Source organism: Acipenser ruthenus, chromosome 30 (genome assembly GCF_902713425.1).
Source record: "Acipenser ruthenus chromosome 30, fAciRut3.2 maternal haplotype, whole genome shotgun sequence".
Taxonomy (NCBI): Eukaryota; Metazoa; Chordata; class Actinopteri; order Acipenseriformes; family Acipenseridae; genus Acipenser; species Acipenser ruthenus.
In genome coordinates this window covers 14355738-14416685 of record NC_081218.1, presented here as the reverse complement: position 1 = coordinate 14416685, position 60948 = coordinate 14355738, and the positions used below count along the sequence as shown (strand labels likewise).

Below are 60948 nucleotides of genomic sequence, written 5' to 3'. Positions count from 1 at the left end.
CCATGCATATGTATATTCTGGGATTTCTGATGTTTTGGCCGCGTTTAGTGCTGGTCTCTCGTAACAGGATATGTATAAAAGCAGTTCATCACCTGCATTTAAAATGATTCACAGATAGCAGCAAAATAGAAATCAGTATTCTGCATTAGTTGGGCAAGATAACAAGACTAAAATAAAATATAATTTCATCAAAAGTCAAGGGAGTTGAGTACTGGTAGTAATCGTGTTCTGGATTTGAAGTCTGAAAAGCCCAAGTTAACACTGAAGAGGTTTTATTGGGAGCGGTCTAGTTAATTGAAATCATGGTTAATAGACTTATGGATATAAACTATACCTGTGTATTCAGCTAACTTTTAAACTATATCCTAACACACACACACACAAAATAACACAATGAATGCCATTCTATGCAGAAACTTTATTAGCAGCAATTGCCAAAACCTCAGTTTCAAACAAACTAAACATCAACTAGGCTATAAAATATGAATTAAGTACATGAAAAATACATCAGGATCTGAAAGCATTTAAGATTATGAACACAAAAAAAAAATAAAAAAAATTGGGCACAGGGGAAGCACACAGAGACCTAAACAAAACTTGCCTATTTTGCTGGCCATAAGCAGAGTGCAAAACCAAGGCTTAAAATTACATCTCTGGATAAAAATACAATTTGTTCTTTTAATATAAAAATTAAGAGTTTAGAGAAAAGGTGCAACTGTAGCTTCTTGGTGCTTTTGGCGCTGTAGATTAAATGATCCGATTGGAGCTGGACCAGTCGAATGACCTACAGCACAGGAACTGGGATAAGCTGGATTTCAAAAACTCTTACATCACAAATGAAAGTGTAAATAAAAAGGGGTGTGGGAACAGTGATAACGAGACCAGTGTGAACATGTCTGCTGGTAACACACAAACCTCACCCTGGCTGGAAATATGAATTTAGATAAGTATCGTGAGAGATTAACAGGACCTTCACTGTACGTGCAAAAGCACAGACAGGTTCCACTACATCTCCCCAGATCCTAATACTATTAATAATTGTGCTGTTCTCTATCCAAGTTACATCACAAGTGGATAGCTCTGGATTTCTGTAAACATTCTGAAGCTGACATACAAACAGAGCTAAGGAGAGCTGCACTTTATTCAAATAAGAGGTAGGAGAATGGATTAAAAAGTCTTGGTTTTGCACGAAATTAGGACAACAGGGGTTGCCCTGGAAGAGTTTCAGAACTCCCCTCGAATGTTGCATTGATGTAAACGTGTTTGAATTCTTTGGTTGTACATCACTACGTCTGGGAAGGCAGGATTGAACATAAATCAAGGTGCTTTCAGTAGCAGCCGATTGTTTTTGGTCGTCAGTTTCAACTAAAAAACGTACCACTTTGTACCCAGCGGAACTTTGCAAGAGAAACTGGCATGTTGCATATTTCAAAATTAAATTTTTATTTTTTTTTAAAACCAGCTTTCAGTTGTCGCGTACCTCTAAATACCAATTCAACTGAAAACGGTCTGTTCCGTTTTATAAAAACCACCGTGACTGTTAGAGGCTGGCTGCATCTAATCTGCATTACAAGTGATTAACAAATCCAAAGCAGGGATAATAACAATAAAACAAGGAAAGGTGGTTTCAGTGCATTTCATTGGGTGTGCAGGCCCTGAGCTCCAGCGAGTCCTCCAGTCTCCAGTGTGTGTCTCATTGTATTCTCAGGGTGCCAGCGCTTCACAGTTCATTCCTCCACTCCGGCTCCTGCTGCTGCTGCACAGCACTTTCCCCGGAGGAATCTTAACATAAGAAAAGGAGATAAAAAATGATTCGCTTTCAAGGGGTCGCTGGGGTGGATATGATTCAGCTATAAAACCGCCACGGCAGGATTAACAACAGAAATAGGTGATTGATCTGTTCATTGAGGTACGCAATGATTCTAAACTGCTTCAAAAGGGTGAATTTAATGAAGACCGCTACCTTCAGGCTCTGCGTTGATATCGAGAGAGGCAAGCCGGGTCACAAGGGTCTCCTCCTCCTCCTCTTCAGTGAAATCATAGCCAGTGTAGCCGCCTCCTTCACTGCAGTATTGGATGAACCTGGGCAAGCACAGGCCGGGGTACAAGCAGAGACTGAGGATATGGATAGGAGCGACCGGCCAGCGTATGCAGCGCGTTGTGTGTGCAAATGCACAGTATGAAATCACTGTGCACCGGTTTAATGCAGCATTTCCATTGTATCGCAAGCTCAAACAGTGTACGCAAAAAAAAAAAACATTGTCTGGGGTGTACAGAAATGCTGGTTTGTAAAGCTTTAAGCCTGCCGTGGCCTTACCGTTGCCAGATTGGGTCCTTGCTGAGAATAAAGGGGTTTCCCACCACTATCAGAAGAGCCTTGGCCCTCGTCATTGCAACATTAAACCTCTGGGGGAGAGAGAGAGAGAGAGAGAGAGAGAGAGAGAGAGAGAGAGAGAGAGAGAGAGAGGGAGAGGGAGAGGGAGAGGGAGAGGGAGAGGGAGAGGGAGAGGGAGAGGGAGAGGGAGAGGGAGAGGGAGAGGGAGAGGGAGAGGGAGAGAGAGAGAGAGAGAGAGAGATGAGCTACCCTTGAATGATCACTAAAGTATGAACAACGGGCTTTGTTGCAAAAAGGGATGCTTCTAGCATTCCTAGGATCCACAGGATCAGAACCTAGCCTGTACCTTTGGGTTCTTGAGGAAGCCCAGCTTGAAATCCTCATCCATTTTGAGGTAGTCCATGCTGCTGCGCACCGTGGAGATGATGATTACAGTGCGCTCCTGCCCCTGAAACTCCTCCACAGAGCCCACCTGAGGAGAGACGCGAGGATGAACAATACAGCAGCAGCAGCACTGACCTTCAGCAGGACATCCGCAAGGACCAAGAGCCTCAACACACATCACACACACACACACACACACACACACACACACACACACACACACACACATCACACATCACACACACATCACACACACACACACACACACACACACACACGCGCACACACACACACACACATAACCTGAAATTAAATCTTCTTCCACGCAGGAAAACAAGGATCAGCGATAGCATTACTGGTGCCAATAGGAGGTAAAGCATGAATTCTCAAACCTCTTTAGTAATGATTGATGTACTGTAAAACCACGTGGCCGAGTCTATTCCAAGGAGTTGCATTGTAATAAAATTGATCATTTGGTGAGGGTAGCAATAGGTTAGGCATATCTAAAACTTTAATATCGGGTACTGGTCAGAGATCACAGCCCTGCAGAGTCGTGTGAAGGAAGTCCACCAGGAGCAACATCAAGACATACTTTAGACCAGTCGAGAGCCGGACTGTGGGCATACCTTCAGCTCCTTGATGTCCATCATGTTTTTCAGCTCCTTGTCAACAGTGTTAATTGCACTTCGGATTTTTTGAACCTGGTGATGAAGGGAAAGCTGTGTTAGTGCAGTTAATAAAAAAAAATGAACAAACTAAACTTAATTTGAGTGCACAAGAGCATTTGTAGCTTGCTGTTTAAAAATCAAACAGTAGTTCATTTAAACACTGCTGGAGGAACTGCTTTGAAAAGATGCCAGTAGTTGTTTAGTGTGCTTGCTGGGTTTGACGGAGTGACCAGCCCAGCAGCAGCCTGTTACCTGCTTCCTGTAGGGGGAGATGATGCCGATCTCTTTGGGAGAGAGTTTGCGGATGCCCTTCTTGCCCTGATTCTGCAGCAGCTTCTTGAGGTGGGACACAACCACGTCGATCTCGGACACGTTGAAGAAAGAAGGGCTGTTCCCTTCCCTCTCGTCCAGCCCCTGCACCCCGTGAAAAACGACCGGGAAGCCCTGCAAGCAAATGAACCTCCGTTCACATTCTGTCATTTACAAAGCAGCACAGCCAGCGAATGAAAACGCTGTTTAGCAGTCTTGAACACTGTGAGATACGCAGGGTTACCTTCTTGGGCAGGTTCTCCCAGGTGCAGAAGGAGTTTCTGAGAATTTCATCGGCAAACACCTGGAGTTCTCCATCGTAGAACAATTCGTTTGGGATTTTGAGGATCGCTGGGTGGGACCTGATTGACAAAAGGGATTCCCGCGGCTTATTACTCAAGAGGGCAAACTGAGGCTTTAAAATGCATCGACACCTTCAAAACACTCAATCAAAAATCAAAGACAAAGCCTCTAAGAAAGAGAAGCAGACACTCAATGATTTTATTGTACTTTATAACTGCTCTTATCTGTAATATGATATTCTGTAACGTGATACTCTGTAATGTGACATTTTATAATGTGATACTCTGTACTGTGATATTTTGTAACAATTGCAAGTCGCCCTGGATAAGGGCGTCTGCTAATAAATAATTAATAATAATAGAAAACATACAGTATATTGCCAATATGACACTTCTAGAAATACTAAAAGCAGCTTAATAAAATCCAATGGGTATTTCTACATTTAGCATGACTGAGCGTTTATGAGTCATGGATAAAATACAATACGTTCACTGTAGGTCAACAATGATCTCGCTGCAATAGGCCAGGAAGAGCTGCAGTTCAAAAGCTGTGATCCACTGAAGTTGATGCTTAATGCCAGTGAAGTCAATGTAATTCAGTGTAACTCAGTGTAATTCCATGGGCTAAGTGTATGGTTTAAAGACCTGCTATGAATAGAATTGGCTGGCCTATCCGCAGTGGGATTTCACTGGAATTTCCGCTTTTCCTTTTGAAGTGCTTCAGTTCGTGTTGACGCCCAGGTTTAGGACTCACTCACCTGTAGTTACGGAGCAGCTTAGTCACAAAGTGACTGTTGAACCCTCCAGTGCTGGAGTCCTTCTGGTAAAGACTGTTCTGCGTCATCAGTCTCTCCAGCAAGGAAACGCCTGAAAAGGGGAAAACACAAAGAACAAAAATGAAATGCTTCACAGCACAGGGCTTTACTGTGGCAAAGGACACTAACAGGCGCTGGGAGCTTCTGATGGTTAACAAGAAGATAGGTCCTGTTAACCATTAGAAGCTCCCAACGCCTACTACAATGTCCTTTGCCACAGTAAATCCCGTGTGTCAGTCCAGTTCATAAACTAAACCAATGGTGACTACGACATGGAAATAAATACGACGCACCTTGGAGATGCATTGTTAGAAGGGGTGTCACTAAAGCACGGATTCGAATGGTATGATGTGTAACTGCATTGGTTGGGTCGAGGCTTGAGGCACCACATGGTGTGGGGGAATGCCCTCGTTCCCAGCAGGAAGTCCTTACCCAGTCCGTGTCTTATTGCGAGCGGGGATCTTAGGATGGGTCCGAGCTGCTTTGGGTCTCCGGCTAAAACCAGCTGCCCTTGGTCTTTGTTTAACAACCCTGAACATTTCAAAAAAGAAAAGACGTGCGTTCATCAGAACGTTGCTCAAAATGAAAGATGCTATCCTGTCTGTAATCTATCCCGGGTGGGGTCACAAGAACAGAATCCCCACCTGCCACAGGGATGATGCATTCCGGTTCCACTGCGTGTCCGGCTTCGTCAATGAAGATGTGGGAGAAATGACCAGCAGGAATACCACCGGACACCAGCCTGATAGGATGAGAGAAGACATTGTGACAAGCTTCTTCAGATAAGGACGTGGTTTCTTTATTAATCCAACAGAATGTTACACCTTAGAATTGAAGAAGCAGCAAATATGTGATGTGATATCTAAAGGGTTAAAGACGATTGCGTGGTGTTGTGAGCACTGTGCGTTATCGTGTTGTGTTCTGAGCACAGCACGCTCTAGTGAGAACTGCTTGAAATGTGTTTCGAGAGAGATAGTTAGGACCCTGTTATGTCTAGTTTGAGGCGAAACTGCTTAATTAAAAACAACCCCTTATAAGGGAATCTTGATCTTTGAGAAAGTTCTATAATCATGCTGACGTGTTAATTTGTTGCTATGCTAATCCTGTATAAATATTGTGCTACCTTGTCAATAATCAAGACAGAGAGAGTGTTCATGTGACCGCTGCTGCTCTTCCCTTGAGCGCATTGTAATAAAGCGTCTTAAACTGCTACCGAGCGGAGTCATCAGTCATTTCACATTAAACGGGATTTACTACAGAATGAAATACAACACACAATGAAATAATTCTTCATCAGGCTGTGAATCTCTATTTCACTGAGTAAATGCCTTCTGTGTAAGTTTCATTTTCAATGTCCTCTTTAATATCTGAATTACTTTTGACCTTTGGAGCCATTACGTTCATGCACAACAGCTTGGTGCCTCGCGTGGCAGTGAGTAACCAAACTCACGAGCGCACAGCATGAATTCCTGACTCCCCTACCTGCCAGCTGTCACTACGGTGGTGACGAGGATCCTGTACTTCATCAGCACCTCCTTGGCAGGAAACACAATGCTCTGGAGACTGGGGTCCCAGTTAGAGCAGGGCTGCAACAGAGCACAGCAGAATGAAAATCAGATCCGCGCTGAAGACTAGCTGCAGGCTGCAGCAGCGCACCCTGACCATCAGAGAATGAAAAACAAGCAACGTTTCGTACAGTTTGAGCAGCAAGAACTACGAAGACTGGCTTTTCTGCAGCTTCCTGCCTGCTTCCTTACTTGCTGCGCTGTAGGTCAGCTCCATGACCAGTGATCTCACACTGGTAGACCATGCAAAGTTAGAAGCACACACACCAGTTAGAGCAGGGCTAGAATATACTTAAAAACACAACCAATCATTACTATGCTGCTGCTGCTGCCGCTGCTGCTGTTGCTGCTTTGAAGCGTGTGATTGGTCGATGACCCGATTCTGAGCTCGACTGTCCCGCTCCTATTGGACGTTATCCCCAGTGCATACCAGGATGTCTGCGGGGAGGTCCCCCGGGTCCCTGCTGAAGGCGTTGAGCCGGTAGATGGCGTGCTTGTCCACGTGCTGCAGCAGGCGCTGGCAGAGCAGGTCCGAGGCGCTGTTTGAGGGAGCGCAGGCCAGGATGTGAGAGTCTTTGAGAGTGAAGTGAACCTGAAAAACACACAGCGCTCCGTTTGTAACAGTGTAACTGCTTTTCGGCTAAAATGAAAAGGTGCAAACAAGCATAAAAGAATAGAAATCTATGAAGTCACAGACAGAGCGCAAGCAGATTTGTTCACCAAGTGCCGTCAGCAGGATATCAAATAAAATGAAACAAAGTGATCCTGCAAAAAACAAGGAAAGCAATGGACGACAGCAGACGCTTTTTAGGACTTGTGTTTAGGCACCTACAGCTCTGGCCAAATGTTTTGCATCACCCTGCAGAAGGCACTAATTTTGCTTCATAAAGTTGAATGAAACCTGCTGGATAATGTTCCGTTAACATATTGACTTGCATACAGCTTTGTAGTTTCTAGGTGATGCAAAACCTTTGGCCATAGCTGTAATAATTAACTGGAGACTCAAACGGAACAGACAATTCGCAAAATCACTGAACGTTGGGATAGCGCTACCTAAGCAAGACCTGTACGGCAGAGATAAAGACACCGTTATGAAAAGTAAAAGGATATTGGTAAATGAAAAAAAAAAAACGAGATGACTGCATGACATTTGTGTTGGAGTGCACGTTGTCTTTTGAGTATTAAAGCTCACTGCACAAGGTAGGAAGCGATGGCATTTGTACTGTGCTGGGGGGGCAGGAAGACTCACCTGTTTGATGGCTTCCACGATGGTGACAGTCTTGCCTGTCCCTGGAGGTCCGAACACCAGGAATGGAGCTGGTCGAGACGTTCCAGCCACGATACACTTCACAGCCAGGTCCTGCTCAGGGTTCCTCCCCAGGTTCTGATCATACAGTCTGTCCGCAGAGGAAAGCACATTACCAAACACCCATCGCAAACCGGCTGTTTTTAACACTTCTTATTGAAACAATTCATAAACAATCCAAAATAAAAAAGAGTTACATAAGTTTGAAAACAGTAGATATGTTTTGCAGATTGTTACCTCAGGTTCGGAATGGCCAGGTTGGTTCCCAGACTGCACCAGGGGAACAGGAAGTCCTTCAGGTCGTGCTTTACCGCCATCCCCAACGCGCGGTGCTGGAGTTTCAGCGGCAGGCGGTTAAAAGTGAACGTCACTTCGAACTTCATGTTGGTTATGTGCTTATTAACCAGCCTAGAAAGGATGAAATAGGATGAAGAGGGGTTGAGCACAAATTCTCTCCACCATTGCTGTTATAATCAATGAAGCAATCATTATTTCTTATAGAGCGCCTTTCAATCAACCTCAAAGAGCTTTACAGATACAAACAACAAAAAAATGAATAGTATACAAAATAATAAGATATGATAAAATACCCTTTAAATATTACATCCATTAAAATGATAAAAACATCATTTATAACAAAAAAATCATTTAAAAAATTTGTATAAAATCAGATGATACATTTTCCCTTTACTGGATGCGCCACTCGGGAGCCCCAAAAGGTTTTTTTTAATCTTACATTAAAAGCAGCGAGAGATGGCGCCTCCCGCACAAAATCATGAAGTGCTGCTTTCGCTGAATCTCAGTGTGTTTCAGTCTCTTACTTTTGGGAGAAGCCCAGCTTCAGTTTATCCAGCTGCACCGCATGCACCCAGCCCTTGTACTTGATGACAGGGTCCCCTGGGTCTTCACTCTCTGACGCTAGCAAGTAGTCCCCTTTCAAGACAGAGGGCCTGTTCTCAGCCACACCAGGCACCTGTGAAGACAGTGGCGTTACAGCGACAGACTTACACACACAATACCTCTGCCCCCCATCAAAGAGACAGCGCTTTTTAGTAGCGTGTTGATTGAGCTCACGTGAAGCACGAGGAAACGCTTCTGCTGGGGATCCGGGTACATGACAGCATTGTGCATGTCGTATTTCTTGATGTCCACTTCCATCTGGATCTCCTCCAGGTGCAGCAGTAGCTGGAATCGCTCTTTGTAGTTTTCAAAGTCCAACTGAGACTCGAGCAAATGCCTGAAGATGCAAAGCGCAGTGATGAGAGCCGGTATGGGCTCATTTTTGGCCGTTTTTTCTCTGGCGATTTAGCTCACAGTATTGCAGTGTTCCAGATGTCTTAACACACATTCTTTTGGAGCATCGGAGAGGGGAGGCCTTAAAGAAATCTGACCTCAAATGTCTGCTTTTCCTCCAACATGCAATCTGTCAGCGTATCAGACTTACCGCACTCTGCTCAGCTCCTGTTTCAGGACAGGGTATAATCTGTCGGAATCCTCCAGCCCCTGTTTCACCAAATCCTTCAAAATTTGGGGGTAGTCAAAGTTCGGTAATGGAACAACCTTCAGTTCAGGCTGATAATTGCTTTATAATCAAAAGAAAAAGGAAAAATAAATTACAATTCCAATACACAGACAATATATGAAACCTGTTTCAAAGAGGATGCATTAGCTAGACCTCCCTCTTAAATTCAATCCAAGATGCAGCTTTTTCATAAACTTCTAACCAGATTATCCAGACTCAAGATTATCCAACATACTTGCGCCCTCTATTACCAGTGGCCTGTTTCTGCAGGGCTCTGGAAAGTAATATTACAACAATATGCAAGGCTGTAAAAAGCCTAGAGTCTTTCTGCTGTTACACGTTTGAAATGTATACTGTATTAACATGAGAATTAAAACATAGCTGCGAGATGAATGCAATTTGCTTCAGTGAAACCAGGCATTACATTACTTGACTTGTAGTCCGCTGATATTGTACACATTTACAATTAATAACACAGCCGCACTTTGCTATGTATTGGGCTGGCTTTGTCTAAACGTGCTGTATGTGCAACGTCAGTTTCAAGCGCTCTATCCTCCTGTGCTAACGCAACCAGACCACACCAGCCCAGCCCCGTTAAGCACCAGCCTGTTTGTGCAGTGGAAACGCAGTGCTGAGACATCGATCTACCTTTCTGGTACAAGGCCCTCCTCCACCTGAATGTTGACTGGCCTCCGTATGGCGTTCTGGTAGGGTTTGTAAGGGGAGGTAGGACCCAGTTCCTTAGACAGGGCGCTGTTCGCCACCCCCACCAGCATACGCACAATGTAGAACGGTCTGGAGTCTCCAGAAAGGTGGGGTCTGAACTCGAAAACCACGGTGACAGGAAAATAGCCGTAATGGGAACTGAGACAGGAGACTTGAATTTTATAGGTGTCGCCTGAAACGAAAAAGATACAAATCTCATTGAAACAGAGTTCCCCCCCCTTATTGAGCGTTATTATCAGCTCTCTGACAGACTAATCTGATCTGCTCTCTTAACTACATCTGTGGAAAAACCCAGAATAACCAAGTTTCTTGTGTGTGAAAAGAAGGCACTCGTCAAAAACATCTGTCTACTTGACTTCCAGTTTTAGATTTCTGATTGTCCAGTTTTGAAGACAAAGAATTACAGCCTTGCTTTGTGGCTGATCTGATGTCCAGTAGCCTCCGTGTAACACCCTGAACTGCACTGATGGCCTCTATCCTTGACTCTTACCTCGATTGAGCAGGAGGGGGCAGGCCCTGGTCACCCTGTGCTCGTCTTTGAAGGTAAAGACATGCATCCTGCGGAGAGCCTCGTACAGGGTGAACTTCACCGGGTCCGGCCCCACGTTCTTCACAGAAATAACCAGGACGCGAGTCTGCTCAGGAGCGAAATCGAATTTCATCCTGCCCTCCGTGAAGGCATACTCGGAGCTGATCACAATCCCTCCTTTATCTGAGATGATACTGGATCTGCAGGGAAAGAAACAAGCAAAGAGACACCTCAGCACTCAGCAACACGTAAATATATTTATGTATAACAGAACAGCTGACCTCCACAGAACACTATGGGACAGCAGAGTCTGGTCTGAGTGATTCACCATGATCTAACTCCACTGTATATAAAGCATGGCACATGGACAGCCTCCACATACTCCCAGTTACACTTGATCCATTCTCTAGTTATATCTGTGATATGGCATGTGCTTTTGCCCTTTTCAGGCTTTTCGTTTATTTCGTTTTTTTAAACTCTTCATGATGTTTGCTTATCCAAACCGTACTGTGTCGTGTAATCCCAGGATAACAGGATCTGGAATCCCAATGAGAAAATGAAAACACAACGCAATGTGGGTGAACTGTACCGGTTCTGTCTCAGCTGCTGAATGATGGTTCTGGCCTTTTTCTTCCCCAGTTCTTTCGGCGTGGGAGTATGAGTCGGAGCTGAAGCAGGACCAGGAGAGGCTCCATTCATCCGCACAGGGCTGTTAGCAGGGGGCTGGTTACGAGGTCTTCTCCACTGGTCTCCAAAATACTCCAGAGACTTCAAAAGCAAAAAAGTTGGATTACCGTCAGGGCTAAACCTGCCGTGCCCCAGTGTGTGTTATCTTCACAGTGACTTACAGAAATGAGTGTCGGTGCTCTTTAAAACCAGCACCGGGCTCAGCAGTGTCACCTCAGAAAAGAGCAGAGGGAGCGAGGAGTGAGGATGAAAACACAGAACCGTCCACAGCTACATCACGAACTGTACTGGGGTGCAGGGTTTACTCTACCTGTTCTCTCCAGCTGGTAAACTTCACTAAACACATTTCTCAATACTAGTGAATTAGAGACGCCCCTTACAGCGAGGTATACAGCGAATGACAAAATCTGCCGAAACACAGCGAGAGAACAGGTGGGTCTGGGAGGTGAAAGATCACACTGTGTCATGGTTTGAATGAGGAAGGCTGCTCTGTGCTGGTAGTTCGGATTCTCCAGACAAACTCAAAGCCAGGTGAAGATCGATACGGAGAAGAATTAATATTCAATAAGGGTGCAGCTGAACCTAGAACGACCCCGAAGGATTGCCACCGCTATACAACAGTATTGGAAGTGTGGAAACGCAACAGATAGAAAGTGATGTGATCCAGCACTGCTGGACTGGGTGCACGTGGGAGGCAAGACTACAATGTGAAGAGGAACCACAGGGAGCCCCGTCTGTGTGGCTATACCTCGCCTTGACAGCTTTCTTTGGGATTGTCCTCAACTACAATAATCATCTGGAAAAGAGAACGCTAGAAAAGAGGAAGAAAACACAAACGCAGTTACACGACATGTAATCACCCAGATGTTTAACCCTTTTCATTGGACGTTGAAACTCTTGGATTCCAGCCTCTAAATTCACTCCCTATGTTATTCATTTGCTTTGCTGTTCCTTGTTAAATTATTTTTTTTTTGGCACAATCCCCCAATGCCACATTTCCATCCATGAAGCCACGGTTTGAAAATTGCACATTTGAGACCCGAGTAGCCAATGGGAATGCAGTCAAGACGTATGGAGCTATTGTGTGAACTACAATCCCTTGTGATATAATGCAAAGAAAACAACTGTGTGAACGATGTCTATAATTAAAATATTCAAAACATGAAAACCCATGTTCTTCCCAGAAATAAAAATATATACATTGATTAAAAAAAGTGGAGTGATCAAACTATTAAAGTGTATCTTGCAGGTCCAACACACCAACACATTTCTGTATAGATTTAATCAATAGAAATAAAACTATGCGGTTAAAAGCTATTAATAAACAACAAAGATATGATGGGTTTTGTGTGGTGTATGGCCACAAGCACTCAAAAAACGTACGAAAAGGTAAACACACCTGACGACAGCTGCTGAAAACATCGAAGATCAAGTCGAAGACCCAATTAATTTTAGGGAACTGGGGCCACAACTCTACAACACTGCATGGTTAATGTAATTTCCAAAATTCTAATGTGTTTGATTACCAATAATATACGCTTCAGTGTCTATACTCTGTAATTAGTTTAGCGAGTGTCTGTTATGGCCTTTAATACTCATTTTTGTCATATTTTGTCTGTGATCACAGGACACAGACCGTGACACTGTGAAATCTTTTCAAAGCCAAAAAATTACAAACATTACAATACTGTACAGCATACATAAGGATTGATAAGATGGCATTATTTAAAAGCAGATAAGACAACTTCAGCAATGAATATGGAAAAATAAACATTTCTTTACTCAACACTGCGTCAGTGGTACTCATTTTCTGATGCAGCAAAGTTGTTTCTAATCTAGATATACAGGTTTATAATCCAATAGTGTAATGCCAGAACAAATATTTACATGTTTTGTATCCGGATGATGCACACACAATAATTAAAGTCTCTAGATCATTTTAAAAGGGAGTGCTGATATTATGACACTAGGTTTCTGTCAAAAAAAGTAATGCAACAAATACTGTAACTTACTTACTCGTTAGGTAAGCAAGGAAATTAAGAAACACAGATAACCCACAGTGCACAAAACGACTTCCTCCTAGTGGGCGTTCAATAGCAATAGCCTGCGTTGTTTTAGGTGACATGAATTTTACAGCAGCATGATGAATCAGCTTTTCTGATAACCATGATCTTAAAAATTGCATCATAACGTCTTCCTAATCCCTGTGATACTCGACCCCTTTTCAATTCACTCTTATCCACATGATCACTGCAGCTAGTTTTATCCATTTTCGTTACTGTATACTGTACTCAATACGCACTTTCACAACAGCTTTGACTTGAAGGCGAGTTGTATTTTTCAGATCTTATTTTCATTACAAAAAAAAAACAACCTTGCCTTATTTTGGGCTAATACGGGCATATATATAGATCTGTGTGTGTTCATGGTGGTTTCCTATAAAACCTCAATGAGCGACATACAGGCAGAGAACTGTGACATGGTACAAAAAGGTTGTGGTTTTGGTAGACCTGGTCCGTGATCCACATTAATCACATTTTAGTGACCTATCAAATGTTTTTGTTTTTAAATAATCATGCTAATATTCTTAATAAACACTGCTGCATCCATTTCAGTGATAAAAAACCCCTGCAAGATACACTTTACGAAAGTAAGTTACGAGTCCAGTTTTCTAAGTTTTGACTCTGCCCTGTACTAAAGCTCCCTGTGACCCCTCGAGTTTGCACATGGATTAATCTGCTTGATGACTCACTCATGAGTTAAGCTGGTTCCTCAGTGCAGGAGCCACACCCACGGCAACAGCACCTAACAACAACAGAATGACTCAAGGCTGCCCAGCTTTAAATAATTACCTTTCCCTTGGTGGAGGTATAGAGAGAAGACTGTGATTACAAGGCCCTTCATTCTGCATTTACACAGAAGCATTCCCTGTTTGATATGAGATGAGATACAGACTGGTTTCATGGTGCAGGTGGAAATGTTGCAAACAAACCTCAACACCCTGGTCTTGATAATAGAGGGCAGCATGGATCACTGGTGATGAGAGGCGATCTAGAGGATTAACCTTTACTATTAATATAATGATCTGGGTGCTACAGGGAGTACCAGACTTACTGAAACAGGGCCCCTTGTTTCAAATGCATTTAATGCTGCGTCTGCCCATGGGTCTTTCCTCAGCGTCCCAACCCCGACCCAACTGGTGGGATACTGGGGGAGGTTTCCTCCAGTAATACCCACGCCTCGAAACTGTCCTCTCTGTACGTACCGGTGGATTGAAGTGTAGCGATCCCCTCTTTACTCTGACCTTGTTGTTTTTTTTCAAAGCGAACACAATGCAGGAGAAATTGGGCCGTCTGATTCCATCTCTGAAACAAAGAAAAAAAAATTATATATATATATATATATAATTTATAGAGAGAGAGAGAGGAGAGAGAGAGGACAGAGAGAGAGAGGAGAGACAGAGATAGATAGATAGATAGATAGATAGATAGATAGATAGATAGATAGATAGATAGATAGATAGATAGATTGATCACACTGTATATGATCTGAAGGAGATGAGGAGGGCTCTTCCCTCCTGGAAAGGATTCTCTAGCAAAACTCTAAGCAACTATAAGCAAGGCAAAGGTTAGATTTAGACAGAGAGTCTAACTCCATATTGGAACAATGTAACCAGCTGCCAATGACTGAAAAATATAACATAGGGACATGTAAAAAAATAAAAATTAAAAACAATCTTTGAACCTAGCATTCCAGCATTCTTCTGAATTAAAAAAAAAAAAACGTTTGGTATTTATTAACATTTCATCAATAGCAAACTCTATAGTTTTATTATCTCTGCTAGTGAGTTTGTCCCACAATGTTACACCATGCCCTCTGGTTTCTAGATACCCCTCTGCTATCGTTATGAAACGCACAAACCCTATACACCCATATAACCCGATAGAATATAAGGTATTATTGGAATTGTGGTTCTGAAATGTCACAATGAATCGAATAGTTTTCTGCCACGCCCCCGCTATGAAAAAACAAAAAACTTATAAACTCGAGTGAATGAGGAGAAATTAAAACCGCAGTACTTTTAGTTTTATAAATCAGAAACGGTCGGACTAGATTTTTATTTATTATTATTTATTTTTACTGATTTATCTTTACTACTTGGAAACAATCACTTAAAAAAACGGTACAAACTTTAATCATATCACCAAACAGCATCGCCGCAAGTCAAACTCAGCCACACAAGGAAGTAGCATTTCTACATAATATCTGAATAACAATAACACCATATTGTAATAACTCGATGCGGATTCGAGACAGGTGCTTTTATGATTGTATTAACTGGCAGCCCGACCCATGAAAAGTCTACCTGTCTCTGAATTCCTCGTTGTAGATGGATTTGAGCTCTTCCCTGTCATTTTTCTGGGTTCGTTCACTTCTTTCCAGGTGTTCTATGAACTCCAGTCCAGTTTTAAAATTGTCCCTAACGGTAGGCATTGCAGCTCGAGTTAGGCAGGAAAATAAATACTTTTTTGGTGTGTCTTTCACAGCAAGTTTCGCCAGTTAACACAGCTGTGCAACGTGTCCCACGCATAAATATATTAACCTTGTTTAGTGAACTCTGCACACCAGCGAACAACGCAGCGTCACCATTTCCTACCAACTACCCATCTTAGGAGAAACGAAAGCGAAACAACTCTGTGCATGACAGAAAAATGTACTGCACTCTCGTCACATCGGAGTTGATGGCCGGGCGTGTGTATCATTATTATTATCATTATTATTGCGTTGTTGTTTTTTTTTTACTGCCAGAGACATCGCGTATACATTTACTTTGAACTTACCGCCCCGGAAATGTTTTTTTTTTTTTGTTAACGGTATGAAGTAGCCGGTGACACTTTAACTACGGTGATGCTAAACCCGGTAGTTTGCTGTTTGCACGGGGTATGGCATGATGTTGAGACCGATAATAAAAAGCGATGTAGCGTATTATTCAGTGTGGATTGCATACAATAAAACTCGTGTTTACCTGTCGCCGGCCGGAGCGGCGTCGATACAGCTACATCTGAAAAGTTAAAATAAACACCGGCTTCTTATATTCAACATTGTATATTCAAATATTAGTCCGCTTTTGTAGGTGGGTTTCAGTCACACGGGATTTTTGAGGTCCGGGGTTCCCTGGAACGAAAGTTCCTAGGATAAAGGGGATTCCTCGGGGTCGGTATAGAATGGAACACGTCTTGTTTTACATACGGTTCTGTTTTTAACTGACTCTGTTCTGTACTGCTAGCTATTTCTCTGTTGCATGTTTACCTAGCCGTCGTTTTTAAAGCTGTTTTGTTGTGGTTTTCCCTAGTGACAGCCAGACTGAACCTTCAGGGGGTGAAAGACTTGACGTTGTAATCACCTATCAAAATATCTCTCTACGAGTCTTCTTCATACGTGAAATGCACGTCACACTGGCACTGGTTTCACTCCCTGGTTGTATGCTGACATCTAGTGGAGATGTGCAGACTCTAACACTGTTCAATTAAAAGTTAAAATGTATTTATTTAACCTGGCAAAAAAAGTCATCAGGAAATTGCATATTACACAATCCGCTCTGGAGTGGAGGGAGCAGTTTCTTAGATGAGGGAGCAGTTCAGTCTCCATGCCTCAAGCCTGCCCTGGACTGGAGGGAGCACCCTTTCTCTTAGGGGGTGAGGGAGCAGTTCAGCCTCCATGCCTCAAGCCTGCCCTGGACTGGAGGCAGCACCCTTTCTCTTAGGGGGTGAGGGAGCAGTTCAGTCTCCATGCCTCAAGCCTGCCCTGGACTGGAGGGAGCACCCTTTCTCTTTGGGGGTGAGAGAGGAGTTTAGTCTCCTGGAAACCAGGGATACATTGTAGACTACTGTCTACTGAGGGCCAATTAATTTCACATGTGAACTAAAACAAAACTAGGCAACAATGCCTTCGTACTGGCACAGAGCAGCTCAAAGAGTTGAAGTTTATATGCCAACACTGTGCTGCATGATATCACACTGTAGTTCACCCTCCTGCGGGTAGATCTTTCCAGTTTATCAGATAGACGAGACGATGTGCTCTATTTCATAATTATTTGTATTATGTGAGCACTGTACTACAGTGGGACTCTTGTCTGAAAGTTAAATATTTACTATAAAAATTGTTTTACCTTTAATGCAACTACCAAAGGGCTATTTTTGCAGCAACTGACTACTCAGACCACCAGGGGGAGCACTTTTCCATCTTTAAATATGTTCGTATCTAATCTTTTTTCTTCAAGCATTGGAGTCGCATTGTTTAACTACTTAACCCAAATCTGCATTTTTTTTTTTTTTTTTTAATGATTTTCTGACTTCTTGTCAAAGTGTATGGCTGCAGATTGTTTCTCCACTACAAACCTCTTCTCAGTGTTTTTTTTTTTTTTTTAACTAGATAATGAAAGGCTCTAACACGAAGGTCTTTCAAATGATTTATACAAAGGTCTTCTGTATGCAAGATAATATGTTGTGTAAGTGATGACATTGCTGTGGCGGATCACTTGATAACTCCCCGATTCAATGAAGCATCACCACACAGAAATGCCATTATCACTGTCGTACTACAACTTTTTAGTCATGCATTTATTTCCTTCTGCGTGTCTGAAGGAATCACTGCAGTGCACTGAAAGGGTTACTGTTTTGAGAGCAGGGCGCGAGCCTCCCCGTGAAGCGTTTCCTCAGTAAGCTGTGGCTTTAGAACAGGTGTCATAAATTACTCATCTTTTCCAGTACTGAGTAACAACTGAACGGCTGACCAATACAGAAAACAGCAGGAGACTAGTGTCCGAATGATGTGTGACCTCAGGGAACGTGTTGTGCATAGAGGGCTATGACCTCAGGGAATGTGTGGAGCGTGGAGCGCTATGACCTCAGGGAACGTGTGGAGCGTGGAGGGCTATGACCTCAGGGAACGTGTGGAGCGTGGAGGGCTATGACCTCAGGGAACGTGTAGAGCGTGGAGGGCTATGACCTCAGGGAACGTGTGGTGCGTGGAGGGCTATGACCTCAGGGAACGTGTGGTGCGTGGAGGGCTATGACCTCAGGGAACGTGTGGTGCGTGGAGGGCTATGACCTCAGGGAACGTGTGGAGCGTGGAGGGCTATGACCTCAGGGAACGTGTGGTGCGTGGAGGGCTATGACCTCAGGGAACGTGTGGTGCGTGGAGGGCTATGACCTCAGGGAACGTGTGGTGCGTGGAGGGCTATGACCTCAGGGAACGTGTGGTGCGTGGAGGGCTATGACCTCAGGGAAGTGCATGGATGGCGTCTCTTACTCATAGAAGAGATGTTATCGTTAAAAAATAGTTAAGTTCTATGCATGAAATTACATCTATATACAAGATAAAATGCACTGGAATAAAAAAAAATAATAACATTGGATGGTAGAACTTTTTTTTTTTAACCCCAGTAGAAATCTACACACAGGAGAAGCTGCGCTGAAATTGACAAATCTGTAACACTGACTTCTTACATGCGATTTAAGGCATCTATACCATGGAACAGTGGCAACACATTTGCTTCCAGAATGGAACAGTGGCAACACATTTGCTTCCAGAATGGAACAGTGGCAACACATTTGCTTCCAGAATGTAACAGTGGCAACACATTTGCTTCCAGAATGTACAAAGAAAAAAAAAAAAAAAACATTGACAAGAATAGAATAACTCGCAGTGTATTGTCCATTGAAATGATTTTACACAATGGGACCCATGAGATATAAATGGATGACATTGATGAAATATAATACAGATGATTTCATTCCAAAAACAGATGTAATAATAAGGAAGAGTCGCTTTTCACAGACACAGTATTGACTTTTCAATGCATTTGGCCCAAGCACAGTATTCAGAAAGGTATGGTCTCACTAATGTGAATCAGAAAACTAACCCAATAATACACGTTGCAGACGCTAAAACCGCTTGATAAAGCATTCAACACACATACAACCATCCTAGATTTACAGAGATGATTTACGAAGATAAGGGACCATAGCTGTAGAAATGAATTGTGTGTTCAAAATACACCATTGTACAACCGAAAACAAGAAATAATCTCTCTATATAAAAAAAATAAACATTTTAAATTTGGTGCAAATCTTTTATTCCTTTTGAATTACATATTTTTGTTCATACAGTTGAATACAAAAAAAAAATAATAATCTAAGGAAAGCAAAAACATCAGTTGGGATTAATTGTTTTTATTGTAATTGCTCTATAAACAAGAGAGCGATTAGTTTAGGGCAGAAAACAGCTAACATCTGTAACAGGAGAAGGGGGTAGTTAATGCTGCATATCACATAAGGGGGTGTTATGCATAGAGGAAGCACTATTAATCTCATTTACATTGGATTTTCACCCAGCAAGTTTACCCCCCCCCACCCCCCCACCCTGGAAAACATGGGGCAGCCTTAGGAGGAACGCTGTGTTAAGACTAAAAGAGAAACTGTATCCGAAACAATTGCATAATCAAACCGCCTTTTTAAAAGAACGTAACATGACACAGAAACGTTTACGATGGGAAAAGAGGTTTTAAACTTTTATTGAAAAAGACCGTGGCTTTGATACATGACCGCGTACGGCAAACCCATTTCTATACCAGGGGTGAAGCTTTTAAATGCACTACGAAAAGCAATTCATCTTTACCTTGTGTTTAACTGCTTAGAGTGCCATTTGAGTAGGGGAAACAAGGTCAAGGCCTGTGTGTTTGGGCTTTCACAGCTAGGATATACATAAATATTTATTTATTAATTGTGCATAACTATGCTTTTTTATATTAAACCCTCACAGTGTTGGGATTTCAGAAAAGTGAAAATGCCACCGACTGTTTGAAAAGTAGGCCTAGTATACTTAATTTCTTAAAGATGTCAGCGCTTACCAGAATAAGATTCCAACAGCCCTAGCGATGTGAACACCCCCCCCCTCCCCCCCGCCCTCTCCCCTCCCCCTAACCGATTCCAATATTCTTTGATTTCGTTTCAAGTCAGACCACACATTTCGTGAGACCACACCTCAATTCTTTTTTTCTTTGCACACGTTTGTCAGAGCAGCAATCTCATGCACGTCTCCACTAAGCGTTCTGCATCTCTTTGCCGATCTTGTAGCTGAGGATCTTGTTCCAGTCTATCTTGGTGCGGGTGACAGGCAGTTGACGGCGTAAGGCTTTGAACGTGGTGTCTGACATGGTCTGATAGTTCTCACTGATGGCAGTCTGGAGGAAAAAAAAAAAAGGATTAAAAAGACCAGGGTTGTCCTACAACATCTCATCTCTACAACAAAAAAAACACACACCAAAAACTTCTCATTATACAAAATTAAACAACTAATTTTCAAGACTACTAAACAAAAACACACAAGTGTATTGCAGAACTACAGTGGCTTGCTGAGACCATAAACAAAACAAAAACCACTTCCATTTTCAAGATCCCGAGATAAATGATCTTATGAGTACGGGGTAACTGAATGGTAATAATTGAGATCCTGAGAAACAATCTTGTGCGGAGATCTTTACTATAAGTTTAACTGGTCTTAGTTGAAATCGCTCTCAAACGTAATTATTTACTGTATTTTTCGTCTTAGTTGAATGTGCTCTTATTTACTACTGACTATTGTATTCTACAGCTGATCTTATCTGTAATGTGATATTTCATAATGTGATATTTTGCAATGCGATACAGTTATAAAAATCACATTTACAAAGTAAGTCGCTCTGGATAAGGGCATCTGCCGAGAAATAAATAAAGAGCCACCCACCAGCCAACAGGAATAACTTCGCTCTGGTCTTACCTGGTACTCGTTTTCAGCACTGTCAATAATTTTAACAAACTCCTTTGCAGTTGGAGATTCAGACTATGGAAAGGAAACAGGATTAAGACTTCCTTACAAAAACTTGCAACACATCAGTCAATGGTTTGAAAAGGTTCAGTTTACAGTATCTGGCAGCTCTGTCCTAACACTTGCATTGAAAAAATGGTTTGGCTTTTAATGAATCTGAGGAATCCAATGTCCAGGTGAATATTACATTGTAGAATTATTTTAATTAATCTGAGGAATCCAATGTCCAGGTGAATATTACATTGTAGAATTATTTTAATTAATCTGAGGAATCCAATGTCCAGGTGAATATTACATTCTAGAATTCTTTTAATCAATGTGAGGAATCCAATGTCCAGGTGAATATTATAATAATAATAATATACTTACAGAAATCGTCAAGGACTCCTGTACATCCTTATGGCTAACCAGCTGGACATTACCATCTTCATAGTAATGAACCTAAAAACAAAAACACAGCAAGGTTTAGCTCCGATGGACGGTGCCACTACAACCACAGCTCGTTAAAAACAGGCATGAAATTGCATCTGTTAATTAAAAAAAAAAAACTACAGTAACAAAAGTGCTCTGTACTACACCCAGGGTTTGATGCGTATTAATTATGCAAATCCAAAATGGAAATATCCCCAACATGAAATACATATTTTGAGAGCAATCCAACAAGCCAGTCACATGGAAAAATACCCATATAATAAAAAAAAATATATATATCTACTGCAAGCATAAAAATGATGGCCTGTTTTATAAAAAGGCTTAACCCTAATGAGATAAGGGAAGCATGTAGACTTACCAGCTACAAATCAAGTTTAAAACACCATCATGTATTCCAGACCCATGTGTTAGAATACAAGAAGCTGCTGTGAGTAGTGCTTTTTTTGTGCATCACAATATCACGCAAAGAAAACATCACGCAGCAGAACGTTACACCAGTAAGTTCTCACCATGCAGAATTACCCCGTGCCCGATAACACGCGACTCTACACAAGGATTCGTTTCCTTTTTTTAAAGAGGTTCCCACCTGAATCTTGAGGACTCCCACCACCTGAGCAGTAGACTGGGTGATGTTGAATTTCCACTCAGATCTCCAGCGGCCATTCCTGGAACAGACAAGAGTGCACAATCACTGTGGGCATTACGTTGCAGCAAATCAGAAAGCTTTTTATAAATTAAAATGTATATTAGTTTATAAAACCCTCTTCATAATTAATTCACCCCCTGTTTTTCAAAGCACTATTTATTTACAACACAAAAAAAAACAACTTGTGAATAAAGACCACAAAGTAATTAAAAACATTGTTAAAAAGAAAAAAAAAAGTTTACCAAAAGTTTTTGGGTTGAAACTGGTGACTCTCGATACAGGCAATAATGGTTTGCTGTCCGTCAATGGTTTTACCGTAAACCTACAGGAATCAAAGCAATATTTTACATTTAAAATGGGCTTCAAATGAAAAGCAGCTGAACAAATCACAACAATTAACGTCTCAAACGCTCAATTACAATTCCTTCGAAGGAACTGGATTTTAAAAAGGAATTGCAATTGAAACACAGGAATTGACCCCTCCTGTGTTGACGGCTATTGAAAAGCACCCTGGATTCTGGGGGTACGTACAGTGCAGGCTCCGTTGGGATAGTGATCCTTCACGTACGCTCGCAGGGCGCTGTCGCAGGCATCCCTCCAGGGTCTGAGAGCCGCCTCTGCCTCATAGGGCTGGGGGTCGCTGGCTTCTTTCCTCAACTGGTCGAATTTGAATGAAAGTTTGTTCCTTGGGTCAAAGAATCTCCCATGGCCAAGATCCCCGTGCTCTGTAATCAGGACCTGTTGTGGGCAAAAAAAAATAAAAAATAATAATAAACATTAGTTTTACAGTGGATTTAAGGATTTAGTTTTGGGGAATTTCCATAGACAGCTAAATCCTAAAATCATGGGGTGTCCCGCAAGTCAGAGATCATAGGCAGAATTGTTAATATTTGCTTGTCTATTTCCTTCAGGTGTGAAATTCAAAGCTGAACATTGGCAGACAGACAGTCAACAGGTACTGGCCACCAGATTTAACAGAAAACATCCCTAATCAGCAGAAGATATCTGATACTGCTGCACAACACCTGGTCGATAAAACGGCGGCCTGCATGTATCGATTTCTCTTTGATGTCGCTCTGATCGTTAGACATGTACAACTTACCGGATCGTCATGACCTTCGATCTTGGCAGGGGTAAACTGATCCATGTTGTAACGGGCAAATGCACTGCATTAAAAAAAATAATAATAATTGACATTTCATCTTCAGCAGAGGTGAAATAAGTCATTTTTTACCCCCAGACCCAATCTGAAGCATGCATACTGTAGTATTCATCTGCCCCCACCTCCCTCATTTCAGTTATATTATAAAACACAGGATTAACTCTGCAGAAAGGTAAGGGTAACAGCCTCCCTTTTGGTATAAAAGCAACAAATACTTACTGAGCAGCCCCTTCCCTGAGAAGATTGTCATTGTTGAGCAGTAACCGCACATCTGAAAAGCAAATTCGGCGATTCAATCTCTCATTTTGAAGTTTTTTTTTCCACATCACAGTTTTAAATATACATGCAAATTGGTGGTCTAGAGATGTAAAGGTGCGACACACAGACTTCAATGTGCAGTCTCCCTGCTATGGGAGGGGTATAGATCCACTATAATGTTGTCTTAGAGTGAGACTTGCAATGAAACTTCAAAAGAAACTTGTTCAAACCCCATGATTCGAACCCAAATGTTTTTATGTAGAGTAACAGAGGTCACATACCATTGAAGACTTCGTTAAACTCTCCTGGCGGTGCATAGGAGACAAAATTGGCAGCTATGCGCACCTGTACAAAAGAATAACAATATTTAAAACACTGCACACACACATGTTCACAACCAATCTATAGCAGCAACAAGCAGGAATGTCAATGAAGAGTACGTGGAGCAGGAAACAAAATCCTTTCTGTTTTATTAAAGACGACTGGAAATACTAAATCAAGTCGACTTTTTTTTTTCAAAATGAAAAATGTGGTAAATGCCAGTTTACACTGAAGGTTTATACTTGTGATTTGCAGTATTATAACATAGCCTTACCCTTTACCCAACCACAGGGCTCAATTATTCACTTAGAAACATATTTAGAAACCCAAGTAGGTCACCATGACTCATGTGACCTAGATCCTACGAACACATGTCAATCCCAAGCATGCAGCCCAGTTCTCAATGTAGAACACAAAATGCAACTGCAGAGCAAGAAAAAGAAGGTGCAAGAAAGCACAGTGCTGAACGGTCTCACCAGAGACTCTCTCTACGAGAACCATGCAAAAAGCTCTGGTATGACACTTATAACTGGATCACTAAAACAAGGTGCAGCACGTAGTCACCACAAGCCCCCTGCAGTGATTTAAACATTAAAAGAAAGGGTTGCAGGGAAGGGTTGAAACTAAACTCTGTTCAGCAGATTCCTCAGCCGTGTCATTCCTTAGATAGCGGGAACTCTACCCTGTGCTTTTCTTAGCAGGCAATACTGCACACGTCAGCAGGCAGTGTGACTGCCACCCTGCCAGCAAAGGCACTTCAGCACAGGTTGTACACGATTCTAAAGGCAGCCTGTGGCAGGTTACTGCTCTCTGACTGTGTACAGGTAAAGCTGTTCCCCATTTTCAGGGCAAAGTTTGTGTGACTATGCTCGGCAACGGAGAGAGAGGTCTAGAACTGTGCGATTCGCCCAGCATTTCTGATGTTGGATTTAAACGAACGCCAGACAGACCCCACTCCTTTCCCGTCTGTCTACAGCACGCTTCCACAGGCTACGAGAAGGGCTAGAATCTATTTTGTTTAGCTCCGATGGCATGTACAGGAAATATTCCTCCCAGCCCAACCGAAGCCGACAGTAGCATCAACCTATTTAAAATGCTCTTAAGTGTAAATGACCAGGCTGAATTAGCCACATTCCGATTCAGTCTCACAATCGGTGCGGAAAGCGGTTCCCATGTAATGAGCGAAAATGGAATTGCGGGTCCGTATTAAAACTACAGAAACGGTAGGATAAGCCACGACACAAAAGTGGTTGATTGTCTTTTAGCAGGATCAGCTAAATGCATGAATAGCTTTTAAGACTGCAATGACCTCTTATCCAACCGAAAGTGGATGTACTGTACTGTAAAGCAAGGATCAAATCCTGTTTTAATGGAGAAATATATAAAAAGCCTGCATGGCAAGCAATGTTGAGAAACATGACTGGGACAGGCGATTCTGAGCAGTGCAGTACTTCCTGCCTCTCAAAGTCAGCTAGTTTTACCATTTTAAGTAAACGCTCTGCACTCAGGAAGTCCCCACTTCTCGTTTCTGCACTGGTGCAAGCTTCCCGTGCTGCTTACTGCTCAGAACACCAAGCGCCTTTTTTTTTTACACAACAGCCATAAAAATGTCAAACAGATGGTTTAATGAACTAGGCAGACTCAACTGTAGCAGACGGCAAGGGTGTTCCCATACAAGCCTCATTTCAGATAACAGCTGTAATCAATTACAGTTACGTAAAACTGTCTGTGACAGACCCACCTTCTTATCAAGTTGTGGTCCAAGCACCCTGACCCGAACACAAACAAACTGCAATGCAAACCTTGCTAATACCAAAGGATGCTGAAACTTGAAATTATGTCAAAGAGAAACTGTGTTTGTTTTCCTTATTCATTTAAGGGCAGTACCACAAGACAGTCAAAGTAAGCTGACTGCATTCTTTACACTGCTGTGCAACAATGCCCATTTACAATACTGTTTATAGGGTTACACACACACACAGTTATTTTTGACACACCTGTTCGTTTATGTATTTAAATACTCACTGAGCAAACAAGAGCTCTTTTTAAGGTCTACGGGCTCTGGTTTGAAAGTTTTTCACAAGTAGAAATGTTACTTTATTTCCCCTTTCTACAATATTTTCAATTGTACGGAGTGGTTCCTCCAAGTTATATTTATCCAATAATGAATTCATAGTGTTTCTCTGCATCAGAACCCATCTGCTCAGGAAGTACTAGGATTTAACTAGCTGAGATAATGTTGGACTAACTTGAGAGGAATTAAACACTGTAATGGTATGAAACAACATCATTTTTGCAGTTAAATTTGATCAGAGTAATTTGTTTATTCCAAAAAACTGCCTTGAGCTTGCTTTGGAATCGGCTTTTATAATAACATTTGCATTGTTATATAGCACCTTTCATAGTGGACCACCATCACAAAGCGCTTTACAGAGGTAGGCTGTGAACTGTGCATTATATGCAGAGTCACTTGCAACAGGACATGGATTTAACAAGTAGGTTAAGTCACTTGCTCAGGGTCAGTCAGTGGCGAGGTGGGATTTGAACTGGTGACCTTCTGGTTACAAGCCCTGGACTTTAACCACTGGACCACACTGCCTCCTTATGTGTTAAGGTGGTACTGATTCTGTTGCCAATAGTGTACAGTAGCACTAAAGGAGCTCTGAATCTTCAGTAAATAAAGTTCTCTGTAAGGAAGCTGGGAAAAGGCATCAACTCAAAACAGGTTTCGGATTTTGTTTTTTTTTTGTGGTCCGTTGTTTATAACAACTCACGCGGTGCTTATTTCAGAAGAATATCGTTCATGTTTGATGATTCATTATTATATTATACAATCCTTTAAATGGTTTGGAAATTCTTCTTTCAATTAAGAGATGAAGAGTTGAGAGCTTTAATTGTGATATGATAATAAGATGAATGGGACAATATTAATCACTTGGCTGCATTATGATTGTATCTGTCCAGTACAGTAGGTTAGCATTAAGCTCTTTTTAATGCTTGATATATAATAGATACAGAAGCACTATAACTGCATAACTAAATCCTATTTATATGAATTCATATTGATACATGGAACCGATATCACCCTCTCTACTATGCCACACTGTCTTTTGAAACATAATCAGAATCAAAACAGTATTTAAAAATAATTTTAAAAAAAAGGACAAGAAGTGTTTAAAGCTGTAATTTTATACTGGGATCTGATGGGGATTCATAAAAGAAAAAAAAAAAAACTTCAGCTTTGCTTTAGTTTTTTATTTCCTAGACCAATTGGAATTATACCCCTCAAGTCTCTCTTTCTATCTGCAGTTAGTCTGCGCATTGCTACCCCCATTGGAGACTGGTTAGTTATCAGTGACAGTTATCAAAACTAGAAATCAAAGTATGCAACTTGTTTAGCAACTTACTGGAAGTGCTGTGCAAAAAACTATTTTAGACAAAAGGATATTTTGAATGCAAATGGTAGCCCTACTGCATGGATTACTATATCTAACCATGAGTACTTTAACACAGTAAGCACCCGTGTATACAACACAATACAACTCTGTCCTCGTCAGCACGTCGCATTTGCAAACCAGCCACAAAAGCTAACAGCTGCTTCGCTGCAGGGATGAGGTTTACCAAGACTTTGCTCCAACTTGCAATGAGTGCACCATTTATTTTCTTAACAGAAACTGCAAATGTTTTAAAACCTTGTAAGTATTGACTCGTGTATGCATAGGACTAGCAGTGCAAACACATCCCCGCACCGTGCGACAACCAGATGTGTCTTTCATTTCGGGAATTTGTTTTGCTCGTGGATATTTAAACCGGGCAAAACATGGGGTTTAAACACAGAAAATGACTAGAGCTGGTGTGGTGCAACACCACTGTCATTTACAGCTTTACAGTGAATTCTGGACATTTTTACAAGCTGCCTGGATAAGAAGAAATGTCAAAAGCAACGACCAAGCAAAGGTTCTGTTTATACCCTAAGCTACTCATCTGCTGTGCAACTTTAAACACTGAAATGAAACCACAGTACAGCATAACAAAACAAACAGAAAATAAATGCAAACAAGTACCTTGTAAGTAGGGCTCTACTTAAATCGCAGTAAATTTACGGATTTTTTGAGGGTAGGTTATGGAATAAAATTAGGATTCAGCTGACGTTTCACGAACCTGTTTAAACATTAAATGAACCTAAGCAGACAATATTTCAGAGCACTATAAAAGCCTAATAATAGTGGTACTTGCTTCCTTACTAAAACAGAGTGCTGTCGTTTGTTAAAGGCAAGCATGCAACATCCCCCCAGCAGCTGCTGCCGACATTCTCTGTCTGGTGTGGACTTGCCCATACATTGAGACTGCACGTTCTGCATCCACTGAAGTGTAAGGCAAAGCTTTGCCAAGTTCTACAGATGTGGAAATCAATTAGAAACAGTCCCAAAAATCGGTTACCCAAGGGCATCTGGCATTCTTTAACAAAGGCAATATATGCAGCACATTTGTTGTCATGTTATTTATCCCATCCAATAATTAATTTTATTAGTACCAAGTCAAAAAAAAGAAAACGTGTCTATTCATGTCTAAAATTCTACCTTTTAAACGCAGTTTAAAAAGGAAGTATCAGGTTGTTTGAAGCGAGGAGGCTGTGCTAGATCGTACCTGTAGTACTGATTTAACTTGGCTACAACCGACAGGAATACTTTGTCTGCGCTGACTCTCCAGTTTGTTTTCTGAAAGCTGTTTATTTTACGTTCTGTTCAGCAGCCTCTGTAGCAGCCTTTCGTTTAATGTGCGATTCTGAAATCGTATTTTCTCCAAAGACACATTACAAAATGTGCAAAACAATTACCTCCATCTGCACGTCCAGTTTCTTTGGGAAATATCTTGACATGAATATACTTTGCACTTTTTGCTTTGTCGTCCATTTCTGGCATTTTACCTCCAATGCTGAAAACTAGATTTTAGCACCCTAAATGAAAACAATGCAGCAGTGATTTTGTCCCACCCCCTACTGTACAGTACAGGTCACAGAAAAGCCAGTCCAGATGCACTGATAGGCTGATTAAAACACCGTTGTCATCTGAACAGTAAACAAGAACGTTAACCGCTTTGGTGTATTTTTTTGTAAATGTTTGTCTAAGGAAGGGTTTTTTTGTGCAGTAGTTTGCGTTGTGCAGTAGTTCATTTAAACAAGGTTTCTTTTTTTTTTCTCTCCAAACTAAAAGAGGTGAATTTCACAGTAACCCCTCAATTTCTGCAAAATCGCGATTTAGGTAGACCCCTACTTATAAGCCTATCTGTAGTACAATTTAAACCTGACAAACACATACAGGAACTAGCTCCAATTACCACTAAATTATCACATGAACTCTACTGTGTGTGAACTATTAACTAAGACTCATGTGTTTGCTACTGTATGTTGCTCATGTTCATTACAGTGAGGGTGCAGAAAGCCAGAGCAGCCCCAGCTCCACAAACAAACGACTTGCTTTCCACTGCGTCCAACCTCAGACAACCTGACAACATCAACAGCCGTCAGGAGGTTCCGATGCCCGGTGGATAACGCCCCGTTCGAGGAGTGAAACGTCTCCATCAGAAACCGTGCCTTTCTTATCTGAATCGTGCTTCATATCTAATCGAGTTATAGGTTTACAACTTATAATAATTCACAGATGAATGTGTTTTGTTCAGTTGTTAAGACAAGTAGTTAAACACTTCCGTAAAAAGCTACTGTTGAAAGTGTTAGTGGATTGAAACGAGCGCTATGGAGAGCGGTATCATTGTGTTGTTGGAAGGGAGAGGGCACCAGAAAGGAAAGATGATAAAGAAGTGCCAGGTCACCACCCTCCAGAATTCAGACATTTCAACACAGTGATTCAACAGCAGCAGTTTTACAGCGCTGTAAAAAGAAGGTGTATCCCAGACAGAATGCAGGAAGCCTCCCTTGTGCTTCAAGGCACGGTTTCTGCAGGAATAAATAAAACCAAGTGACTGGAACGGTGTGAAGCAAGTGAACTGGATTTATACAGCATTGCAAACCTGTGCCCAGGGGTAGCAGGAGACATGTGCAGCTGTGTAAGTGAAACCACACCTTGGCTTGAGCTTCACTATAAATCAGAGCACATACTGCTGCTGTTGCTGCTGCCTCCACGGTTATGAAATCACCCAGATTTAAATGACTGCCTATCTCACTGCATACTTCTACTGTATGATCATCTGGTGGTGTTGCATCTACAGTTGTAATTCAGGGGTGGAAATAAAGCTCCAGTCTTTACTACACAGCTAAATCGGTCACACCTGAGCTCTTTTCTGCATTAGCTAAGCTTACTAAAATCTGTAACTGCTATTCAATAATTGCTACAATTTGGAGCCCCTTTCTGGCCTCTATAGAAGTGCGTGACTTTTCACATCCTGCAACGGTTTGAGTGTTTCTCCTGCATGCACAACCAGCCAACCTTCACAAAGTACCACCCGTGCATTAGCTTTTACTCTAAGATTATGATCAGTCCCCTGTGCTCAGGAAGACTAAGGGAGGAGGCCTTGAGTGTCTGCAGTCATATCTATTTTAAAGACTAAAGACTAAGAATCACAAAAGCCCTGTAGGGTCTGATGGACCACCAAAGATGTTGTGACAGACTGTATGTTTTTATATCAGTAACACCTTAATGAATAATTCATTTAAAAGTATGTTTCTTTCTTTCTTTCTTCCAATAACTACTTTGTAGCAACCCTGTTATTCAGTTTATGATTTTGTAGGCAAAAAAAAAAAAAAAATGCCATCAACATGTATAGTGTAAATTCCTGCATTTCTGATCAACGGTTTCAGATGCCGTTTCATTTATATGATAGCACAATAACCTGCACTAGGTTATAATCAATCAATCAATCAATGCATTATATTGGCTGTCTTAAGACTATAGTTATAAATGTAATCACGATAATCAGTTTTAAAAAAAAGTATTTTACATTTAATCAGTTGCATGCTTTCAAATGATTAATAGTTACCATTCATTAGAAAATGCATCTCTCAGACTTATCTTGAGTGTGCAAATAAACGTCAATGAAAATGCCATTTAGTCTAATAAAGTTGCTTGGTAATGTTACAGACTGTTTAATGCATTTCTATATTGACAGGCAACCCCACACTAGGTCAAATAAAAGATGTACAGAAAATTGCAAAGAAACATTCTACAATAATAATAACAACAATAACAATAATGATGATGATAATAATAACATTATTATTATTTATTATTATTATTATTATTAATTATAATAATAATAATAATAATAATAATAATAATAATAATAATTGCTTTAAGGACAATATAACCCTTATATAAGTATGGCAAAGTGTAATAAAGCATAGTTATGCACGCACAGCCCAACCCCGTCACCATCACAGCTTCAGCTCCCTGGCCAGGTGCTACAGTAGGGTATTAATAAACAGCAGCGTATCTACCCCTGGTCAGGACTCCAATCCGCTTTCTTGTTCGTGCAAGCCTTCTGATTGCAGTCTGCCGCTAACAGTTTGCAATCAGACACTGTTGGTGTCAGCAATACGGCAGAGCAGGGAACCTACCGCACCCTTGCCTGACCACATTTGGATTTCAAAGCGGACAGAACTGACAAGCAAGAACGAAACTCTATGACTGCAGCAACAGCCTCACTGTATTTGGCGACACATCTGTCCAGAAGTTCCGCACTGAACATATATGTATATATTATCTACTGTTTTTAAAGGAACACGTTTATGAAAAACATATGTATTTAGTTATCTCCTCAAATTCTTACACTGTTGCGCAATACGTAGCCAATGCTATTTCCTGAACTTGAAACTGATCGTTGTACAAAATAGTGCAACAGTTAAAGGCAACTAAACAGTATCCCGCTTGCTGTTATATTTTAATGACATGTGTAACCATCTGCCATTTCATCGTGTATCAACAGGCAGATCTAATCATTTGCACAGCTCCACTGTAGGTAAACACCAACCCATATATCTGTTCACCCACTTCAATTACGGAAAAACATTGCGATTAAAAAGTAGACATCAAGTTAAATACATTTACTCCGAGCGAATGACGCTCGTCAAACTAGAATGACACTAAAAAGCGTATCAGCTGAAGTCAATGAATAATACCTGTGGATAAAACAAAGCAAAGGACTAAGGGTTCACATTCGCATAGCCAGTTTTAAATTATTTTCAGGGAGGGGACACTTGCAAACAGGAAGTAGCTCGAGCCTCAATAACACGAAACAGGCCCGATGCAGTTATTACTATTGATATAGATTAAAACAAAAATCCATTTAATAATAATAATACGACTACCTCATTTCTGCCAAAATAACTTTAATAAAATATTATTCTGTCAGGGGTACAACGGAGTTAAACTAATTCGTTTGAACGAAACTCAATGTTGTTAGGGCAAAATGAAGCACGCTTCTAGAACAGGGGTTAAGAGATACCACAGTTAAGAAACTCACAAACACGGTTTACTATATATAAAAAAATACACACATACACGTTAAAAACGCAAAAGATATTTTAAAGAACGGTAGTCTTATTCTCTATGCATTAAATAAAACAGCCTGAGCGATTTGCGTGGCACGGACGCGGACTGAACGGCTCGAAACGCCGTCGCGCCTTTTCTACTGCTACAGACAGACCGAGCGGCCGGATAGTTTTTAAAAAGGTGTTTATCTGTAGGCAGGTATTATGAAATTAAAAACGAGACACCTACCTTCTCATCGTCGGTAAGCTGCTCCTCAAAATCGGCCATCTTGGCTCGTCTGGACCAAACCCACTCAGCAATGCATGATGGGAACAGCACAGCTCTGTGAGAGAGAGAGAGAGAGAGAGAAAGAAAGAAAGAAAGAAAGAAAGAAAGAAAGAAAGAAAGAGAGAAAGAAAGAAAGAAAGAAAGAAAGAAAGAGAAAGAAAGAGAAAGAGAGAGAGAGAGAGAGAGAGAGAGAGAGAGAGAGAGAGAGAGAGAGAGAGAGAGAGAGAGAGACTGTATTGTCGTTGCTCTTCAGAAAGAACCCGGGTTTATTAATGTGGGTGTTTTTATTGGCAATACGTGGTCTGGATACGAAAAACAAACAAACAAACAAACAAACAAACAAACCCGGCTGCTACATGGTTTCGAAAAGCAGATGGCATTCTTGTCTTATTCTGCCTGGCATCTCACTGGTGTAAAATATATAAGTCAGTTTTTTTAGTTACTGTGTGAGCTGACGTCTTTGATCGTGTTTGATTGGCGGGTGTTGAGCTTTTTTAAAGAGGTTTTGGGTGTGAAAGGTGTGTGTTCAAGTTTATCTTGTGAGAATGAACCCAGCGCCCCCTTGCCCCCTTCACGGGATGGTAAGAAGGGTTACAGTCAAGAGGCGTACAACAGGCTGCAGTTTATACAGGTAGTTTAAAACTCGTTTTCAACGTGTTTCATTTTACTTTTGGAATCACAATTAAACTACCCGGAGAGATTTTATTATTATTATTATTATTATTATTATTATTATTACTGAATATCAGCATACCAAATGGACATATCCCTGGTTTTATCTCAGTTAATTGCATGTAATCACCTGATAATGTGTTAATTATCGCAGCTAAAGCGGATTAGCCAGCCGCATTTGATAACGCTAAAAGGAAACGCTGCAAATTAGTGCTGAGCGAGGTCTGTGAAAAAGGCAATGTGTAGCCTCATTCTAATACGGAATACCCGCCTGCAGTAAGGGGATCCTCATTTGCTTTGTAAATTAGCAGGTGTGGGTAGTGTTTAAATACAATTGTATTCGATAACATGTGATTTAGCCCTGCAGGTATCACGTCAGCAATGAAACCTGGCTATTAAAGACAGTCAAGAGACCAAACAGACTGTGGCCTTGACAGGTACATAGAGTGAACTGTAATGCTTTTATATGAAAGGATTTACGGTGCATAGCAATGCTTTATGCTTGTAAGGGTTGTATTGGCCTTAAAGCAGCGTTTACTGTGATTATGTTTTGTTCTAGTGTGTGTGTCCGTGTGAATGCTTAGTCATTAATGGGAAAAACACACCAATTCTAATTCACGGGAAGAAAGCACTAATGACCTACTACACAGTCCCAAACTCCTCAAATCCCATGTTCCCTGCCGCCATAATATATTCCTAGCACACTGAAGAAGGAACACTCTGAAACGTTTGTCTGCTTGACTTCAGTGCTATAATATATGTTACTGCAGCTTTAAATAAAAGGGCGTTCCATTTATGAAATGGGCGGGGCTTGATATTTACTTATTTGGAATTTTTGCTTCATGGTCTCTCCTCATTGGTTGACACTGAGAGCAGTTCATGAATAATGGTACCTAGCTTTTACTCGTGAATGATTTAAAAACTGAGCAGCAGGTTTTATTATCAAGCTTTATTAAATGGCTCTTTTGCAGCCCTTATAAAGAGATAGACGGACAATTATGCACAATGGCGTTTTTTCTGCCATGTGAATTACTTTAATATATGACTTGAGCAATCTTTTTGAACCCAGACCTCCCAAAGTGCTTGGTGGTAAATTAGCCTACAGCGCCACCTAGCCCCCTGAAAGGAAAATGTCTTACCCGTAAAGTTTTGTTTACTACCTGCTGAGTTTTTAACACGTGATTATCGTCTACAGGCAAAATACCAAGAATAATATTTGCATGAACAATCTTATTATTATTATTATTATTATTATTATTATTATTATTTGCATCGAATCCTATGTAGGTCCACTTGTGCAAGTTTAATCATTTTAAGGCATTTTCCCTCTGAGCATAATTGGGGCAAGGTAGTACATTTATGCCTGCAAATATTAAAGAAACGACTTCCATCATAAATATTTAATTTTTGGCCCTCGCTGAGGCAGCAGTACTATTTGCCGACACGCCAGTTCGGTGCAGTGCCAAATAATTTAAAGAAACATAGTTTCAGTATGCATTCAAAATGCTTTGCAAATAAGAATATACTAGCATTAAAAATAAACATGTTTCATTTTTGTGGGGTTTAAACCACAAGAGAATTCCACTTAAGACTGTATGAACTTCCGTTTAAACCAATTAAATAAATAAGTAAGTCACATTTTCCCAATGGAAAGCGCGGTTCTTCACTCTCCGTCTAGGTTTTTCGGTCGCACTTTGCTTAGTTTTTGGGAGATTCCGGAGAGTGACGACAGCACGCAGTCCTCCGGTATCCCGTCGTGCCTGTGTTTATCATCCAAGGAATGATGGCGGACGCCAGTAACAGCAGCTCTCAGTCTCCCGGATTCACAGAGAAATTAAAATCGTGGCTTTCCTGGTCGTGGACGTACCTGTGGCTTTTGTGGTTTATTATGCTCTTATTTTTGATGTACATCTTGAGAACGCCGTTAAAGCTCCAGGAAAGCCTAACTGCAGGTAACAGAAACAAATATTAAATAAAAATGACAACTGTCATACTGGCTTCAGACTCGGAAAGTTTGTACACAGCTTATTTTATAGTATAATGCTACACGAGAATATTCACGGTCTTAGTGGTTCACATCACTCTGATGTACACTCGTCTTGTCGAGTGGTTGTCAGCATGTATTTGTTTTTTGGATCGTAGTTAATTTGCCCTCAAGGAAACCAAACTTAAACAAAATTGTTTGCATGCTTTTTTTTCTTTTTGGGATGGTCCGTATCCCTTTATTAAAAAGTTAAAAGCATTCATTCCTTTTTAATGGATGCGGTTCCCAGGGTAACACATTAAATATGGCAAACACATCATGCTCCATGTTTGCAATTTAAACCATTAAACTGGCGAACGTACAAGCAGAATTCTGACTGTCGGAATGGTGCTTAATTTCTGATGCACGGTGTGAACACTATTTAAATGACGAGGAATTATGTATTTCAATGCATTTTAAAGGATACTTTGGATAATATCAGTTGCTTAAACGTGTTATCTGCTCCGTATCAAGGCACTGATCGATGGCAAAGCTGTATTTCCAGATTCCGTGTGATCAGAAAAAGGAACCGTTTGGACAGCCTGATTTATTGTATTGAAATACATAGGTACTGGTCATTTAGAGTCATTTAAGACTGGCAGGTTTTCACCATTGCCATACTTTTTAGTAACCAGCTATTAATAACATACCAGTAGTCCTCTTTCCTTTAGTAGGTACTGCAGTGAAAGCTTGCAGTTTACACAGGTGAGTTATTTACAGCATGTTGCAATTGTGCCTCCTAGTGGGTATTGGACAGAAGTGCAGGGTCAGTCCCAGACGTGACAGGGGGACCTATCGCAACGTTACTATTTTTTTCCAAAGTTTTGATGGATTAAAAAATATTGACATAAATTCAATTGTTGTTAGTTTAACAGTTTAAAATAAAATGCATACAATGCAAGGTTTGTCTGGCAGTGTTCAATAGTCGCAATGTTTAATTAGAAGATTTAATAATAATAATAATAATAACCCTCAAGGTAAGATGACTTGCAAACTGCTTTTCTTTCAGTTACTGTGTTTCTGAACACACTCACCCCGAAGTTTTATGTGGCTTTGACTGGAACTTCATCTCTAATATCAGGTCTCATTTTGGTGAGTAGCTGTTTGTGTTGTTTTTGTTATTGTGAAAATATTTTCAAAACACAACTCCTTCAGCAAGCCCTATTTTATTTTTTTTTGTTGAAAGAAGAATACATATTTTAAACTAGATCAAAACCGGTACTACAACTCTGTGCCAGCCCCACCTACTCTTCATGTGTATAGACAGAGAGAATGGGGCACTGGGAGAGTTTCATAGTCACAGCGTTGCATGATCTGAATGGAATCAGGACGGCTGTTCAGTCCAGCACTTAAAGCAAGTTCCAAACTAATCACAGATTTAGAGACACATTATGATAACCTAGCATTGCAGCAACCACTCTGATTAATTACAAACACCAGAACAGAATAAGGGGCATGTAAAAAAAAAATGAAATGAAATGAGCTGGAACCTGTGATTCGTCCCTTTCTCTTCATCTCACACGTCAGGAGATGGCTCATGCTTGGGTGTCAAGTGCCTCTCTCCCTCGTTGATCTGTGTTGCAGATATTTGAGTGGTGGTACTTTCGGAAGTATGGCACCTCCTTCATCGAGAAGGTGTCTGTGAGTCACCTGCGGCCACTGCTCGGAGGTATGGAGAGCAGCAGCACCTCGTCTCAACTGTTCACTTCCATTAACGGAGAGGCAGAACCTGGCAGCTCCAGTGTCTCAGGTATGCCTTTCTGTTCTCACCTTAGCCAAGGCTAGAGGTGCAGCCAATTGTAGTTCTTGATCTACTCAATGATGTACAGTACCGACACAAATTATGGAAACAGCAAATGATTTACAGCAAGACTAAGGGATTTTTATTACTCATTTTTCCTCACTCATTTAAGACACCTTACTAAATACCTTGGTGCCCCTGGCATGTCGTTCCTTCAACGGGAAATGCAGCATGGAAAAGAGTGCAAGTTTCATTGCATGCAAATGCTTGGAGAAAATAAAAATCTAATAGGCCTTTTTCATATAGGAAAATGTGATCGCTACGAAGTGATGGTAATACAAATTTAGATATTAGATTTACTGGGCTTTTTTTTTTTTTTTTTTTTTCGCTATATATAGTAAGTTATAACTTGTTTGTGTTTTGTAGAATGCAAAGTTTGGAGGAACCCACTCAATCTTTTTAGAGGGGCTGAATACAGCAGGTAAATTCATTTTCACATCAAAGGACACAACGCACCCTGCTGGCCAGGTGCCTGTTGAGGTCAAAGCAGACACCTGAAGGTCTGGCCCTTGTCCTGCAGAGGCAGGTCGCTCGACTTCATCTGCTGTGGAGATCCTGGGTGTGAGGAGGGGATTGGCTTGGGGATCGGAGGACACCCACTGACCGTCGGGGCTGTTATGGGGATTGTGTAATTGGAAATTCTCAAGCGGGGTGATTAAACAGGGGTAAAATAACTGGGCACTCGTAATTTAAAAAGTGGACCGATCAATTATAAATGAATAGTGGGCGTCTTTCTGTGAATAAGGCTTTGCTTGTTTCAAAAGGTACACGTGGGTAACTGGAAAGGAGCCTCTAACTTACTATGACATGAATTTATCAGCGCAAGACCACCAGACCTTCTTCACCTGCGATACAGACCAGCTTCGACCAGCTGATGCAGGTGGGTTTGCAGACACACTGTGACAGCAGAACCTGTGGGCTGGTCTCATCCTACATCACGGTGACAGCTGCTGAGTAGCGTGCAGATCATTCCACGTTTCCACGTGCCACTGGGATAGAGGTCCGTCTTTTTAGCAATGTCATGCTGTCACCTCTAACTTGGATCTCCAGCTGTGGATACTGACATAACTTGTTTTCAAATGAACTTTAGCCATTCAAATGCTTTTTGACCCGACTGCGATTAAAGATTGTGCAACAGGCAGGAGTTCATCAGTATACGCTTACTCAAGAAACATCTTGATTCAGGTTCATGCATTCCTGAAGATGAATCTGTCAAGATGAATTATATTCAGACAGGCGGGTTAATACACTCAGCCGGGGTTAATGGGTACAGAATGGCTTCACTAATGAGACTGTCAGTTTGTTCATTTGGACGGGTGTTTAGTGCAGGTTGACAATAGCCAACATTGTTGCAGTAGACTTCGCACACCTCTCTTCTCCCTTCTCAATTGTATTTTGAAATAGTTTTCATATCACCGGCCTCCTCTAATTTTATTTGAGGACAGATCTCAGTAACAGTTTTCTCAGAGTGCTTTTGGATGGCAGTTTAGTCTCTGAGCTGTAATTGGATCGCAGTGTTTGGTTTTTGCTGAGGGACTAACGCGAGTGTGACTTTAGGACTTAACCGGGAGAACCTTCAGAAAAATTTGATGTAGATACAGACGGGGGGGGGGGGGAACTGCTTAAAAATGTGTGTAATAGAAGGGTGGGAGTGAGATGAGGAACCGACTATTTCTCATTTATTATTTACAGACTAGATACCCATTACAAGACAACTTATGGTAACCGCAGATATGTGATTCGTATGAAACCGTTAAATATTAAAATAATAATTTCACTTTTAAATATTTGTTTTAGAATGGATCAGTAAAACAATTATAGGCACTGTCGATGTATGCAATGTAAATCTTGATTAAATTGACAAGACAAAAATTGGGGGGGAAGCAATAAAGTGATACAAATATTTTTTCTGTTGGCCAAAAAAAACTGTCAATTTTTTTGAGTGATGTCAGTCACAAGAACGGATGAACGTTGCTGAAATACGTGCTTAAAACAGAAATAAAAATAATCTGAAAGTGGGTTTAAAAACTCACCTGCGCCATTTGCTGGACTGTATTTTTCTTTGACGCATTCCTGCCTTTGAATTCCAGTAATGTTAGTAATTGCTGTGTATCCACTGTGTTTAAATGTATTGTTCCTTTTGGCACACAAGAAATCTGTACAGAGAAACAAATTGTGAGCTTGACTGCAATAGAAGAAACCTTGCACAGTGTATTTTTTCCACTAGGTGGCACTGTTTCCTCAGCTGTCAAGTCACTGGTTCAAACCGTTTTTACTAAGCTTTAGGTAACCTATCGCTACACTGAGACGTGTTCTGGGTAATTCTTGGACTGCTGACTGCACACCAGGATGTGTATTGACAAACCTTCTTCTCCCCCCACAGCAATTCAGAAAGCATGGAGAGAGAGGAATACACAATCCAGGATCAAGGCAGCGTACCAGGCTATCGAAATAAACCAGGAGTGAGTACCAAGTAGCTCTGCTTAAACATGCTCAAGGTTAAGAAACCATCATCAGGGTAAAAGGCCAGACTCGCTACCCAGGGGTCGTGTGCCTTTTCCAACACAGGGTATAGGTAACAAGCTCGGGTGTGTCTTATTAGACTCGTAGTAAAACCAGGAATGGATCAAACTGCTGTGCAATGGGCGTCTTATTGCCCTCCCTGAGAAGCATTTTTAAGCCCCTTCTCTCTGATTCCTAACCCTTAGTTTGCTTTGCCTGCAGGTGTGCCGCTGCCTATGTCCTGCTGGCTGAGGAAGAGGCCACGACCATCACAGAGGCAGAGCAACGGTTCAAGCAGGCCTTGAAAGCTGGAGAGGCGAGCTACAGGCAGAGTCAGCTGATTCAACACCACGGGGCACAGCAGGACGCACAGCACAGTAAGAGTAGCACACAAAATAAAGGGGCTATGTCATTAAAAACCAAGACGTTCGTGTCCATCTGCCACGGACCGTGACGACAGTACTGTATGTCGGGGGGGGTTTCATGACAATATCTGAAGGTATCATTGCCTTAATGAAAGAATGAGTCCTTTTCAAATGTTTATTTTAGGTTTCCCTTACTATTGTATGGTGCTCACAGTCTTTCTGAGTGGATCTGGGCTCTGTTGCTTCACTATTGAGTTACCATGTTTTCCTCTTTTGAGATTTGTCTGGCACAGCCTTCCTCATTCCTTTTTAAAGTCAGTTTATACAAGGCGATTCGTAATCTGCACAGTATTGTTGTTTTGCATTGTTTTCAGTTCTACTTAAATGGTTACATTCTTGAAGAGCCCTCTAGTGGCCAGACAGTGTGTCACAGGCACGGGTCTGTCGCCAGCTTATGCCATGCTTTGACACTGTTGTGTGAATGAATGATTCATTGATTTGAATCTGTTCTGGCCCTTCAGATTCTCCAGACAAGCCCGCTGAAGGCAGAAAAGGATTACTGGAGAAACGTAAAACCCAGAACTGCTCAATAAGGCCATCGCATAGAAAAATAAAATCACTTTTAATATGTTTTTACAGGAAGAGACACAAATGTACTGGTGTACATTAAACGAAGATTAGCTATGTGTGCACGGAAGCTAGGAAGAATTCGTGAAGCAGTGAAAATCATGAGAGATGTGAGTAAAATACTTTGCATGCTTATCATTGTTAAAATCTGTGTGCAGTTTTGAAAGACATGTTTTATAGAACTTTTTCATTATAGCTGATACCAGACTAAAGGAAGTGCTCAGTTTGCAAGCCTTACTTTCTGTCTGCAATTCTTGCACTTCCTAGATCCGACACCTTCTGTCCTGTCGATAACCAATCCGATGCTCCCCCTAACGCTGAATGTGCTTTTTGTCTTTGCAGTTAATGAAAGAATTCCCTCTGCTTGGCATGTTAAACATACATGAGAATTTACTAGAAGCACTACTGGAGTTGCAAGCCTACGCCGATGTGCAAGCTGTGCTGGCCAAATATGATGGTAAGAAGTGTACCCTGTGTCTTACACAGAGCGATTCACAATCACGCAGGGAGGAGGCTGGGAGACCTGAGGAACTGTAGGTCAAATGGTGCATCACAGTGTGACCCTGTCCTTTGAATATCATCCTCTACCTACCCTGTAAACCATGATGATCATCATTTTAAAAATAATTTTAAAATGCCTGCTGCTGCTTTGGTGGTGTTATCAAGGGAATTTGGTATTGGCGCTGCCGCTGGGTCAGGGAGGCAAAATTGTGAGACGCTGTGTTACAGCACCCCTGCTGGCCAGGTGCCCTGTTAACAAGGTAGCCCAGTGTACATGGGGGTCCCATAAGTCAGCCTGTATCATTTATTACACTGATTAGAATGTTAGATCAGGCGGTCACATCCTGTTGACAACTGCACCCTGCATCAGAATGATCTGCATTAGCTCTAAACACATTCCAGACTTCTGGGATTGATCCTTATAAACCTGCAGGCTTGCCTTCTTTCTTTTCAGATATCAGTTTGCCGAAGTCAGCAACGATATGCTACACAGCAGCACTCCTCAAAGCCAGGGCTGTGTCAGACAAGTAAGGATTGGAGGCGTTTACTGTGTTACATGCTGCTTGTGATTCTAGCTTTGACTTTCAGATCCTACATGAAAGATAACTGGATAATTACCAAGAAGGGACATGCATGGCTTAAAGTACACGTAGCTAACAAAATCACTCCAGTACATCTTAACCTACTATGTATTATGATTACTTAGTGGGGCTCACTTTTTCCTATATGAAAGATGCCCACATTTGGCTGGTTTCGCAGACCCTGATTAGCACAATCTTAGATTACTTCACTTAAGGTAACAGTAGGTAGTCCAACATTATTGCTAATCAGGGTCTCCCAAATGTGTTTTTTTTGTTTAAATATATATTTCCTCAGAAAAACTCCCAAAAAGCACAAAGGAAAATGTGAGATCCGTGATCTAGACTAGATCATATTTACTGCAGTGATTTTGGTAATGCCGTATGCTTTCATTTCGAAAGCTGAAAGTGAAAATAATGCTAGATATACTTCCGACCCGACTCTTCTGTCCAGGAGAAGGTGTTGCTTTGTATTGATCATATGAAAGGTTGCTGTTGCGGTGATCAGTGTTTCGCAGAGCGCTCCTCCGGTATTTAGAACGACTCTGCGCTGGTCCCTGGTTTTAAAAAGGCTGAGAAACACTGACCGTGTTCTTTCCTATCAGATTTTCTCCAGAGACGGCCTCGAGAAGAGGGCTGAGTACAGCAGAAATGAATGCCGTGGAAGCCATACACAGAGCGGTGGAGTTTAACCCTCACGTGCCAAAGGTGAGTGCAGACCCGCTGCCTGCGAGGAATGGTCAGGACTCCAGTACGTCGACGGTCTCTTCCTGTGCACAGAACGTACGAACCCACTCACTGACGCTGGCCTCATTTAAAGGACAGGCTGCTGCTTTGTAATTTCATGCAGCTCTCTGTCTAAAATAAGACCAGTGTGGTCGCTGTGCTTTGCAGAAAGCACTTGTGTGTGAGGAGAGTGAGGTCACGGCAATATTCACTTTGAAATGGGACTAGTTCATCACCACACTGCAACACCTTCCCAAACCTGATGGGTTTATGCATCCAGAAACCAGGACTCCATTGAAAGCGATCCCGTTTGATTCAATAACAATATTAATCCAGCATTGCTTAATTGCAAACCAGTGCTATCATTTGAATTTATTTCATCAGTATTTGATAGCAGAGAGGTTACATGTGGCCAACAGCCTTATAGCTAACAGAATAATTCCTTAAATCTTCCCGGGCAGTCACTTTGCTATACAGTTCCTAAATGTGCAGTTTTGAAAGAAGCACATAATTGTAAAATATGATATCTGGTACCACGCTATAGAAATCTCTGTTCGCAAGCCTTGGTTTTGGGCATGCTAGCACTTCCATCATGAAAAATATTCCATGGCAAAAGACTTCTAGTGGAAACATTTGTGGTGGATTTTTAGTTTCTTTTAGTGTTTGTTAAATGTGTTTGATTCCATGCTGCTCCTGGGGAATTATATTTCAATGATTGCTGCATTACACCGTCAGTCCATTACTGCATCGGGCGAGGTCCCTGACCATTTGATTTTGAACTCTGTAAACCTCAGTTGCTAAAGGGGGATGTAATCCTTCAATTCCAGTTTAATGTTCTGAAACTAATTGGACGAGACATGTGGTGGATCCATACTGAGCGCCACCTTTGAGTTCCTGACAAGCTTTCTCATGTTGTGTGACGTCCCAGCGGAGGAGAGGCACACATCTTCAGGATGAAGTTCTGATTAATTTGTTGGCAGGATACCCTTCTAAGTTGGCAACAGCTGTCTAGTTTGGCTTGACCCGTGCAAATCCATTCTCACACCCTGGTTGTACAGTAGAGTTAAAGCAAAACTGGGAAAAATGTGTAACTAGGCAACAGACCTCAGACAACCTCTACTGACTTTTTATTTAGTAGTGTTGCTATCTAAGCGCTCAGTTCTTTAGCTTGTTGAGTTACGACCACAAGTTGCAAACACATTGTGGGCAATATAGGAGTTAACGTGCCCAGAGGGCTCTAGTTGTGAAATCTAAGGACTGTGTGGCCCGTAGCTATGGAGCTAATCATGTGGTTCAATCTTTCATTTAAGATTCATTGGGTCAGTAGGGAAAATTGACAGGGTCTGTCGAAAGCGTGTTTCTGGCCGTGACGTTCAGGACGTGAGATTTTACAAAACTGGTCAGTAGATTTGTTACAGAAAATGGAAGAGAAACATTACTTTTTGTACTGCTTCAATAATGAGTGACACAAGTAGCATATTATATATATATATATATATATATATATATATATATATATATATATATATATATATATATATATATATATATATATATATATATATATATATATATATATATACTGACCAAACTACTAACATCTGTTTGATAGCCATTATTCAGAAGTTGTAAATGGCTTTAATGGAATCCGTTTGGACACTGCTACATAAAGTTTGCATCGTCTGTGCAAAACGTGCTGGAATAAAAAAAAAAACTCCATTAAAGACAGAACAAGAAGGGTGCACAACATGAATGAGTTTCTCCCCTTCCTGGAAGTTGCTATACAATTCTGATTTCCATGCCATCCTTGAAACTAAGAGTTGGAGCTGTGCATGGTTCATAGCAATATGAACTCGATGAAAGATTACAAGATGCCATTGTGGGGGAACTAACTAGAAGTGTCGTGTGATGGTCTTGAGTAGAGAATGAGCTAAGCTGAGCTCACACTTCTTCACAATAAGTAAATACATGTTTTGAAAACGCGGCATTGGGTGTTTCCGTTCATGATAAGCGCTCGGGACTCTGTTTGCTTTGAATAGTTTTCTTCTCACTCAGTCGGTAGAAATTATTTCAGTCACTTTGAATAGAAGGCTAAATCCAAATAGGCATCTTCCCACAGTGATTAAAACCCTGACAATGAGATTAAAATAACGGTACTGTGTTCGTTTAGCTAAGACCAGGAGAATCCGTTCCTAGAGAGTGTGTGTGTGTGTGTGTGTGTGTGTGTGTGTGTGTGTCTAATCTGCTGTTTGACAATCTTGATAAAGAGTTGAAATGTGATCACTGCCTTAAAACAAAGTTGCATCGTGACCCATTTAGTTGGGGAGGTGGAGTGGGGGGGTTGGACAATAATGAAAAACGTGTTGATTGCTGATGAAAGCATCTAGTCAGGGGAGGCAAACATATTACCGACTCTTTTGAACTTTTTAATCCTGGGTCGTAAATGACCTGGGGAATACATTTCTCCAGGGGAAGAATCGTTTCTCTTGTAAGGATCAAGGTGTATACAGATCACACTCCCCCCTCCTGCAGCATGCTGCTTTTTAGTTCCTGCAGTACGCCAGTCACTGTTCAATCACTGCACCAGCACTGCTGCAGGGGGAGCGTTATCCGGATACACTGTGATGTTTAGAAGACAATGCATCTTTCTCCTGACGAACAATTACAAGAAAAATAATGCAAAAATCCATAGAAAATGGAATTGCAACCCGAAAAGAGGGAAAAAAATATGTTTCTTAGCACACACCCAAAAAAAAAAAAGGACCGTAGCACAATTGTATTTAATTATTCAGTCAGGGCTGTAATTGCCTTGAAAAACTATCTCATTAAATACATTCCATAACATCACCGGGGTCATGCTCCCTCAGTCCCCCATAGGCCCATCAACCCACCGAAGCTAATACTCCGTGACATGCCCAATCTCGGAAAGCAAAACTTTTCTTCTATTTTGTATGCTAATAGCCACTTAATTTCATGCGGAGGGGGCTGTGCAGCAAATTGAGTGAAAATCCCTAATGAGGGGAAAACTGTTGGTCTAATTCCATTCCTATTGGAAAGCGCATGGGCCTGTGCATGACTTTGTTGAAGCTGGAAACTATTAGGGGCTCAATGGAGAAACATCAAATAAATGTCTTGAGGCTGTGAATCGGTTGTTAGCGTTGATTGCCTGTGCAGTGCTTGCCTTGGTTCCTTGTTTATAATTGCTTTGTTTTAGTGCAGTTCATGCTGTCGTCAAGTACTGCATGTTGTTTATTTCCACAGTGCCCCATGATCGTAAGAAATACAGCATAGCACACTCCTGAGATACATACAGCTAGGGCCAAAAGTTTAGCATCACCTAGAATTTTAGGATTGAGATAGAATTAAAAATATATGTGTGTGTGTATATATATATATATATATATATATATATATATACACTGTAAAAACCTTTGTATAAGTCTATTTTCTAGGTATTCTTAGGGGGTCCTAAAAAGGGGGGAGCGACTTATACACCAGTGGGACCTATAGGCTTTTTCCTGAAATTGTTGTCTCAAAAAGGGGGGGGGGACGACTTATACACAGGTGCGACTTATACACCGGTTATTATATATATATATATATATATATATATATATATATATATATATATATATATATATATATATATACACTGTTGTTTTCAAACACACTTTCCATTGACAAAGGAGTGTTAAACATACCGAAACGTTGGGAAGTTGGCTCATTTGAACAAAAACTTTTATATATGGAAAGTTTTTTAATTTAATTTAATTTATTTCAGGACGTTTGGAACAATAGCCCCTCTTCAGCTTTGTAGCTGAATTAAAATGTAGACGTTAAATTTAAACGTTTAAATATGATTTCAATGTTAGGTAATGGGTGTAGTCTTTTCTTTCTACACGGCTGAAGTGTAATCACACTGCTGAAGACGTCACCATCTGTGGGATCAGTCAGCGCTGTGGAACAAATGCTGCTCGGAAACACAGGGAACGTGAGTTTATCTACGAACTAGGAACTTTGGAACCTCTTGGAATGAACATTCTGTTCTGACATAATCATGACATCATCCACAGAATTTTTGAAAAAGAACATGTTCGCTGTGCTGTGTTTACTTTTCATTCTACACAGCTGAAGAAGGACGCTTGTCTGAAACATCCTGAAATAAATGATCTTGTGTACATGAAACAATGACCATGTACCATGTATTCTACAGAAGCGTGGTTTATTTTTCCATTTGACTTTTAATACTGTACGACTTGATGCTTTTTGTCGTCTGGCAAAATTTGAGGATATGTGTTTAAATTCTGAATGAAAAAGCCAAGTTCATCCCAGCACTAATTGCACCTCTGCCTACTGCGTCTTGGTCTCATGAAAAATCAGAAGATCTCCTCCAGCAATGACATGACCCCTTAATACCCCAAGACTGAGTGCGTAAAGGAGCCAAATTTACGATCCTCACCTTAACACACTGGGAGGTCAAGGGGGGTGGTCTTCTTGACCCTTTTAGGGAGTTTAAAGCTGCTGTTGTCAAACGACTGCAATGATTATATATAGACTCTACATCTTTGATAATAGAAGGGTGTGTTTGAGTGGTCTTAATCCTCCCCAAATACAGCTGTTAGCAGTAACAGGGTCTATAACCTCCTGCGTTTCTCCTCCAGGTCTCTTAAGCATGCCTGTCCATTTTAATAAAGTTCATGTGGAGCAAGTTAATTGCTGGAAGAAATCGTAGCCTGCTTGCATGACTGATCAAGTGCCAAGGAAATGTGAGTCCACTGTCGTGGCTGTACGGGGAGCGGGGAAAGAGTTCAGATCAGGATGATAAATTCCATACTCAAACCCAACCATAACCTAAAAAGGGTGGGCATCATGGCTAATTTTTTTTTTTGCATTTAAATATTTATAATATCTGGCTTGATCAGTCTATTTATCTGTCTGTCTGTCTGATTTACTAGTTCATTTGTCTAACTTTCCCCCATATCTACAGCAATGCATCTGTCTCTATCTCTTTTTTTTCCTGTCCAGTTTTATTGCAGTGGAATACAAAACCATTTTTCACAAGAGACACACAAAACAAGTATTGAATAGGGTTCATTTGTTTACACTGTGGCGCAGCCAAGATGGAAAGCGAAAAGCGCATTAAAGATGAAGCTTCACAAATTCTCATGAAAGAAATACAAGAGAATCTTCACATCGTATTATTATTATTATTATAGAAGTTAATTTGTCATGTGTAGGGTTTCTTTTGTCTGGTTTGGTTAGGATCTGGTGGCCAAAACTGCACATTTCTGTTCTAATAAGAGACGCTCTACATATTACCTTGTTGTAAATCACAAAAAACACTGCTTTTAAACACAGTGTTAACTTTAGTATTGTCACATGCTCTAGGCACAGGGTTGCATCTATGCACAAGGTTAGATGTACTGGAATTTTAACAACACTAGTCCACTGAAACTAGTCCATAGCATTTTAGCTGCAGAAAAGAAAACAGATTTTAAGGTTGGATAGTGTCCTCCAAATTTAAAGCGAAGATATTTCCTACTGCACCAATTTAAGCAGTAACAGGTACAGGCTGCTGTCACTGTGGACCCTTGCTGACTTTTGTTGTGTCCTGTTATCACAAGATAACAGGATTTGGCACGCCAATGAAAGTGAATAGCAGGGGAACTCCACTCATTATAAAATGTTGGGTCTCTAAGTGTGTCCATTTTATCACTAGCTGGGTGAGGAGCTGCGTCAAAGGTCATGCTTTCCAGCCAGCTCTCCCACCACAGGGCCTGTGTGTGTTTGTGAGTGTGTGTCCCGGCGATCCTTGCTCTGGAAAAATGGACTCGAGAGGATTGTCTGGGGATTAGCAAGTGGATAACCCCTGGACGTGTCGGGCCAAAAGAAGCCACTCAGCCAGGCAGTAAATGTACTTTATTCAGTGAGGGCACAACCTCGGGTGCATTCTTTCAGCAAAGTGAATGGAGGAAAAAGGTCAGCCTACAAAACAGGATTAGTAAATAATCTTATGGTTTGCGAAAAATCCGTTTGTCACTCTCAGCCTCCAGCCCATCTGGAACGATTCAAATTCAAAGGGCAGAGCGCAGTACTAACTACACCACTTGAACATTTTGTGTTTCTTTTTCATCTTATTGTTCACTAGCTGATGTAGGTAACAAAGTTTACACCGAGGCACGGGCTATTAACTGTTGTGCGTAGCAAAGAATTTACATAATGTAGTTTTGATGTGTTGTCTGTTTTAATTGATGGGGCTGGTATAAACAATTCAAAAGAGATAACAAGGGATTCTGTAAGCAAGTGGTCCTGGTAAGTGAGTGAAGAAACTTACACAGCAAAATCCCTACCCCTAGACTTGCTGTGACTCTTTTTTTTTTGTGTCAGTACTGTACAGGCATACCTAGTACAATGATATCTGCAGTGAGTAAGAGGAGATAAATGGAGGACTCCATAAACACTCATGGGGTTCTGTGGGTATTTAACTCATGAGGACAAGTGTAAACAACACGGCCAAACCCTTCAGGGGCTCGCTGGTTATTCGTCCATCTTACTGTTCTGTATATCCGTATGCCTGTGCCTGTGTATCAAACGCCATCAGTAGCCCCACTAGCTCTGAAACAGCTGCTCAGGTATGGGTTATACAGTGTTGCACAGGGTAAGGAGGAATTACTAGAAGTCTTTTGAAGTTTCTGTGAAGAGCATTGCCCGGGAATCAATGTGCTGTTTTTCATTGCAGTATTTACTAGAAATGAAGAGTTTAATATTGCCGCCGGAGCACATTCTGAAGAGAGGAGACAGTGAAGCAGTAGCCTACGCCTTCTTTCACCTCCAGCACTGGAAGAGGGTAGAAGGAGCCCTGAATCTGTTGCACTGTACATGGGAAGGCAGTAAGTATCTCTTAATCAACGCTACCGTTTAAACACTACACATGATCCAAAAGAGTTTTTACATGAGGCTGCTCCAATCAACTTGCTTAATTCGAGCAAATTCGACAACTGTAAATATCTCATAAACCATTTCAGCTTGCAGCATCGTATTTTCAGTGTTATGGAAATCTAACAGCTCCTTTCAAATTGACCTCTGACCTAAGATGACCACTTTATTGGGGTGACTTGTTATGCTTTTGTCCGCAGCTGCATTCTGTGATTCTCTCAATGAAGTTCCATTACAGGTGGGGTCCGGTGAACAGTAACAGTTTCAGAACCACATTGTTTTAACCTCAGGACACAACAATTCCAGTTATGCAGTAATTCACATGTGCAGTGTGTAATATTCATATTCCCTGTGTTATCCATTTTGATGAACAAGAGTTGGAGGAATTTGACTAGCTTCTCTGGCCCCTGAAATTTGAAGTACATGCACAGAGACACAATAATTGGGTTGGCTGGGATAGCAAACACAGATAACCTGCCCCCCGAGCATCCAGCCATGCCTCTGACCTCTGTCCTCCCAGCAGGGACTTCTGGTAGTTTTAGCTGCATGGGTGGTAGCTGCAGAGGAACCGCTTCAGTGTGTGCGGCGCAGTGGGGTGTGCTCTGCACAGTTTTGGGGCTGTTAACTGTGACTCTGTGCTAAGTGCAATTTTCCAGCACTTGCTGATGAATGATACCTCCAGCTGTGGGTCTATATGAATGTTCCTAGACATGGATTTCACAGTTAATGTGAGTGTGTGTGTGTCTTTGAATAGATCAGTAGGGTATCTCGGGGGGGTATTTCAGTGTATTGGTGTCTGACATGTTTTGAACCTGTGGCAGTGCACCTACCCCTTATTTTCTCCCCAATTTTGGATGCCCAGTTACTTTCCCTGACCTCAGCAATTCCCCTTGACGAATAGCTTGACGCTGTGGCGCGATGTGGAGAAACAGTCCTTGGCTGTTCTGCATCCCTAACCTGCAGGATCGTCCGATTCCAATACAAAGCTCCCGCTGGAATCCCCAGAAAACGACCTGCAACTTTGCACAGCCAGGATGGAACCTGCGCTCCCCTGATCTCTTGGACTTCGTTAATATTAGATAGCCCACGATTAGCCATGATAATGTTTAACCTCCTCAAGATGAATGGTTAAGGCTGAGATTTGTGTTTTTCAGCATTTCGGATGATTCCCTATCCATTGGAAAAGGGGCATCTTTTTTACCCGTACCCAGGCTGTACAGAGACAGCCGACAGAGAACTGCTGCCATGTAAGTTACTGAAAAACCCGCTCTGTCCCAGCACCCCACTCGGTCCTGGAATTCAAGCCCTTGTTAAGGTGTATTCTTTAACCCTTTGCGGTCCATTTATTAATCGCGCGTCAGGCACGCCAGGTCTAATTAATTTTCACACGCGCAGTTAATTTTATACGCGCTGTTTAAAAGTATTTTTTTTCACAGTCAAACGGGTTTAAATGGCCCTGCATATCAACAAAGCACACACTAGGCATCTCCAGCCCCTCCCCAGCCTTTTGTTTGCTATAGCGTTCAGCTGTGTAAGAAATAAATAATAATAATAATAATAATAGTCGTACATACCGATCGATCATCTCCAGATCACTCGTTTTATCACCAAACTCCTCAATAATGCGATCCGAGTCATTATTTTATTACTATAACATCTGAAAAAAGCTCTGCAAATGTCCATGATAGTCTCAGTGCGCTGACGCACTTAGCCAGCTTGTTTATTATGGACGCCCATTATCTGATACCTGATACCATGTATGACTATTCATGAAATACGCCTTTTTTTTATTTTTATTTTTTTTTTCCGACTTGTCTCGGCTCCTGTCGCTACCACTCGGCAATTGAATGGTTTTCTCGGCTTTTTCCGGAGAAAAAACGACTAAACACCCGTTTATTGCGTTGCTATAATGATGTCGGACCCAGTCCGACAAAGGACCTGTGAGGAATAATTGCAATGTCGGACCCAGTCCGACAATGGACCGCAAAGGGTTAAATGACCCCTGCTGAGTCTACACTGAACTGATTACATCTATGACAGCATGAGTGAGCCTCACCTGATTCTGCAGGGTTATGATTAGGAGCTGTTTCTGAAGCCAATAAGGGAGGAACTTGTTGTTTAATGGGTATCTGATAAGTAAATAGCGTAGTTTTAATAGAGAGTATATCTGAAACCCAGGGCTAGGGGTGCAACGATACACTGAGGTCATGCTAGAGGTCACAATATGCAGATCGCAATGTTTCGCTGTACATGTGCTAGTCCTAATGGGCTACTTTCAGGAAGCATGTGATCATGAAATCTATTTTATTAAAAGACCATACCAACTATAAAACACACTGAGTAGTGCGAGTTTCCAATCCTGTGTGTTTAATAATCTGTTTTTCAACCTCTCCCCCACTCTGTGCAGCCTTCCATGAAGTCTCTGTGTACCCCAAGAAGGAGCTTCCTTTCTTCATCCTCTTCACAGCAGGCCTGTGTTCTTTCACTGCAATGCTAGCGCTGCTCACACACCAATTCCCTGAGCTAATGGGAGTCTTCGCTAAAGGCGTAAGTAACGTGCCAGTGGCTTCTTATAGTAGAGCTGTCCTTCGGATGAGATGTAAAACGGAGGTCCTATTGGAAGTGACTCTGCAGCAGGAGTTGTGATGCATAGTTCACCCCCCTAGTCTCTGTAAGTCGCTTTGGATAAATGTGTCTGCTAAATGACTATTAATAATAATAATAATAATAATAATAATAATAATAATAATAATAATAATAATAATGCCCCCTCAATTTAGCAGTAGAACGACGACTCGACACTTTTCTGTTTGTGTGAAACATTGAAAAGATAAATAAATCTGTAAATGACAGTATTTTCAATCGCAATAAAATTACTGTTGACCAGTTTCCAATCGCAATTAAACCTGTGATTATTGGGCGTTATCTTTTTAGCTGAACGGTACCTTACCCACGTAGTCAACTACCGGGCGCTAATGCTGTCCAGTCAGAGTTCTATTGCCAACCCAAATATGAACCCCCATCGCTGCCAGCTGTCCCAGTTAATGTAACCCCTAGTTACATGGCTGCCGTCCCACAGCACAGTGCAATCACTTAAATATAATACTTTTCTGCCATTGTGCAGAACAGAGGGGAAGGCAATTTTTTTGGCAAAGAAAGACTATCTTTCTTCCTGTTTATTCAGTATCAAACTCTCACAGTTTTTAGCATTCTCTTCACACACACACACTGTCTCCCTTTACTGTCCGGAGACGAAGGTGCATGGTCAGTCTCACTGTCGCGGTCTCGATGCGTTATCTGTCGGTGTAGGTCCTGCACACATGCTTTCTTACGACTGTGATTGCACAGTTCATCAAAGGAAAGTCCATTAGTAATGGTTAAGGATTCTGTTTCACTCTCAAGAAGTCCTAGAGAGTGGGCTTCCACTTAAACTCCAGCATTCCCTTTAATCATTACCCTCACAAGATGAGCCACTTTCATGGGTACAGTTGATTGTTTCTGTGTAAGTGGCAGCGTTCTTTAAACCTACACAGTGCCTGGGGTTGAAACCTTTAACGACCTTGGTTTGGCTGTCTTCAAGATTTACTCAGTTTGAATAATCCTTTTATTATCAAGTAACTGTTACATGGCGGGGGGGGGGGGGGGGGGGCAGTTGCATTCAGGGGCACAAGGCTGAGCTGTGCTGGGGTTTAAACAGTCAAACCTGATCGCATTGGATTTATCAGAGGATATCCCTGTTCTGTACTGAGTGGGTATATTGAATCCCTTTTGAAGTAAGTGGGGCAATCAACTGTTTAACATGACATAAAATGGCAGAAACCATCACTTATCTTTTTCACACAGATCCAAAACAAAGGAATATATTGTGGCTACAAGTAATATTTTTAAGAAGAGTGGATAACCAACAAAAACAAACAACTGTCTAAGCCAAGAACTTCTTAATAGAAAAAATAAGTCATGTGGCATTGATTTGTTTGGAAATGCTGAAAGAAACTTAATACATTTAATGACCAGTGTTAGACTGGATGGCTTTCTCGTGTTGAATACATTGAGAAAGACATCTAGTTGAAACGTGCATCGTTGAATTTATTAGGTGTCTTTTAGTATTTCTACATTTACTAGACATTTTATGTCTCTTAAGTAAGGCCACATTTTGTTGGCACCGTGACTGGTCTTAAAAGAGAGCAGTTTTACTCCTAATATATTGAAGCATGCGAGGCGACGTCTTTCTCTGTAATTGAATAAGGCTCTGGAGTCCCTTAATCAGAAAGAGACAAATGGAATTCAGACCCGGTTGATTTTGAAATGGCGATTCCTCTAGCCGTGCTAGCTCTGAAAGATTGGCAACACAGGAGGTCAGGTTTCAAAGGCCACCAAGCTCCTCGGTTTGAACTCGCTTTGTTTTGGAAGATCAGTGTGTACAAAATCCAGTATGCATTCTTTTTTTTTTTAAATCTGCAGGCTTATGTTTCTCGTTGTAGCAAAATGATATATACTCCCCAAGGTTTAGCTTCGTTTTTTTTATTTTCAAAACAATTTCACAGAAATGTATCGGTGCTTATAAAAAAAAAAAGAAAATCACTCAATCAGTAGCAGTTTACCTGTTCTGGGTATTGATAGTAATATATGCTATTGGACATACATTATTCCTTATAACACTGAAAATATAAATTAACCACATTGCAGAAGAAAAAAATAAGGCTGTCCTATCTAATTTCTACCAGTCAGAGCAATTCCTCCAGTCTCGGGTGAGGATTTCTCAGACAGTGTTTAGTGTAAACTTGCTGGAATGTATGCACAGTCCAGCTACTAACATCTCCATTCTTCTCGGTGTCTGTTTCCCAAATATCATGAACTGTCAGCTCTGTCTCTGTAATGTAACTTGTTGAGTGATCAAGGGAATTGGTTTTGCAGGTGCATTCGTTGTCAAGTCATCTGTCATTCACTGCTATAAACATACAAACTGCCTGGGGTCTGTGCCGTGTGCAAATGGCCTTTTTAAAATGATCTGTTGGTCCTAACGGGACATTAGGATAGCTTTCTAGTTTCTCAACAACGATTTTTCGATCCTCTTTACATACAGTATGGTTGCATCATTGTCTGTGTAACCTGTTTAAAATAGTTACCCTGGAATTGTTTTTTCTAGTATGTACAGCAGTTACTGTGCACCGAAGCTCCATTCTAGCATCTAGCTGCAGACCATGTAACCTACAGCACAGGAAGTGATTGAAGAGCACTCTGGTATTGGTATTAAAGATGTTTTAAGCTGCAGATCTGTGGGGAGCGCTTGATTAAACCCTCCTATCAATCCTCTTTAAGTCCTGGTGGTTTTTTGAATTACTTGTGATAAGCTGTCTTCTGACTCCTCCTGTCCTTAATTCCAGGGGTAATCTGAGAGATTAGAAAAGACAAGTAGATCTGATCTGCTATTTATAAAGAGGGAGATCCCATTCCTTCCGTCTCTTATCTCGCAGCCCTGTTCTAATTGGGATACTGTGCGCTTCACGACACTCTGCTTCCCAGAAGTGTTCCGTCATAGTTTGGAAGCAGTTGAAAGATTAAACTTCAAAGGCACAGTGTTTCACTGTCTCCTGCCCTTTTTATAATGTGGAGTTGCAGAAACAATGGGTCTGTTCTTTTTACAGAAGCTCAGGAGGTGATGTTCAAGTTGTCTGCCACAGACAGGTATATATTGTAGGCTAGATCAGTGCCTAGTCTAGTGCAGAGCTGTGTTTTGCTGGATTTACAACAGATGCATTAGCTGTTCACTAGATGGAACTGGCTCGTGTCTAAAAGACACCTCGGTTGATGTTGCCTGTGTAACAGATGTCTACGGCAGACAAGCCGAACTCTGTGAGTCACGTAGTCGTCCAGAAAGCGTGGGTTGGAGTCAAGTCCTTTGCTTATGTACTTAAAAACCAAAAATAGTGTTATGAATCCATGAAGTAATGTTACGAGCTGTTTGGACATAACGCCATAAACGCATCATTCCTGGTGTGGACTGAAGCCGCCTCTTGGTCTGTGTTGATACTGAGCTCCTCTCACTGAAGCGTGTTACTGTCGTCGGAAAAGCTGGTTCTCAGTCCCACAGTAAACAGTCCTATAAAGAGATTTAATGATGCTGTCTCCCACAATCAAGTTTTATATGAAATTATAAGTAGCTTCATTTTAATGGCTTTCCTTATGAGTTTATAGTGTGTTCAGTATGAATCATCCGTCTCCAGATCTGCCTCGCTTTGAGCTTGTATTGCCGGGACTGGAACAGCCTTCCCTCGTTCCATTCAAGTCATGTGACAGTGTTACCTTTGAACTCTGTCAGCCCCCACAACGTGCTGGATGCATCATGGTCTTGGTCTGATAGCTAACTCAGATCTGTATCACCCACACTGTTATATGCTGTTTGGTGAACACCCATTCAATAGTATTGAATCGTTTTAAGAGCGCCTGTGTTTGCAATGTTCAAGCAGGTTGAACCACACAGTAAGGCTGCAGTTCTTGGCATTTCGGTTTTCATGGTGCCATTTATATCATTATTTAGACAGGGCTGTACCCGACTCTGTAAATCATTGCTGCTGAATTGTGCTGGAGGTGTTTTTTTAATGGTGCCATCTATAAAATTGTTTAGACTGATTCGCCAGTTGTATCTGCATCTGTAAATGTATTATATAAACTGAATTCTGTTTTATTTATACAAATGATCCCCCACACCTCCTAAATCACTTCTGGTGGCTCATCTATGGAGAGGAACTCCATGAATGGGAAGTGCGTTGATCCAATGTTATTGAGTCCTTGCCACTTAATGCATTTTAAAGAAGATTAAAACAGCAGTTTTGTTTTTATAATGTTTGCTGTTATTCTGAGTGATTTTTTTTTTCTTTTTGCAATCATTCAAATGCTGTGGGTTTTATTTAAGGTGAATTCAGGAGCTGCTCTTCATATGTGGGCTAGGTCAGCCAATGTGTGTTTATATGTAAACAGAGCCACCTTGGTCTGGGGTTCCACAAGTATGTTGAGAATTCAGAATCTGACAAGTTATTACAGGTAAACCACAGCAAGTTCTAATACGTCTCACGAAATTAATTTCACTGGCGTTTTGTGTTCGGTTTCAATTAAAAAAAAATAAGGAGCTGCCTTTTTTACATTGTGAATGAAACGGAATTCTCATTCAAGTTATGGGAGAAAATCAACGCTTTATTTAAGAGTTTAAGAAACAAAAATAACCACAAGTGGTATGAAATATGTCTGCAAATTTCCCCCGTCTGTTTGCCAGTTATAGGAAAGAACATATGAAGCTAGAAATGGTTTAGTATTGGTCTTTTTAACCCCCCAGCAAGTATTAATACATGTGGGAAAAGGTGACAGAAAGTCAGGCAGTATATTTTTCCTTTTCAGTTATGTTTTACTGTATTATTAGCAATGATGCAACCTAAAAAAGAATGTCAGTCTGTTTAAATTTAGTTTTTTTTTTTCAGTTTGTATTTAACTTTTCTTCCATATTCTGTCATAACCAGCTGTGGGGCTGTAAAATGAATGGCTTGATAAACACATTAAAGTCTTGTTTATGGTGGAATAAACTTTGAGTTTAAACATTGTTCGATGTGCGATTGCATGCAGTGCAGTTAAGTAGGCCGGGATGCCTGGGGCCTGGGTAAGGTAACGGTGGGATGTTTTGCAGCCTGGAGTCAGTGTTCACTTGGTCTTGGGCCACCATGGGTCAGATTCTTAAAGGAAAATTAGTTTAATTTTGTAAATGAAAAGGTGGGCCTTAGTTAAGGAACAGCTGACTGCCTCTCGCAGTATGAACAAAAGTGTGTTCTGAGGTAGTTTTTACTGCATGTTGTGAACTAAAGCTGGATCATACTTCACTTGTGTGACCATCGCTGAGGGCGACTGTGTTAGCTGCAGTCCATCACACAGGCGTTAGATCAATCTATAGCAGCATCTCTTTTTTTTGTCTCCTAGGATTCTCCTATGGAGCTGTATGGACCGTTTATTTGTGAGTCTGGTGCAGGTAGACAGTGTTTATAAATACGTACGGCAGTACTGACAGCAATTCAGGTAAACAGGTCGATCCTCAAGTGTTGTCTCAGAAAATGTGCCATGCTACTGTACATTATAAAGAGTAACCAAAACATCGAAATCTAGTTTAGAACAAACAGGAAATGTTTGAACAGTGAAGCAAAAGGACTTGCTGTAGTATTCTAATTCTGACCGCACTCTCCTTCCTCTGAAAGACCTGCTTCAGTGCATTATAGCTATTAAATAACGTTGTTTTGTTTTGTGTCTTTGCAGTTCTTCAGCACCCTGTTCGCTCCCCTAAACTTTGCCATGGAAAAGATTGAAAATTTCATGCCGTCCAGCTTTTGGCACCAGCTGACCCGAATCTGACACTAAACAGACAGGAAGGAACACCCCCCAACAACACAAGGGCTGATCTCCAACAGACACCCAGGCAGAGCGCACTAACCCTGCCCAGTGCGGTGGACAGGATCTGCACAGCTTACACACTTGAGGAGAAAGACTGCCTGCGAGTTAAACTCTGCAAGTGAAGACAAATAAACTTGATGTGACCCAAGGATTATTTTTAAATAATGCCCCCCCGTCGCCCCCCATTAACCCTTACAGTACTTTCTAAAAAAATATTTGTACATTTTAAGTGTAACTTTACAGTTAACTTCAATGAATTACAATGTTGGATTTTTGCCCTGCTGAAGTAATACAATACACACTCCAATAAGTATTGGGACAGATGAATAAATACACCAGGAGAGAAAGTAGCCAGTCTGACTGTAGCCAGTTTTGTGGCCTGAAATAAATTTTCGGAAACAATAAAACCTCCTGACCTGTGGTTTAGAATTCTGTGATTTAAAAGATTTCATGAAATGTTGAATGGAAATTGTTTTTCCACCAAAAAAAATAATAATAATAATAATTTAGAGCGCATGGTACATGTTTGTTCATTCATACTGTGTTCATGAGCTTTTTTAATATCTAATATTTGGAGAAAAAAAAAATGTTGCATTTCATAATAAAATCCCAGGATACTTACAACCAACTACAATAAATGTTCCTTTTTTTGTATTAATTTTAACTGCACAGCATGGTATAGTGTCTTTTAAGTCAGCTATCCCCATACCTTATTTTTTTACAATTCCTAAAATATGAATTATAGAATAAGTGTTCAGCACAAGGCTGTTTCACGAAGTGGATCTAGTTCAATAGGACGGAATTGTTTTTTGAATGTACAGTCTCTTCCTGCCCCCTGCTCTCAAGTTTTACTGCACTTCCATGTGTGCTTGCCCATACTGATCTCTGTGTTGAAGTAGTGACTTGGGTTAACTTTCTCTGGACCTGTTTTAAACTTTCCCATGTGTGTTGTTCTTCCCTGTCCTATAAGTTAACGCCATGGTGGGGATGAGCCTAGCTGTTTTTCTCTTTACCTTCTCAAGTCCAGTAAGGTCTTTGTTTTTTTGGGGGGGATCAGTATCTCAGTTTGGAAAATGCAGATAGAAAGTCACTTCAAATCGAAGATTCTTTTTTTTTTTTTTTGAGGTGGGGGTGAGGGCGTTTTTGGGGTAATAGGGACCCCCAAATGAAAACAGGGGAAAAGACACATCACGAACAAACTCTACTGCAGTGAAAATGTTTTTTGTATTTTTCCTAGACTCCTAAATCATCAAAACTGGAAGATCTTACTGAGGCCATCATTTGGAAATGTGCAGTATCCATTCTTTCCAGGCACGCAGCTAACAGATTGTCAAAAGGTATTAATGGTAGCTATTGCTTCCATCAGCTAGCACGGTATCCACTAATCCGAATGATCTTTTTTGAGATGGTTAGGAGACGTTTAGAGCTCATGTCTTTGCACTTTCAACAAGCAATGGGGGGCCCTTTGGGTAAGCATTCACTGGGCTTTTTGAAGGTTGAACTCTTTCCAGCATTTCGTGTGAGGTTATTAATGGACAGGCTCTCGAATGCATCATCGCCTGAGCTGGTTTTAATCAATGTCGGCTTCATGGCAGGCCCCAGGAAAGAAAAAAAAAACACAGCCCGGCGAGTGAGAGTCCTGCTGGCAGAGCGCTCGAGAAAGGAACAAAAAGCAGCACACTTTCCCCCCTCTCGAAGTGATTCTCCGCAGGTGGGCAGGAGGTCTGCTTCATATATATATATGTGTGTGTGTGTGTGTATACGCTAATGGTAACCCTATCAGCTCTCACAGTAGCTGTGAAATACACTCAAACTCCTTTAGATATGCATCTGCTCGTAACACTGTGAAGAGCAGTAAACGCTGGCAGTAGCGGTGCTGTGAACCGGGCCTCTGACTGGAGGCTTCTTAAAGCAGGGCGTATTTGTAAACAGCACCTATTGAGCAATGGGGTGGTTGTTAGAGTTTAGTCCTTTTAATACTTTTTTTTAAGCTGAAAGTGCCCTAAATGGAAATTCTTCTGCCTTCGTTCGCTGCGTGTGTAGCTGTAAAGATAAATAGTATCAATCATGGTCTTCGGTTTCCATTTTTATACCTTAAAGATTAGTTTGTGATAATGTCGGTTCGTTACAACATTTTCTTCACTAAAGACCACTACGAAATGCTTCTAGGTAGTTCCTCACTTTTTGCATCATCGATGCAAGACTAAATGTATTTATATCTTATAAAAAAAAGAATTTGCCCAATATTTGTAGTATGTAATGCTTTACTTGTTGTTGGTGAACAAAAATATGTGGCAATATTAAAACATCAGTCCGTTCACACTTCAGGGGTGAAGTCCACGCTCCAAAGTATAACCCCTTTGGTCATATGGAATTTGTAGAAATTTTCAAACAGTTTGAGAAGTTGCCTTGCTATAATGCGTCAGTAAGGCAAACTTGCATGTGCATTCAGAGATCACGGTAATCCAGGTTTTATGACACTGGTCTAGTTTTGAAGGCACAGTCATGGCAGCGGATCACTTGTTTAACCTGTAAACTGGAGTTGAGTCACACGAACACACAGTGCAAATGTGATGCTGTTGCAGAAGCGTGCAACAATACTGAAACAGCAGCATCCTATATTACTGGAGAGCTGGTTGACTCCAAATGAACTGACTTCAAAATGCTCAGTCAGAATTGTATTAGAAGTCATGCAGACATCCGTTTAAAAGCTTCTTCAGTGTCCTGACAGAATGCAGCAGTCTTAATGGTGGCAGGGCCATTATATATCGCTGGCCCCATACTGACATGTGTGTCTGAATACTCCCAGATTTGACTGAACATGATCAAGATGCAACGTCTAGGCTGCTTGCTGTTTAAAAAAGGGAAGCCGGATTTTCAAACACAATGTTACATCCACTCCGCGGCCTGATGCAGGAGTTAGATTAAACAGCAGCAGCGGAGGAAACCGCACAGTGCTGTGAACTTCTCAGAGGGGAGCCATTCATTACAAAACACATTTGGAATAAAAGGCTTTGCAGTGTTTTATAGGCAGCGCTGCCCAAACTAACACATTACTTTGGAGGTTTCATTATTTTTTTTGTTTAATTTTAAAAATGTTAAGCTCATCACATTGACAATAGCTCCTTTCTAGCTCCCCCTCTCCCCAGCACCCATCCCTGTTTTTTTGATTTCTTGCCCCTAAT

At 41.2% G+C, this 60948-nt stretch overlaps 3 protein-coding genes across 12 annotated transcripts; 1 reads left to right on the top strand and 2 right to left on the bottom strand.

The window, feature by feature from the left end:
* Positions 1–403: 403 nt before the first annotated feature.
* Positions 404–16656, bottom strand: mov10a (Mov10 RISC complex RNA helicase a). 8 transcript variants are annotated; one of them, XM_059005142.1, is made up of 23 exons: positions 16553–16656; positions 14414–14513; positions 11897–11959; positions 11051–11229; positions 10423–10661; positions 9855–10104; positions 9129–9266; positions 8759–8921; positions 8506–8657; positions 7922–8092; positions 7628–7775; positions 6809–6970; positions 6296–6399; positions 5458–5555; positions 5246–5344; positions 4757–4865; positions 3941–4058; positions 3640–3831; positions 3346–3420; positions 2682–2807; positions 2318–2406; positions 1964–2082; positions 404–1782 (listed from the first exon to the last, which is right to left on the bottom strand). In XM_059005142.1, exons 3-23 carry the CDS (start codon positions 11942–11944, stop codon positions 1721–1723), a joined length of 2841 nt encoding a protein of 946 aa, XP_058861125.1. In that variant the 5' UTR covers positions 11945–11959; positions 14414–14513; positions 16553–16656; the 3' UTR covers positions 404–1720. The 8 variants fall into 8 exon arrangements, with proteins under 8 accessions (XP_058861125.1, XP_058861124.1, XP_058861123.1 ...); XM_059005141.1 differs by lacking the exon at positions 16553–16656 and adding an exon at positions 16459–16546; XM_059005140.1 differs by lacking the exon at positions 16553–16656 and adding an exon at positions 16175–16449.
* Positions 16657–18836: 2180 nt separating this feature from the next.
* Positions 18837–32721, bottom strand: LOC117965954 (F-actin-capping protein subunit alpha-1). Its single transcript, XM_034911095.2, has 10 exons — positions 32567–32721; positions 23795–23858; positions 23475–23526; positions 23196–23259; positions 22625–22831; positions 22336–22415; positions 22034–22112; positions 21385–21456; positions 20968–21030; positions 18837–20392 (listed from the first exon to the last, which is right to left on the bottom strand). Exons 1-10 carry the CDS (start codon positions 32603–32605, stop codon positions 20252–20254), a joined length of 861 nt encoding a protein of 286 aa, XP_034766986.2. The 5' UTR covers positions 32606–32721; the 3' UTR covers positions 18837–20251.
* A 419-nt stretch (positions 32722–33140) lies between these two features.
* On the top strand, positions 33141–58394 carry LOC117431736 (suppressor of tumorigenicity 7 protein homolog). Of its 3 annotated transcripts, none has more exons than XM_059004564.1 (15): positions 33141–33236; positions 36310–36392; positions 36885–37050; positions 37468–37522; positions 37866–37981; positions 39485–39563; positions 39826–39980; positions 40608–40705; positions 40938–41052; positions 41530–41623; positions 42280–42382; positions 49140–49290; positions 50491–50583; positions 51744–51883; positions 57629–58394. In XM_059004564.1, the coding sequence occupies exons 3-15, from the start codon at positions 36972–36974 to the stop codon at positions 57722–57724; spliced, it is 1374 nt and encodes a 457-aa protein (XP_058860547.1). In that variant the 5' UTR covers positions 33141–33236; positions 36310–36392; positions 36885–36971; the 3' UTR covers positions 57725–58394. The 3 variants fall into 3 exon arrangements, with proteins under 3 accessions (XP_058860547.1, XP_058860545.1, XP_058860546.1); XM_059004562.1 differs by lacking the exon at positions 33141–33236 and adding an exon at positions 34925–35229; XM_059004563.1 differs by lacking the exon at positions 33141–33236 and adding an exon at positions 34926–35229 and having other exon boundaries at positions 41551–41623.
* Positions 58395–60948: the final 2554 nt, after the last annotated feature.

Coding starts and splice junctions, on each gene's coding strand:
- mov10a (XM_059005138.1), bottom strand. CDS start 15,642: ATGCCTACCGTTAGGGACAATTTTAAAACTGGACTGGAGTTCATAGAA. Junction 11,960..14,413: donor CGCTACACTTCAATCCACCG/GTACGTACAGAG, acceptor CCTCTTTTCTAG/CGTTCTCTTTTCCAGATGAT. Junction 5,556..6,295: donor ACCGTAGTGACAGCTGGCAG/GTAGGGGAGTCA, acceptor TCATCCTATCAG/GCTGGTGTCCGGTGGTATTC.
- LOC117965954 (XM_034911095.2), bottom strand. CDS start 32,605: ATGGCCGATTTTGAGGAGCAGCTTACCGACGATGAGAAG. Junction 23,859..32,566: donor AGCTTACCGACGATGAGAAG/GTAGGTGTCTCG, acceptor TCTTTTGTACAG/GTGCGCATAGCTGCCAATTT. Junction 20,393..20,967: donor GTGCTGAAAACGAGTACCAG/GTAAGACCAGAG, acceptor TTTTTCCTCCAG/ACTGCCATCAGTGAGAACTA.
- LOC117431736 (XM_059004562.1), top strand. CDS start 35,058: ATGATGGCGGACGCCAGTAACAGCAGCTCTCAGTCTCCCGGATTCACA. Junction 40,706..40,937: donor CAGTGAAAATCATGAGAGAT/GTGAGTAAAATA, acceptor TTGTCTTTGCAG/TTAATGAAAGAATTCCCTCT. Junction 41,624..42,279: donor GCCAGGGCTGTGTCAGACAA/GTAAGGATTGGA, acceptor CTTTCCTATCAG/ATTTTCTCCAGAGACGGCCT.